At 42.8% G+C, this 72089-nt stretch overlaps 3 protein-coding genes and 1 long non-coding RNA gene across 11 annotated transcripts in view; 3 read left to right on the top strand and 1 right to left on the bottom strand.

Annotated features, from left to right (window-relative positions):
* Positions 1-14039, top strand: part of aff2 (AF4/FMR2 family, member 2) — a 146335-nt gene extending 132296 nt beyond the window's left edge. For 3 of the 7 annotated variants that reach the window (XM_041256206.1, XM_041256208.1, XM_041256202.1), the window contains 12 exons: positions 758-917; positions 1770-2780; positions 3043-3158; positions 5193-5379; positions 6509-6639; positions 7054-7117; positions 7329-7465; positions 8366-8437; positions 10167-10260; positions 10583-10632; positions 12619-12836; positions 13600-14039. In XM_041256206.1, the coding sequence (XP_041112140.1) occupies positions 758-917; positions 1770-2780; positions 3043-3158; positions 5193-5379; positions 6509-6639; positions 7054-7117; positions 7329-7465; positions 8366-8437; positions 10167-10260; positions 10583-10632; positions 12619-12836; positions 13600-13721 (2362 nt within the window). In that variant the 3' untranslated portion in view covers positions 13722-14039. The remainder of the gene's footprint in view (positions 1-757; positions 918-1769; positions 2781-3042; positions 3159-5192; positions 5380-6508; positions 6640-7053; positions 7118-7328; positions 7466-8365; positions 8438-10166; positions 10261-10582; positions 10633-12618; positions 12837-13599) is intronic. The other 4 variants (XM_041256207.1, XM_041256203.1, XM_041256205.1 and 1 more) reach the window with 3 other exon arrangements.
* A 1145-nt stretch (positions 14040-15184) lies between these two features.
* On the top strand, positions 15185-20509 carry LOC121318969. The gene is made up of 2 exons (XR_005950640.1): positions 15185-20138; positions 20171-20509. It is a non-coding gene; the product is annotated as an uncharacterized LOC121318969 (long non-coding RNA).
* Positions 20510-53399: 32890 nt separating this feature from the next.
* ids (iduronate 2-sulfatase) lies at positions 53400-61060 on the bottom strand. Its single transcript, XM_041256199.1, has 9 exons — positions 60512-61060; positions 59832-59968; positions 59066-59243; positions 58560-58648; positions 57917-58117; positions 57180-57350; positions 54818-54944; positions 54364-54537; positions 53400-54200 (listed from the first exon to the last, which is right to left on the bottom strand). The coding sequence occupies exons 1-9, from the start codon at positions 60621-60623 to the stop codon at positions 53737-53739; spliced, it is 1653 nt and encodes a 550-aa protein (XP_041112133.1). The 5' UTR covers positions 60624-61060; the 3' UTR covers positions 53400-53736.
* Positions 61061-61165: 105 nt separating this feature from the next.
* Positions 61166-66956, top strand: LOC121318967 (lysozyme g-like). 2 transcript variants are annotated; one of them, XM_041256200.1, is made up of 6 exons: positions 61166-61249; positions 61835-61934; positions 63254-63337; positions 64605-64801; positions 65389-65527; positions 66351-66956. In XM_041256200.1, the coding sequence occupies exons 2-6, from the start codon at positions 61925-61927 to the stop codon at positions 66482-66484; spliced, it is 564 nt and encodes a 187-aa protein (XP_041112134.1). In that variant the 5' UTR covers positions 61166-61249; positions 61835-61924; the 3' UTR covers positions 66485-66956. The 2 variants fall into 2 exon arrangements, with proteins under 2 accessions (XP_041112134.1, XP_041112135.1); XM_041256201.1 differs by lacking the exon at positions 61166-61249 and having other exon boundaries at positions 61828-61934.
* Positions 66957-72089: the final 5133 nt, after the last annotated feature.

The raw sequence follows: 72089 nt of genomic DNA, 5'->3' as shown, positions 1-72089 counted from the left end.
CTCTCTTTGCTTTGGCTTCACGTTAGTCACAAGCTCGCGTAAAGCCTGGAGGAGCTTGTTGTGAAAGGCGCTATAGAAATGCAATTGCATGGGATTGCATTGGGCGGCCTGGGCTCTGGGGATGAACGAGGTGAAAGGTTCGTGTCCGTGACAGATGAGTAGGAAGTGGCCCCGAAGAATGCATGGGAGGTAAATAAGCAGGCAGAGTGCAATCAAGGCTGGGAAGTGGCTCTGTGCAATGAGGTAAAGCTGCGGTTAGCCAATTTTATTAATCCTGGCATGACAGCTTTAAGGCGGTGACAGATGAGATTTACTGCTTAATCCAGCAGGGTTGTGAAAGCATCACTAAGTAGTCAGATTTACTGAGGGGAAAAAAAAAATAATCGAGTACTTCCAACTATTATAAGAAACGTTTTGTGAAGTATTAAACAGCCCTGAGCAGTTTGCAGTACTGGTTTGGTAGTCTTTCTAACGGTTATGATGCAAACGTGCGTTTTGCAAGCTCCGAAAAGTTGCCCCACCCAAGGTATAGAGAAACACCCCACTGTCCTGCATCACTGTCATGGTTTTAGTTTCCAGTGGTGTTTATCTGTGTTTTGAAGGCTGCTCACCAGGCACGGTTGATGAACTGTGCCTCATACACTAGGTTACAGACTCTGCATTGCTGAATGTAAAGTGAGGGACACTTTACAGAATGAAAGTGTCGGGTCTGTGTGTGTAAAACTGCTCCCTCTCTCTCCCCCTCCCTGCCCCACAGTCTCCCCGTGCCTCCCACACGCACGGCAGAGTCAGGACACTCGAGCGGCACCTCGGGAAGCTCCAGCGAGTCAGAGAGCAGCTCGGAGTCGGACTCGGACAGCGAGAGCAGCTCCAGCTCCAGCGAGTGCAACGAGGGCTCCCGCAGCGCCACCCCCGAGGTACAGGAATCGCACAATCTGAATTGTCCTGCGTGTCTACTGACCTGCACAGACCCCTAACTGAGCAGAGGGGCAGCACATCTCCAGATACACGTGAGCTTAGAGATGCAGGAATGCTGTCTGCAGAGCTCCTCGGAAAGCTTCATTGGCTGCTTTAAACCTGCACCATGACAATGCGCTCCTGGCAGTTTCAAGCTGAGTAAACACTTCCCACTGTGGTATTCATCCCGGAGAGTGCAGCACAGCAGGCACTCAGAACAGGGCAGCTAATGGGGCATGCTTACTTGGGAGCTCACAATGTGTTTGTGGGCTTTTGCTGAGAGGTCCATTTCTCTTCCTTTAAAACCGCGCTTTACAAGTGCTTTGTAAACAACTAATAAAGCTACCGAGTGCTTTGGCACACGAGCACATTAATGTGTTAATCTTCCACAGCCGCAGGTGCTTCTGAGCTCAAATTTAGCACTGTAGTTTAGAGATAATGGCTGCCTCACCAGATTAAGTCTTGAAGCCTGAGATATCCATTCAGTGTTCCAAATCTCCCTCTTTATTTACCTTAACATGGAGCAACTCTTTCCCAGCTGTGTTCTTTCTGCATTCTGACATTCTGGAACTTGGCATTCTCATCTGTAGCAGCATTCCATGCATCTGGACTCACTTAAAGGGTTTATTTTTAATCTGTTCTGGAGAGCTAACTACACGTAGAGAATACTGTGTTGCACATCCCTCACTACATCGATCATTGACTCAGAGGATATGCTTAAAAATAATGATGATAATATAATGTAATGTGTTTAATATATAAATAAATACATCTCAGTGTAACTTGTTTTTTTTGCTTCCTTTTTTTTGTAGCCAGAGCCTCCAGCCACAAACAAGTGGCAGCTAGATAAGTGGTTGAATAAAGTGACCCCCCACAACAAGGCTCTGATCAACAGCCAGACTGAAGGCCAGGTTCTGCCCAGTGCTCAGTCCGAGGACAGTCGACAGAATGAGGGACCAGGCCAGGGCAAAGGGAAGGCCAGCGAGGGGCTGCCTCAGCCTGAGGTCAAGGAGCGGGCCTTGCTCAGCCCCATCAGGGAGAGAGCCAAGCCCCGGACAGGCCAGAAGACCCTGGAGGGCAAGAGCGGCAAGCTCAAATCCCCAGCACAGGTGGACCTGGCCCCTCCCCGGAGAACCACTGGGAAGAAGCAGCCCAGCAAAGTGGAGAGGGCCCCCAGCGTGGAGGAATACAACTGGCCCAAACCCAACAACCCCAGCTCCACGCCAAAGGAGAAGGAGCCACCGCCCGTGGAGCAACCCAAAGCCAGGAGCAAGGGGGGCAGCGGCAAGACGGCCCCGCGGAAAGAGCAAAGGTCCAACACGGCAGCCGCGCCTCCCCCAGACAAGAAGAAGCACAGGGGGGTGAGCAAGATTGTCCCCAAGTCCAAGGAGTTCATCGAGACTGAATCATCTTCTTCAGAGTGCCATTCAGACCAGGAGGATGTGGTTAAAATCCCTGCTCCCTGCGTGGGGCCGAGCATCACCGGCAGCTCTCTCAAACCCAAGGACTGCAGCAGCAATAGCCTGAGCGTCAGCAGCACTTCAATAGACCCAGCCAGCAGTGACTTACTAGACGAGCACTTCTTCTCCCCCGCCCCCATGGTCCAGAATGAACTGCTGTCTCCCTTGAGGGAATTCGAGGAGATCAAGTCACTGTGGGTAAAAATCGAGCTGAGTTTTCTGTCTCGGATACCTGGACAGGACCCCCCAGAACCGGACCCGGTGAAGCCTGAGCCCAGGGACGCCAACCTGAAACACCGGCGGCAAACTCCAGCTTCGACGGCCCCCGAGAAACCCCCCAGCAAATCCAAGAGGAAACACAAGGCGAGTTGCTATGGTGCACCCTGGGCAAGAAAGAGGAGCAGTAATAAAACCAATGAAGCAGCACGTTTTAATAAGCTCCAATCTGCCCACAAACCCCCAGTATCCTGTGAAAGAGCTGTTCAATATTGGCAGGAGATGTTGTATAACTGCATGCATGTTGTTATGCAATGCCTTTTGAAAGTACACTTATGCATGTTGTTGTGCAATATCCTTTGAAAATGTACATATGCATTATTTTGTTTTGTTTTTTCCCCTCTCGCAGTCTGAGAATTCAGATGCACTTAGTGGCAATAAGAAGCTACGGTTAGAGAAGTCCTCAGCGTTGCTCCCCCCTTGTATTTCTCCAATCCACAACCACAAGCCCACCAGCACTAAAGAGTAAGTGTACCTCTTCTCCAGTCCTCCTCACTTCTTTGTAGGGAAGCTATGTTTTCAACTTGTATTTTGTCAGCCACCAAGATAAGAAAAAAACAACAACAAAAAAACTATGGATGTTGATGTAGCGTTGAAAGATGTCCTGTCAATCACAAGCTGGTGTCTACATTCCAGGCGCCAGCTCTTTCATGTTGGCTGTCGAACCCCGACGCCTGCTGGAAGTGTGTTGGCTCACCCAGAGCCTGTGGCTCACACTCGGTCACCCTTCAAGCTGTAGCTGAAGCTGTTTGTTTTGTCGAATCACATGAAGGTAATCTGACATTGACACGAAGGAAGGTGCTCATTTTTTGCACTTCAATTAGCGGTGTTTTTCAAGTGAGCTGTGCTTGCTCTAAGGAAAGGGTGAGAAGTCATTGCTGATAATCACTCCTGTGTCTTTTTAACAAGCTGAAACAGGTGTATGCTTTAGCTGGGATTTTCATGTGTTGTAAGAGGGTGTGACTGATGGTAAAGGAGTTAAAATACCTGTGTAGTACATCGCTGCTGCTGTCCCCACTATGCTATGGAAGAGGTGACTGTCACTCGTTCATTACCTGGATCTTCTCTTATTTCCCAAGTGATTTTCATCTACATTGAAAGAAAGGCAGCTGCTGAAGAAAGGCAATATGGACGCTGCTTGTTAGCAAAAGTTCAGTCGCTGTGCAAGATGTTTACTTCTAATTATTTATCTATTTATTAAAAAAAAAAAAAACTCTTGCAGACCTTTTCTGTGTTTATTTAAAAGCTTGGGTTCTTGGATATTTTAAATAAGAAGCAGCTGTTCAGGGTTCTTTCATTTCTTTGTTCTTCTAAAACCCTGTAACTAGACAGTAGATTTATAGACAGAGACAGACCGACCAGATGCCTTCACAGCTACTCTCAACTAAATCTGTTGTCCTGCTTAAAATAACCTGCCGCACACTTTGCAGAGTTAAAGACTCACGATCCTAATTAGATTCCATACTGTTCTGCTAGAAGCATGCTTTAGGCATTTTCAGGCTTTGTAAGCACTTTCTTTTATAGTATGTAGTATCCCCATGAGTTAAGAGAAGAATAATTTCAGGAATGCAGTAAGGGTGGTTAAATTTTTTTTAAAAAAGCAGCCCCAAAGTGAACTACTAATATGTTGTCAGCTGCAGTCTATAGGGTATTGGGTCCCTGTAGATTCTGTTGCCAGAACTTTCTAATTTGCATTCTGTGGAGCTCTCGATATGTCAAAACGCCCATGGAAGTGCTCTAGTGGAATTCACTCCTTAATAGAAAACATCCTGTTTCTGATGCATTTCCTCCGCTGGTCTGTGTTTGAGAGGAGGAAGCACAACCCGCAAGTAAAACCTGATGCACATTCTCTGTTCCTCTGCTGAAAACCTTTCCGCTCTCAGCCAGAGGCTTTTCAAATATTTAGTAAGCTTACATTTCAAATACAACAGTGACATGGGACCTGTTGGATACCAAGGTATGGTATTAAGTGAGCTCACTTTTAGAAGGAAAGTTTATTCAGATTTATTTTTATATTTTTTTTGGAGGGGGGGGTGGTTTGGAAGGAATTATAAAAGTGAAAAGCTTCTATATAATGCAATAAAACAAGAGTTTGTATTCTAAGCGCTCTGTGAAACCAATGTGATGATGTGTTAGTAAATTAACATTGCACCAACAACCAGGTAAAAATACAAGAATGTGTGCCTCCATTTTTTAAATATAACCTCCACCCTTTTACAAATGTGAGGAGAATTTGTGAGGGTTAAATGTGAGGTGCACGTTATACTTGCTTATTGGCATTCTCTGTTTTTGACAGGTTAGTATACAAGAGGTGCACTTTATAAAAGAGGTTCATATTAAACAAGCAGTGCACAGCTCAGGGCTACTCAGTCATGTACGGTACATACAGGGTGCATGTTGTGTTTAAAAAACACTGAGAGAACAGACAGGCTGTGCAGTGCAAGCTAGCACAGCACAGCACAGCACTCCCCTCACCCTGTGTCCTCTGACGTCTCGCAGCTCCTCCAAGCAGCAGCCCAGGAAACGTGAGGCGAAGCTGCTGCCCCCCCCTCTGTCTCCGCTGTCCGACGAGCCCCTCCACAGTGAGAGCAGCTCCTTGAGCCAGGAGAACAGCACCTCCTCCTCCTCCTCGCACAAGCACCGCAAGGGAGACAGCAAGCCCGCCGCGCACACCAAGGCCGTGAGTGTGAGTGTTCATGACGGGGGGCAGGGATCTGAGAGACGAAGGCAAGGTCTGCACCAGCTACCCAACGAGGTTTCAGAATAGGGGAGAAAGACTAACTGCACAGAAAAGTGCCTTGTATTCTGATTCCGAGCTATTTTATTTGGCAGAGTAGACGTTGAAATTCCCTGCTGTTATTATTGGGGTTTGAATTATGAAAGTGATTTGCTGAAGTTGGTCACGCATCTAAAATATGCATGTGAACAAGAGTGGAAAGAGGGGATTCGGAGAAAGCCGCAGTATTTCACACGCAACGTCAAAAACACATGGAATTCGTTACCAGGGAAAGACGTTTTTAGCAAATACTAGGAATAGTAGAAATAAAAATAGTGCCGAGAGATGCAGCCTTTTGCTGGAAAAGGATTATATAAATGGAGGAAACAAGGAGATCAACCAATAAGAAGTGGCAAGCTTGCTCAATGGGCTGTCCATGTTGATAAACACAAACCCCAATGCATTACTTTCCATGTTGATAAACACAAACCCCAATGCATTACTTTCCATGGTGATAAACACAAACCACAATGCATTACTTTACTTTTGGCTGCTGGGAAGTTGAACACAGATTCTTTAAGCAAAATGACAGCACTCATTTTTTGTATTGGGTTAGTTCTTTGCTCAAAATCTTTGCCACCGTTTCCTGTGTTCTTCTAGGAATAACTGGTGTTTGGAAGTGACTCAAAACAGCATTAAAGACAACAATAGAATCCATATGTAGATACTCAAAACTAAATCTGCAAAAGAAAGAAGGAAAACAATTTAAGATTAAAAGAAAATATATATATACAACCTAGTTGAATAACAAGAAACATGTGGCTCCATTCACAAGGGTTTAACTCAGGAGTTATTTAAAGAATGTTTTTTCAAAGTCTGAAGACAAGTTTGATATTCCTGAAACTGTCCTGAACTATTGGTGGTTTCATTAACACCTGTCAAACTTGATTTTATTCATAAAAACAGATGGAAAAAAAAAGCATTGTTTAAACAACACAGGACTTAGAGCTTTGTGAATAGAGCCCGTGCTGTCCTACAAACGCATGCTAATTGAGCGGAGAGGGCTGGCAATTCTCACTTTACTCATCTCTTTCTTTAGCAGGAAGAAGAACTTCTTAGCAGGTCCTCCAGCAGTTTCCATGGCAACGGGCAAACTGAGCCTGACCTTTGGTCTACCCTATCACCAGTGTTGACGGAGCCTCGGAGGCCAAAATTGACGTTTGACGACACGTAAGTTGTTCCAAGAGAGAAACAATGACATGCACTCTGGGCAGACTCCCACGGCAGCAGCCTGCCAGATTCTGCCTTTTCCTGGCAGGAACACTCATCTGGCGAGAAGGCAGGAGGTGTTCAGGCCCATTGCAACTATAATGTTTTGATGTCAGTTCCTGAGCTTGAGAGCTCCCAGTCACAAGTGAATTGCTGGTTTGAGCTTTGTGATTAATAAGCAGGAGCAAAGCTACCATGCACATGGAAGTGGCTTAGCAAGGACATAACAGATCATCCCCACTGATTGCCTTGCGCTGGCAACGCCTGGTCCGAACAAAAACAACTGGGCTTTACTTACCAGTACTGGCCATTCATTCAGGATCTGTATTGCTGTTATCTTTGTTTCTTAACAATTTTTTTTTTTTTTCCCTCCAGCCTTCACAATGCAGACTACTATATGCAGGAAGCCAAGAAATTAAAGCACAAAGCTGATGCACTGGTAGGCTTCACAATATCATCAATGCATTCTGTTTTATTTCTTTCTTGTTATTATGTTTAATTTCTTTCATGTTATTATATGGAAGACCTTCCTAACTACCCACACAGTCATCTGAACTTAGCTGAAAGCATTGTAACACAGACTTATCAAACAATTCAAAATTGATTGCAAACATCTTTATCACACTGCTCTGTGTTGCCTTTGTTTCCAGTTGGAGAAGTTTGGCAAAGCCGTTAATTATGCAGACGGCGCCCTGTCCTTCATCGACTGTGGGAACGCGATGGAACGAGACCCATTAGAAGCCAAGTCTCCGTACACCATGTACTCTGAAACAGTGGAGCTCATCAGGTTAATGTGCCCCCAGTCTTTCATTATACCTGGCTGTGATGATTCAAACAAAAAAGCATTTAGACACAATGACCGCTCCCGAAAAACTGCCTCTCGGAAGCCAAGCAGTTAGTAGCCTTAAGTGTATTAATATCGCAGAAAATTAAAATAGGTGGACCTTGCTTGCACGCCATTGCCTCCAGAGATCCATGGTATGGTGGCTGTATTGTTTTCATTAAAAAAGATCACACTGTACAGCAAGTCTTCAGAGCCTGGAGCCTTTGCTGGGAGCTGTTTATGTGGAAAGGTCGCTCTGCGATTCCAAAGTACTGCAGCGCAGGCACTGGCAAGCTTGTGCTTTCTTAATCCGGCCCACATAGATGCAGTCACTGATGAAATTAGCCTCTCTTCTGCTGATGTCATGTGGTTTTATTGTTGTGGGCTCTTTAAAGTGCAACTGGTAACTGTGACTTGAATTCAATTCAAACTTGACATCACAGAGTTGGTGGCATTAAAGATCTGGAATGAATCAAAAGCATAGCACTGCTAAATAGATGCAATGCAGAAACAGAGCTGTAACTGTGAATTGGTTAAGAATTCAGAGGATCAGGGTGTCCTGGATCAGTGTCCATTCTCAGCACAGCGTCGGTGCTAAAGAGTGGCGTCTCATTCATTACACGGTACCATAATCTTGTGGATCGCACTAGATCACACTGCAGAAATACTTTATACAAATATTACCTGAAGCGAACTGCTACAACGAAGATGCTTAGACACACTAACAGAGAATGAGGCAGAGTTTACTATTGAAGCAGACATTGTATTAGAGTAATGTGAAATGCCTTGGAAGTGGGCAAAATAAGAACATACAAAGTGCTTGTATGAAATTCACAAACTCATTTCTGTGTGTGTTTCTTCCAGGTATGCAATGAGGTTAAAGAACTTCACAGGAAAATCTTCTACAGTAGCTGATAAGAAGCTGTCTGTTTTATGGTAGGTGTTGTGTGTGTGTGTGTGTGTGTGTGTGTGTGTGTGTGTGTGTGTGTGTGTGTGTGTGTTTATGCTGGAAGAGTCTTATTCAACTGCAGGCCAACAGCAGAGGGGGTTGTCGGACTCCCCCCAACATTGTCAAATACTGGCAAAGCCAAGTCGGGTTCCCCCGATATAAATATATCTATATATATACATAATCAATATAATGTTATATATATATATATAGATATATATATATATATATATATATATATATATATATATATGTTGCCCATGCATCAACCCTAACTTATGTGTTTCTGCATTCTTACTTTTCAGATCATCAGCTGTTCTAGTTGTAGTGATATGCTTCAGTGAAGTCAGGACATGGCTCCAGCATGCTAGTCTTGCATCGCCAGCATTTCTTACACCTCCCTCTCTCAGTTAAAACAGTTTGCTGCAGTTTTGCCAGACCACTCAAATGTCACACTATACAATCGAATATATCTTGAAGGGAGTTTTAAAACGTAATCCGCTTAAATAAGATCATTATTCTTGTATTTCATTAAGCTGTTAGAGGATAACTAATGGTTTCTCCCAGCAGCTGCCTAAGCATATTCTTTTGTATGCAGCACCTGTCATATCGCAGTGGCTTATGACTATTGGGTTGTTGGATTCAGGGCATCTGAGTGGCTTGCAACGATGAAATTGTTTTGCAGTGTAAATCCATTTTGAATTCATATACAGTACAAACGAAAGCTGTATGTGTGTGAAACTGTCACTTTGATAGCAAAGAACTTACCCAACCAAGAGGGAGTATAATATACAGAGTGGACATTTTTAAATGCACATTGTTTTTGATGAGATATCTGCATCTTTGTATTAATTTGATTGGATTATAAGCTGTTGTCTGTTCTTCTAGTCTTACTCGACCATGGGGGGGGGGGGGGGTTCGTGGGGGGTCCAGAGGAAACTCAACTTCTTTCAAAAATTGTTTGATCCATAGAATATCATAACAACAAAAATGAGGTCCTAGGAGCCGGGAAATCGGCCCTGAAAAAAAAGACACGCAACTGCGGGGGAGGGGGGGGTGAACTTTAACGTTGCTGAAAATGAACTGCATTCGTGTAATAGCAGTGCCTGAGACCCAGGGTTCAAATCCCAGCATGCTCTGACCTTGGCCAGTGTTTTAATCCCAAAGCAGCTTCAGTCCTGGAAAGCAGCATAATCCCCATCATTAGAGCGATAACAGAGCTCAGCAGGGCTGTCCAGTGGGGAGAGCAGGATCTGGCTGTGATTGGATCATGATAAGGCTTTATGATGTAATGTCACATGACATGTGATTGTGACCTCATAGCAAAAGGTATGGCAGGCATGTCACATCCATTGTGTTCAGGTAACTGCCTCCTTCAGTGGTACAGTATAATAGCTCTATCTCTCCATAAGCCTATGGATGAAAATATTATCACAGCCTCCCACACTAATTTTGCAAAGCCATTTTTATATAATTGAATACAATTCTAAGTGCAAAAGACACTAACAGGATTGTCTGTAAAATCTTAGACAAGAACAGAGCTGTCTTATTCTCTGTAAATGTGTATCTAACTGCCCTGTTAGACCCCTAGTAACAGTACCTCTGTGTGCATTGGTGTTTGTTCAGTACTTGGCTCTGCTCTTCAGTAATGCTCTCTTGTTAACATGATTCCAATCATTTTATTGTTATTATTTATTTGTATCTGTCTTATTGCAGTTATCGGTGTTTATCGCTTCTCTACTTGAGAATGTTTAAACTGAAGAAGGATCATGCAATGAAGTACTCCCGCTCCCTCATGGAATATTTCAAGGTAAAAAATTTTAAAAACCGATGGTACCGCAGCTTGTCTCTGTATCGACTGGCCGATATGTGGGATTTTATTTATTGTGCACTTGCGGGGTGAGCTGATCATTTATGGACGTTAGTTTTCAGGACCAACATCTCAATGACATAAAAAGATTTTGTCATGTGCGTTCGTAAATTTTATATAAAACACATCCAAACAGTGATAGCTACTGTGCACGTGAATGTCAACACAGTTTAACTGCAGATGTAATGAATTGAAGACGGCGTGCAGGATTCTTTTCTAAAGTCTCAATAATGAAAAGTGTCCACTGCCTTGTGTGTTACAGAACTCTGTGAAGAGCTCCCAAGCACCGTCGCCCTGGGGGGGCAATGGGAAGTAAGTACAGCTCTTTCTGCAGACCCTCCTTTTTGTGTTTCAGCATGACTGTGATTGAAGCACTTCAAGCTGAGAGCTGCTTTATTGTGAAGGTACAGAAATAAAAAGCAGTTTAATCAACCTGCCACTCAGCCAGTTTCAGCTGATTTCAGCGGGCAGTGAAGCAATGCTGCAGGACGTGGTAACACGGATACAGTGGAAAACTAGTCAGAACTAGTAAAAGAAACTTAATAAATGACAAACCATTAGACTTCTAAGTGGCATTTTTAAATGTGTTTTCACATTATAGATGAAAGTTAGTTAACCCATTAAGTGCCATTGTCCTCATGTTTTGGAGCATTTTTAATTGGCAATCTACCTGTTTTAATTTTCTCTAACTCTATTGTTATAAAAACTTACTTTAATTGTGTTAACTGCAAAGATTCATTTGGAACTGAATGGGTTAAATAAGTAGCTGTGCTTACTAAGAGGGGCCCTGAGAACTTTACAGAGTGGAAGGTGTGCTTTTAGTTGTTAGAGCCAAAGACCCAGTCGCAGAGGGGCTGAGGGATTGATGTAGCCCCTAGACATAAAGTGACCGACCCTGCCGTTCTAATTGAGTGCAGCAGTCAAAATCAATTACAATCACACGCTCTATTACAAAGGGTTTGTTTTGCGGCAGCTGTATTATCGGTAAACTATAGTTCTTAATCCCTTTACTGCACGTCCACTACCTGCTGGAAATGTAATCAGCGTGACAATTAGAGGCTGAGGTTTGCTTCTTTTGTCCTCCGGGTTCAGGAGATGCTGCTTATTTGGGTTTTTTGTTTATCCAGAGGATTGTTTATTTGAGCAAAGCTCCCCCTCTATACACACGCACACGCACACGCGCACGCTCACGCTCGCACGCGCACACGCGCACACACGCACACACACACACACACAATGAGCTGGGCTGTTGACAGGAAACATAATTTAGCTTCACAGGGTGACCGTGTTTCAATTTATTACTGATACACAAGACCCTGAGCCAGAGTGTTTGGGTTTGGCGATGAAAGACTGATAAATATTTCATCGACTGATGGCTGGAGCTGGCTGACAGAAATAAAAATCAGGGCATAATTGTTTGTGAAGAAAGGCTGCAGTGAGCTGCTCATGGTGCTCTGTGCAGTGCTAGTGTTTAGGGGTTAAGCATGATGAAAGAGCAGCATTGGGTGAACACAACTGTGAAGAACACAGCATACTGAAGGAATCCAGAGATTGATCCTGGGTACCTTGGAGCTGCCCCATCCCTCTACACAGTAAGCATCAGTGATACTTAAACAGTACATTCAATGCAGCCTTGTGCTTACAACTTAGAACTCATTCCAAATCACTGTCCTTTACAATTCCAATTACTTCTACACCCTACCCATACTACCTCAAAAATGCACATTCAACATTGAAACCATGTGATTTACCATTCACATCATTCATAATTGCAAGCGGAATCACACATTATATAGGTAGTGTGGATCAGGTTCTACTACTTCTATAAAGCTGGGCAAATGACTTCTATGTACAGGGGATCTGAATTTGGCATACCCTATATATTTATATGGAATCATGTTGTAATTACTTCTGGAGTGCACACTGCTGGACTCATTTCTATTGCTAGGGCTCTGTTTGTTTTGGTTTTACCAAGTTCCTGTGTGTATGACTTCAGCCCCTCTGACACAATCACAATAGTGCTCTGATTCTCTATCTGTTCAATGCCTCGTAATGAGCAGATCAGTGCAACATGACGGAAAGAAGGAGAGATAAACGGTAAGCCTTGTTCACAAAATAAAGAAATATTATCTAAAACACTGACTCCACCCCTACACATTCCTCATCTCTCACATTCTCTTACAATCAGATGGGAATTAAACTCACATGTGGGGTGAAATCACAGCCAGTGAGAATGTACAGGTGAGTGTGTCTGGCGAGCTCTTCTCACTGAGCCCCTCTCCTCCTTCCCTCTCGTAGAAGCACAGGCACCCCATCACCCACGTCTCTGAGCCCCTCTCCGGTCAGCTCTGTGGGCAGCAGCGTGGGCACCGGGGGCTCCTCCTCTTCCTCGGGCAGCATCGCCATCCCCCAGCGCATCCACCACATGGCCGCCAGCCACGTCAACATCACCAACAACATCCTGCGGAGCTACGAGCACTGGGACACTGCCGACAAGCTGTCCCGCGAGAGCCGAGGTAACCGTCTCACCTCTCCGCTCCGCTCTTAAAATGTAGATTCATTAACAGTCAACAAGGGGGCGCAATCATCACTGGTAAAACTATAAGAATCTAAGAAACTAGGTAGACAAACTGTTTTGGTAAGCACCTTCGGTTCTATCTTTGACTTCTTATTTGAAGTTATGAATTATGTTGGAATAAGAGGAAAGGAAACCTATTCAAACCACTGCATTGCCAACCAGCATGACGGGTACAAAGAAAAGGTTCAATAGAGAAATTAGTCTTATAAAACCACTGTGGTCGAGAGGCCACGGTTTTTAAATTGACAATCCCGACTAGGAGTCTTAACATCTGGAAAAGGTTCTGGAACAACATAGGAATGCCATTTATTAAGACTAAATTCACATAATCAGACCAGTGATGACTGCATGAAATCCAAGCCTTCCAGCATCGGAAAAATTACTGGAGGTTCAATTATCATCCATTAAATCAGGATGCATTGAAGACGCACTAAAAGATTTAATTTTCTTTGTGCAGTGTTGGAGATTAGTAATAGACTCTTAATGTATTTTCCGCAGTAATGAGTGAAAGTATTGATCACAAGACGCACTAAGATGGGTTTAAAAACTGCAAATCAAATTTCAAGTGTGTTTTCCAGCCACTGACTATCCATTAAATGAAGAGATTACAAATCTGAGACCAGCAGGACTGATGCTGGGGTTGGTGCTGTATGTCACTGTATGCAATTGAAGATTTTTTTTTTGTGTGTCCCTCTCTGCAGAGTTCTTTCAGGAGCTGGACTCAGTGATGGAACCGCTGACCCAACACAGCAGTATGACCAGCCTGGTCCGCTATGTCAGGCAAGGACTGCACTGGCTCCGTATAGAGGCTCACTTATTATAGTGACCGGACTACTGCGCTGTATATTATACATCTTCATCACTACCTCTACCAGCGTACCGACCTGCGCACCCCACCCCATCAGCCAACCACAGCATCTTCAGCACTTCCAGCAGCATCGCCCGCACAGGGGGCTCTGTCTGTTATACATCTTCATCACTACCTCTACCAGCGTACCGACCCCTGCCCGCCCGCGCACCCCATCCCATCAGCCCACCACAGCATGGACAGCACTTCCAGCAACATCACCCGCACAGGGATCTCTGTCTTCTGGGTACCTTTTTGTTTTGTTTTTGCCTCACTGCTTTGGGGTTTTGAGGTCCCTCCTGCTTCTACTCAATGTTGCATTCTAAGTGTATACAGCCCCCCAGTTTAGAGACAGAAGCACTGCAGCTGCAACTCGAGACTGCATAAAGAAAAGCACTTCAAAACCAGAATCATGTATTTGGGCTCCCAGCTTGTATTGCAATAGGTATGAATGGTACCTCTCAGTTTCGCTTCCCGAATTCACCCCTCTCTTCTGTATTACAAGCACAGCGTTGGCAGCTTGTACGTGTTATTCCGATTGCAGTGAGGGTGTGGAGTCCGGTGCTGTTCTTGAGGCCTGTTTTTTTTTTCTTGTATCTCAGCGGCCTACTCTAGGGGGCTGTTGAAAGTAACGTCAGATCATGTGGTTGTGGCAGGATGAAAGTTTGTCTTAATATTTGACAACAGGTACGTGTGTTCACATTATTGAGTGGGTAGCACTTTGCATTAAGGGTGACTACTGGGGAATAGCATCTGTGGTTACCTAGTAATTACACTGTTAAACACTCAACTACACAAGCAAATACAGTGCAATTACAAAACACGCTGGTAATGGCAAACATTTTCCATTTAGTGATCAAACATGTTGCTGCATGGTACCTACACAGTGATGTGTAATGACTGTGTTATTACAGCACAGTTAGTTACACTTAATGTAAAGTGTTACCATTGAATCATTTTTTTTTTTTTAATTGTAAAATAGCCAACAAAAGATATTGCTAGCTGTGAAATCCGTAGGACCCTTTTTGTATTACATTTTATAGAACATTTGTATTTGCATTCAATGCGTTGCTTCCAATTTTTCTCAACCCTGTTTTGGTGGCATTCATTCCACTGTTTAAGTTCTTTTGAACTTGCATACAACCTAACCAGGAAAGGGGCAACAAACCCAAGCTTCCAGATCACTCAAATGGAATCTTACAATAATAGAGAAGCTACTTTGTGCACAAGGGAAACACACACACACACACACACACACGTATAGTGTATCAGTGTCACATTTGTTACTATACAGTACTCATGCGTTTCAACATGTTCACTATATCATATACTCTAGTGTATGATAATAAATCAGTTCATAATACTAATAATAATCAATATCTATATAAGTTAATAATATGTTTAATAATAATAATAATAATAATAATAATAATAATAATAATAAATAATAATAATATAGCACTTGGACAAAACTTCAAACATTTTGAGACAAACGTTTCAGCTAATGAAGGCATTGGCTGAAAACAGCATCTGCTTACAGTTTCATGCCTATTTATTTAAGAGGTTTCCAGATAGCACTTTCAACACTGTGGTGTACATATGCTGCAATGTACTGTTAAGTGTAGTTATGTAAGTCAACATTAATGACCCAATCATTGCAATGTACTGAAGTATTGTTATATAACTCAGCGTTAATGACTCAAGCATAACATCTCTAATCACAGTGGAAAGGAGTCTTTAAACCAGTTAAATTATTAAAATATAAACCTTCACTCTTTTGTATTTTTTTTTTCATCTTCTAAAGAGACTGAAAACCTCTTTAGCGATGTTTTGATTTTCATAACCTTGGGCTCTTTCTAAATGATTTAAACAAGCCTAGCATTTAAATGCACCCATGTTCAGATGGATTGTATAGACCCACAGTAATACCTGTTCAGGTGGATTGAATAGACCCACAATAATTTACCTGCCTGTACTCCACGAGACAGTTACAGCAGCTTGGCTCTATCTTCCTACTGTCTACAGGACCGCTGGCCGTTTCTGAAGACACTGAATCTGTAGCTAGAATCTCGATACAGATCGCGCAGCTCATGAAATCAGCTCTCATGTTTCTTTGTAACAAGGTGGAAACAGAAAAAAAGCCAGCCTTTGGGAAATCTGATAAGAGAACCACATTAAGATTATTTAAAGAAATGAACCAGTGTCAATGTGGTTTACAAGTGCATAATTCCCAGTACATACGTATCTGCATTCACCAGTGTAGTCCAGCGCTCACTGTTGATCCCCTATCTTAATCTGAGAAGGCAAAAGCACCATTACTGAGTGTTAATGGTAGATGCAGCAAGTGTGCTTACCAACTCTTATTTTTCACTAAGTCAATGAGGAATTAAAAAAAAACTATTTTTAAAATGTTTATCTACACAACTTAGGGTAGTAAACTGGGAACCGTGATTTCAGATGTCTAAGCAAACCAGTGTTAACGTATGATACACATAACCTGTAATTAATTACTGTTGAGTAACACAAACATATGACTAATTGAATTGGTACAAAACACACATATCAACGGCACAGCCAGTTAGGAAGTCAGTCCGCAAAAAAAAACTACTCAAGATCTATTGAATTAATCTAAATTACAGCACTTCTGAAACCAGATCTGAGTAATTTAAAAACATAAGGAATTATTTTAACTTATGCAAGGCTTGGTAAATGATACTTGTGCGCTGCATACAGATGGGGTTGTGTGCTTGTTTATCCTCACTCTTTGGAAGGAAGGCAAGCAGCTGGCTTGGAAGCGTGTCCAGGGAGCATCGCAGAAGGCAGCACTCTACTAATGGCAAGAACACCAAAACACGTGCAAGGAAATATCTAGTGATAACAGAGTCTGCTTTAAATGCGTCAACATGGAACCCAAAAATCAAGGGTTTTGCTTGGTTGATATTTTAATTGCTAGAGAAAAGAAAAAGCTGAACACTTTGTTTTCTATTGTTTCTAACATATATAATTCCGACTTCCTGTTCTGAAAAGCAATATATCAACGCGAGTCCTGTTTTTTTTTTTTTTTTTTTTAACCTTACTGGCATGGCTAGAAATTGGACTGGAATTTACTCCCGTATGCAAATTACCAGCATCTTCTCCATCCCCCAATGTTGCCAACTGTCGACAGTTTTTAGGGAGCCGTTTGCATAGTGGCTTTTCGGGCAGCTGTTCACACGCGTGCCAAAGATGACCCGTTCCATCAAGAAAATCTGTGCTCCTTTGGCAGGCAGTCTGCTGCAAATAACATTAGCAGGTTTACTTCCAGCGCAAAAACAAGTAGATTTAATATTGCCAGGGAAGGGGTTGGGAGAAATGGCATGGGTTTAGTGCCTTCCTTCTGCCTGTGTAACTCCAAGGTGGATCAGAGCTAAAGGCTTTGTCTTTGCCTGTGAAAATAGGTCCTGTATTCCAGCAAACCACACATTCTAGGAACACTGAAAAGGGGACCTTCTGGGACCAATGAAACACAAACAGCTTTTAGAAGAGAAACATTTTCATGACCTGACCTGCTACTTGTATAGACAAGTGTCCCTCCTTGTGTCCGTGTGAACAGTCTTCCCATTGAGCTCCACAATTAAACACTACAGCCTTACAGTAAGAAAGAAAGGCATTGGAAGCCTGCCAGGGGGATGCAGAGCAGCACATCCGCAAGCTTGGTTTTAACTGTAGTGGAATCAGAATCCTGATCGTTCTACATGTGTGCGGAATTCTATATACAACCCAATCCTGGCCTAACCACTACCTGCATGCATTTAAATAGCCCTTCAATAAGCATTTTTACCAAATGCCTGCACAATAAGTTATATTCTTGAGAAATAAAAGGGCTTATGCACTTGTTGTCACATAACACAGGAACATTGTTTCAATGGCTACAAACAAGAACTGATTGAAGTAAAACATTCTTCATTTGCTTAAGGTTTAAAATGCACGGTACTGACAAAGTGCCATTGATTTAAAGATAAACATTGCGAACATGGCGCAAAAAAATAGCAAATACATTTTTAGGAAGCAAAAGAAAAACAATAAACTGCTCATTAATATGAATCCCCTTAAATTTGAAAGCGCAAATGCAATCTTTTTAAATAATTTTTATTTTGTTATTATTATTATGAGAGCCGATGTATAGGATTTTATTACACAATTAGACTTGAGGGTTAGCAACCCATGTTTATATGATGGTCATGCATTTGCATCTTTTTAAACTTTTTTTTGTTTGCAAACGAGGTACTGAAAGGTGTACGTTCAGAATTGCACAAGAGAGCAAAGACATCGGGCATGTCACAAGCTCCTTGACTGACGTGTCTTTTCTATGCATTTCCTCTGCTCTCTTGCCCTTCAGATTATTTGGCTATAAGAGCATATCACAAAAACTGAACTGATTTAATGGTTCCAGCTGGAAACATTCTGTTAGCTCTGCAAATTAAATGTTGCAATAGCGTTTCATTAACATATAATAACATCAAATGTTGGTCAATTAAAGGTCTAATAATTCAGTGCTAATTAGTATTTAATGTGTAGCATGACAGTCTACAGAGACGCATGTAGTATTAATGGATGTGTACTGACAATGGATCTTTAAAACAACCAAGCAGTTGCGTCCTATTAAATGTTAACGAGCTATGGAATGCTTTGTCAGTTAATCAAGATACAGTGCTAGAAACACACTGCACACACAGCACCAGCAACTTCATCACCAATTCCTTCTGCTGAATCTTTAACCACAACTTTGTGTTACATGCAAAAAAAAGCAACGTTCCCCCAAATGTCCACCATTAGATCAAAAGACCCAAAGCATCTGTTTCTAATTGACTTTTTTTTTTTTTTTTTTTTAACAAAAGTGTAAAGGAGTGTAATACAACATATCTGGGATCCCTGGAAGCTGCCAATAAATAATTCAATTAGAAATCCACTGCCTTTTAAAAGAGGGGATCTTATATGATAAATCATTGACCCCTTACTTCCATGTTCAGGTAACTTATCTGTGTTCAGTGTCTTGCCTATAATTGCAGTTCTTTTGCTCCAGTTAGGGAGCATCTCAATTTTGTATGCTTCATTTCTATGTAAAATAATAATAATAATAATAATAATAATAATAATAATAATAATAATAATAATGAAAGAAAAAAGTAAAGTGTATAGAATTGGAAACTGAAGTCTTTGTTCATATGGGGGAAGAAAAACAAAAGTATTTACACAACAGTGTCTTCATTACCTTCATTAAATCAACCAGTAGATGCTGTATTAATTATATGAAGTCTTTGAATGTTTCTACAAATGAAGGGATACAAATGTGTGTGTGTGTAAAATATATATATAAAATGAAATAGTGTTGAAAAGCACTTTGAGAGCTTCGTGCGCCATAGTATTAAGAAAAATAAAACAAACTGTTAACAGGGAAAAGGTACCCTTAACATAAGGGTGTGTGGGTAATGGTGGAGAGGAGTCTAGTATAACCCACTGACTTGCAAAACTCCAGCAGACCTTAGTGAGTTAACTTCAAGCAGCATGAAACGCAGTGCACTGTGTGAGCGTGTCAATCAGACCCTTCCTATTAGCAGAGAGGAAAAATACCAGAAGCACCAGGGTATGTGCAATGCAATCCTATGCAGATACTAACCAGCATGCACCAGCAGGGCCCCACATACAGTACTACCTAGTCCTCCAGAAAGCTATTCTTTATTCAAGTGGAAATATGAGGATGAAGAGGCAGAATGAACAAGTCCAAGTGAAAAGAACAAAAGTCCTTCAGCAGTGGCTCACATGAAGGGAGGTTTAGTTCAGCAGTGGCTCACAAAGAGGTTTAGTTCTGCAGTGGCTCACACAAAGGGAGGTTTAGTTCTGCAGTGGCTCACACGAAGGGAGGTTTAGTTCTGCAGTGGCTCACACGAAGGGAGGTTTAGTTCTGCAGTGGCTCACACGAGGGGAGGTTTAGTTCTGCAGTGGCTGACACAGAGGGTTGGTTCTGCAGTAGCTGACACAGAGGTTTAGTTCAGCAATGGCTCACATGAAGGGAGGTTTAGTTCTGCAGTGGCTGACACAGAGGTTTAGTTCTGCAGTGGCTCATATGAAGGGAGGTTTAGTTCTGCAGTGGCTCACAAAGAGGTTTAGTTCTGCAGTGGCTCACAAAGAGGTTTAGTTCTGCAGAGGCGCACACAAAGGGAGGTTTAGTTCTGCAGTGGCTCACACGAAGGGAGGTTTAGTTCTGCAGTGGCTCACACGAAGGGAGGTTTAGTTCTGCAGTGGCTCACACGAAGGGAGGTTTAGTTCTGCAGTGGCTCACACAAGGGGAGGTTTAGTTCTGCAGTGGCTCACACGAAGGGAGGTTTAGTTCTGCAGTGGCTCACACGAAGGGAGGTTTAGTTCTGCAGTGGCTCACACGAAGGGAGGTTTAGTTGCCAGTGGAAAGGACCATGTTGTAAACATGTATTGCAATGACACAAGCATGCTATCCTTGTAAAGTTTTTAGCGAGTTTGTTTATGTACAGAGCAGGGTAACTGTTGGAGCTATTGATTACATATTGTATAGTTGTAAGGGTTGATTTTTATTGCTTTATGTATAAATAAATAAAAAGGAATATTCCATCTGTTAGCTTTGGATTTCCAATGTGTTGCACAAGTTTTGCAGATCCGTTTTGGTTTGTCTGTTCTTTTGTTATTTTTTTTTGCTTATTGTATGTTTTATTTTATTAAAAAACAGTAATATGTAAATGTACAAAACTTTTAAACGGTAGTTCTGTGTTTAAATGTTTAATGTCTGTGTAAAAACAAAAGAATATTGTATGAAACAGTACGGTTGATTCAGGGTTGCCAACCTTGCAATTTTGTTTTTACTGACATACAGACAATGGCCTTTTTTTACTGACATCATTTAAAAAAAACTGAAAATAGGCTTTTTTTATGTGCTTACATTTCTTTAGGTCTTATTTACTTCTTATGGTCATGGATCATTTGCTTCATTGGTCTGAAGCTGGTGCTGTTTTTAACAGCAGTCTTGAAAGTCAGAATTTGATCTGGAATGTCCGTAGGCAGTTGATTTCTTATGTCTGTTTTTACACCTGACAAAAAAAAAAAAGAATTCTAATGTTTGCAGTACTGGGAGGCAAAGCCAACATATTAAATGGCAAACTTGGTAAGAGTTGGAAAGCGCGGCTCTCCTCTAGGTGTAGACAAGAGCACAATTTTGTGTCAGTTTTCATCAGCTGCCCAATCCTGTCTAAGATCCATCAAGTCAGCCTTGTACTGCATAAATACCAGTTCTAAGCTAACCAGCATATTTCTAAGAACAATCTGTGGGGAAGAGTGCTTTGACTAGTTGGTTGAAGAACACATCCTAATTTCAGCACAGTATTGTACCGTATCGCATGCAGTACAGTAGAAGGGGGTATGAAAGTTTACTTCATAATGGAAAGAGAAACATCCACCTTGTACTGTCTCAGCACTAAGAAACTTTGCAAAAAGTCAACCTACTAGAAATGGAATTACTTCTGCTGTGCAGCTTCAGATTCCAAAGTTTAACCAAGTGAATTTCAAATGGAAGCCGTCACAGTTGTTACAGATGTGTTAATACTTAACACTCACAGCATTTACCCTGGTATCCCTGGTATTTACATCATAGACATACTGGATAATCCCTCCTCGTTAGTGGCAAGAAACGCTGCAATTATGCAATAAGAACCCCGGTTCTCAACTCGAGATGTATGTGTTCTGTCGAGAACAATTGGTTAATTTCCTATATAATCAGTGATGAAACAAGCGTGACCATGAAAGTGAGATAGCACCATGGGTTAATTCAGCAGCATGCTAGCCTGGTCCTCCTTGTTGGAATGGATTTGAACCGATTCCCACAAGGAGAACAGTACAGCATACTAGTGAATTAACCCACTGTGCCATCTCACTTTCATAGAAGAGCCTGCTTTTTCATTGTCTTTAAAGGTAAATGAACCAAGTCTTTCAAAATACAGGTACTGGATTTGAATTTTATAAAAAAAATTAACTAATTATTTGAAAACAAAGGAAGGAACCAGTAGGATTTGAACTCATTCCAACAAGGATAGCATGCTGGTGAATTAACCCGCTGTGCTATCTTACTTTTATAGATGTTTTTTTGTATGGATTTCTGATTGATTTGAACCTGTATTTAATCTCATTGTAAGCAGTAGTACACAGTAAACAGCACACACAGCCCAATCCACGGTGAAATGCAACAGTCGGCAGCCACTCGGCTCATTGTCAGAAAAGACTTCTTAATCTGCTGGCTGTACAGCAGTGCAGTACAGCTACACATGTATAAAACACACTTGTTAGTATAGTCATTAGAGGGTGCAATCAATTTTAAAAAGAGCAAGGACACAATGCAGGGCTAATTGGATTGAGCTTGCACTGCATGTGGCCTGTGCAGCTCCAAGATCTTATACAGCATGTTGTGAAGCAGGGGGTGGGTGCTCCGTGTGGTTTTACAAAGGATTTTCAGCTCTATACAGTTTCCCTATACAGTGTGGTGCCCTGAGGTTGATTGTGTGCATACCACACAATTCAACTGCTAGTGTATCACTATCAATTATATTGTCAGACCCCAAGGAGAGCATTTAGCATGTAAACCACAACCTGGTAATGTTCAAGCAGTCTATATACTGTGTGTACATATAATGCAGTCTTCAATACCACAGACCATGGTTAATAATAATTCCCACAATAGGAAATTGGCATTAACCCCTATTCTCCTGAGCTAGCGAACAGGCAGTCACAGAGATGAAGAAGAAATCCATAGAATTACTAGTCTGAACACTTAAATGTGTGCAGAACTCTGCCCAAAACATACATCTCTGATATTACCAGCATTAAACATTTTCATATAAATTAGTCTTAGGTAGCTGGCATCCTTACACGAACTAACAGCAAATTATTTATTCATTACTTGAGAACCTTGCATGCATTCACCCTCGAAATTAATGTATTCGCTTTTCAGCACATTTGAGTGCACCGGGCTCTCTCAAAGCAGGCAGTTCCTTTTCAGTAGAACATGAGACCCACCTGCTAAACAAGTTTTGAAATGAGGTGTCAGAAGCCCTTTTATTTACTGATTTGGAGCATTTCATTTATTCCTGGCATCGGCCCAGCTTCCCTGACAGTTAAGATTTATTGATTTAATTGTCTAGGGTAACCATGCAATAAAATCATCTCAGAGATAAATCTTCAGGCACTGTGCGACGGCGAGGTCATTTTTCAAGTGCTATGGCTATATTGCCCCAGGATACAGGTGAACGCTGGCTTTGAGTCTCATTAGTAGCTCCTGTCTTGGAGAATTACTGTGGTGGCTGATGTTGTTAAATTATCCTAAAAGCCAAATAGAGAAATGAAGACGAAGAAACGTGTTCCTCTCTGTGGGGAACGCTTGGTATTTGGTGCAGCCTTCGCCCATGGGAAATCAAAGCCCCTGTTTAATTAGAGTGGGGTGAGAAGCAGTTTACCCCAGTACAGCAGGCAGAATCATTTCGTTTCCAGCTGAAAACCTCACCTGGGTGTCAGCCAAGGCCAGTGCAGTGCTACCTTATCCGCTCTACCTAAACAATGCACCATCAACACCTGTTTAAAACATGAAAGCAATGATGTGGGGATATGTTACTCTGCTATACTGCATGTGGGAGAGCATCGATCGTTCTACTAAACCTGCAAACCCGCTCAGCCACATCCCTGTGCATCAGGTGCATCCGCCCCTGCAGACTCTTAATGACTACTGTTACAGTTTTTAGCAGAGTGCCTGACCTGTACAAAGTAGTGCAACAAATGAATGAATCCAAGCAGTTAAAACAATGTGGTTAATGTGACTGTTTGCATGATTGGAGGCAATGCCTGCTCTGCAGAGTCTTAGTGCTTTAATTAAATACCTGGGTAACCACCACACACTCCTATTCCCTGCCACTCAACATACAGGTAGGTTTAACCCAAAGGGATTTCTTTGTCTTGTTATCCTTTCCAGTGCACAGTGGAACAATGTTGTCCCCCTTCCTGTCATCGGAGACACACCGCCTCTTTCACGCTGCAGTGGTGGCATGCTGCCTTTCTATTTGGACTTATCTCAGTGTTTCTGGAAGGTAAAGCCGTTGTAGCAGTCCCAGGACAGTAAAACTTGCATGGGCTCGTATGAATGGATTAATCCTTTGACAACAGCCTGCACATACAAGGCCAAATCTGAAGAGGTTATCAGTAGAGAATGAGGAAACACAGATCAGCAATGAAATGTATTTGAAATGTGCAAACACTGGTTAAAATATTCACTTTGACAATGTTTTCTACAAGGAAAAGCTTAGGGCTGGATTTGACTCCTTGCCAGGATAAACCGTTGCTAGATTATTATTCATATTTATTTATTTTACAGCATTTTATGGCCTTGGGAAATGCCCTAGCTTGCATCAAACAGCCATGCATACTCTTCCCTGAATTATCCCTACAAATAAGCAGCAGATGCAATCCAGACTCAATTAACCTCTTAGCATCTGTTAAATTGTCAATTTTAGCAGATCAGACCGACTGTCAGTTCTGTAGAGTACTGGCCCATTCATCAGCACAGTGGACACATGCAGGAGTCAGAAACTGGACTGGAACTGTAATGGTATTCCTTTAACATGCACCCTTATTAATTACAAATCTAGGTACGCTGCACACTGTAGAGCTCACAGACAAGCACAAAGGCTGCACACAGCAGCTCTGAAACATTAACCCTAATTGCAGCACATCAGCATGCAGCAGAGGACTGCTTTTAATTACTGCTCTCCTCCATTGTCGTTTAAATTCAAATGTTGCAAAGTCATTTGGCTTCTGTTCTTGTTCAACTATCAGTCAGTCTCAGATCCCGCTGAAGGCACTGCAGAATGACAGCTTTTAGGAATCATTGTTAATGTGGATTGTGACGCATGGCTTTTTGAAAAGGCATTAACACGCCTTTGGCACAAACATTTCATTTAGTGAAAGCCAAGCAACTGTTAAAAGGTGGTTATTACTTAACCTTGCCTAGCCAGTTTTTTTTTTTTTTTTTTTTTTATGGGGATGTAAATGTATCCTTTTCATCAATACATCAAAGCTGAAGAATATCTATCAACAAGAGACAGGGCGGGTCCACAACCCAGGCTCAGAACAAGCAGAGACTGCAGACTGAACAGCTTCAGTCACTGTGTACATATAATTACATTGTTAAATTTCCTCTCTATGTATCTATTTTAGAATGCATAGATGTTTTTTTTCAAAGTTTTGGCAGGGCAACTTCTCAAACTCCACAGAATTCACACAAGCTGGTTTAAAACTTCTAAAAATGAAATTCTTCTTTCGCATGGTGTTTGAGAAGCAGCGGGCTACAGTTGTAATTTTAGTTTTGTAAGCCATTCCACGGCAGCCTGGGTGGCTGTGTGGAGTCCACTTGTTCCACCAGAATCCACGTGTATTGTGCAATCATCAGTGATGTCCCTGCTGGTTTGCACATCACCGCATTCACAGCTTGCTGAGACCTTGAACCACACTTCCCATGTGTTGTTTGGATGCGGTTGAGAAATTGTGACCGTGCGATAAGGAAAGACCTGCTTTCCACTAGAAATCCACCAGAGGAATCCTCCATATTAAATGCATGTTAGTTTGATGAACAATCACTACTGTAAACATGCACAATTTCATTCCTATTTTCTTTGCAGGATATCGAACTTGTGCTTGTGTGCAACACAGAAGGGTGATAGACTGCAGATTAACAGGCAGGCCATCTGCGCGAAAGGCCAGCCTGGTCGATAATGGGGAAAATGGATTATAGCTGAATGATGCACTTCGAAAGCTGCCAGCCCATTAAAGGCAACCTGTGTGAACTGTGTGATTGGAAATGGGCAGCGGCACTTCACCAGGTGCAACGGAGCAAAACAACAAACAGAAAAGGGCATTCAGCAGAGTCTGTGACAGCTGATAATCTCAACAGCTTTAAAAAGTGCGAACACGAACCCCAGACACAAACACAGGTGTTAGAAATGTTTTCTGTTTCAATGAAGAATGCCTGCAAAGCCTCCTAGATTACTGGAACCCGAATATCATTGGAATTCGGCACAGATTGCACGGTTCTGAAAATGTATCGATTGGACCATTATAACAGAGCTGTGACAATGGTGCAAAGGCCAATGAGGGGTAAGAAGAAAGTGGTTTCACTCACAAAATAGGCTGCATTATTTGACTAAGATTTCTACGAGTCTTTATCAAGGACCTCTTAAAGTCAGATTAACCTTATTAATCCCAAAGACGATGTAATGATCCTCACTCCGACTGCAAACAAGTACCAGGCTTGCCATGTGCTACAGCAAGAGTGCCAAGCAAGCTGCATCAATAATACAACAACAACATTACTGAGTAGATAAATACCAGCTCAAATATGGACAGTAAAATAAAGTTAGAAGGATCTGTTTTTGAAGCTTGCTCTATAACAAAGACTTGGGGCTCCAATATTGAATGCCCGGACTGCCAGCCCCCACGGAGCCGCACTTTATAAAATGCTGAACTTGTAGATATGTGTCGTGCCTCATGGGGGGAGAGGGGATGTTTTAACACGATTGGGGTAACACTAAACTGAATCAAAATCCTGCACTCCACAATCACAGCACAAATAGGCTCCACAGACTGACACTGGAGTCCGACTGACACAGGAAGCTGCAAAAAGTGCAAACTTCATTTAATTAATTATAGTGGGCAATAAAAAAACAAGCTTTAAAAATACATTCAAATTCAGTAATACAATGTGTAATACCCGCACTATTCATACTCTACTTTACACACACAGCCCAAGCTTTTAAATCACGCAAAAGGAGTTTATTTGAAAATTAAGGATTATTAATTTTTTTTTTTTTTGTTTTCCCTAAATGGCAGTTCTACCAAATATCCCTCATTTCTGCTTCAGATTTGCTATTGTAAACACTGCAGCTGGAATGTTAGTTTTTCTATGCAGCCTAATCTGCACATTTAATGAGTCCTAGTCACATAATGCATATTATACTCAACAGTATTGACTGAAATGCATTTAGCACCTAATTGAATGATCCTTGATTAAACTCATTTACTGGGAAGGAGGATAGCGGATTACATTTTCACTGACTTGTAATGTGTTTCTTTTCATTTCCCCATGACTAGAAAAAAAAAACTAAAAACTACAAAAGTGCTACGAGATGAAAAACGTATGATTTAAATGACACACACACACACACACACATATATATATATATATATATATACATACATACAAACACACACACACACAATAAAGAACTCAAATGAACTGCATTTCCCTCTGTTCACATAACAAGCCGTGCTGGGTACCTGCATTTGAAATACCCCCAGCTGCTTTACTTCAGATGACTGAAGCAACACTTTTACTTATTAATATGACTAACTACAGTAAGATAACAAGGTCTGATTATGATGATTTACTTGTATGGAACAATCTGACACCTGCCAAGTGATTTAAGCCTCAGAAACATAATACATTGGCTTGTTCATAAAGCACTTCAGGAAATCAAATTCTGTTGATAAGATGATGCTGACAAGCCCCAGACAAGCCTCTTGGGGTGCATGGTCATCCAGACAAGCCTCCTCTGTCCTATCCTCTTACTGGTGGGCTGCTGGCAGTGCTAGCAAAGATCCCCTTCTCTCTACCATCTCTCGGATCAACTATATGTTTCCACATACAGGGATGACAATAAGACTCCTATTGCATAGCAGTTTCACCCATTCCAGGTTTTACTATGAGCTTAATTAACCATTGTGCATAGGTAACAAGCTTAGGTGCATCTTTTTAAAGTCATAGTAAAACCAGGAATGAATCAAACTGCTGCGCAATGGGAGTCTTATTTCCATCCCTGCATACAGGACAGTAGTCACACAGGACAACAGGCATTGTCTGTGAATATTTGTCAGGAAAGCGCTTTTGAATATCAGAACACATCAAGATGTCAGAGGCGCAGGGAAGCTGCTCTTCTTGAAGGAGCATCTCTGTTTAAGACTCACGTACCTGTATGATCACAGGGGCTCGGGCATGACACACAGTCACCCCCACTGACAGCTGTGCAATTGAATCAGTGCCTGCAATGATGAAGACAACAGGAAAGGCAAGGTCTTTCTCTGAAGCTCTTAAGAGGAGGATGAAGCAGGGTTTACATCTAGGCATTAGTGTGCCTCCAGGATTGAAAGGAAAAAGAAAAAAAAAAAGCACCTTTTTAACAATTGGTAAGAGCCAGAAGTCATGCCCAATAGCAGCCTTTATCAACCATACTATTTATTATAGGGGTCCTTCCATTATTGCACTACACCGGAAACTGAAATTAAGACAATGCATCAACAAAAAATATATAAAAGGTTTCCATTAACTGGTTCTGGTCCTATAAACACTTTAATCAAAACTATTTGACCGAAAGTGGAAATCATCTTACTACACAGTGCAGTATGTATGTATGTATGTATGTATCTGCATCTGTGTGTAAATTCATCTCAAATTAATGTAGGAAACAGGGTATACTGTTTGATCTCTGAAGTCTTTGCACCCTACAGTTTGAACAGATTAAACTGTTACAAAGAGCAAGCCACTTGCACAAGGTCAGCATGAGCTGTGGCCACCAAGGATCCACTCTTTTATAAAGTGCATGTACAGTATACACACTAAAACGCAAGTTTCCTGTAGGCCGCAGAAGCAGCATTGCATGAAAAGAAGCAGCGTGTGTCTGGCAAAGGAAATGTCGCTTTTACCACATTTATACTGCTCAGCACTCTGTTCCAGATGTCACTGTTTGACATTTGCCAGGAAACAGGAGCCAATTCAATTTAGGAAAATGTCTCTTCAGTGGAAAATGTAGAACAAATAAAATCGTAACCTCTTGTATAAAAACACAAAGAAGTTCTGGAATCAATTAGCGAGATTATACAACACTTTCTGACTACACCCATTTAACAATTTCAAACAGGGAAAGAGGCATCTTACTGTATTACTGGTAGAGGTTATGAAAACCTGAAAATAACCCAGGCGAAATACACCAAACTGATGCTAGCTTAATAAAGAAAAGATAAAAGGTAATACAACATTTCATGAAAACAGGCATTTATTTATTTATTTATTTAAACTGGGCTGTTACGTTTTCACTGCCCAGCAGGTGGCAAAGGTGTATATATTTATAGTTGGTGCAGGATGCAACCAAAAATGAAGGTGTTTGGTGAGAATAAAGAACTGACAGTCAATGAAAATATTGGAATTTTGACACGTCTCCATATTGTATGGAAGTAACCAGGGAACACAATGCTGCCAGACATCTATAAATAACAAAAAAAGCAAAGTTAATAAGGGACTATCCACAAATTACAAACAAAGCAACGTTAATAAGGGACTATCTACAAATTACCAACACAAATGCAAGACAATAAAAAGTAGATTAAGTGGGTAACATTCTTTGATGGCCTCTGCTGAAAGCACTACTGATATCCACTTCAGTACACAAACACATATGCATGGCCTTGGTCGATGTGGTAGCTTGTGATGGTGTCAGGCATTTGTGCCAATGTATTTATTTTCCTACAAGACTGCATTGTTGGCATGGGAATAGTGCTAGCAAGCTACAGAAAACAGACCCAAACAAAGAGCGTACAGGGAACTATTTGTTTTCATTTGTTCTCCCCTAACGGGACTGGGTTTCGATAACCTCTTTCTGATTAAAGAGATAGGGAACTGTTTAGTGTGAGACCTGTGTACAGCAAGAAGCAGGGGCATGTTTCATTGTCCAGCGCTGACAGTCTATTTGTCAGGATAGATCAATAAACAAAGGCCATGCCACTTTAAGATGTGGCTCTCTTCTCACATTTATTACACTCTGCTCCTGACAAAGAACAGCTTTCTCCCCCCAGAAATGATGCCAAGTTTATTTAACAATATGTGTTGTGCTTCCCAGGGTTATAATAAGAATGTATTTTCTCTTCCCCCTCGCAGATTGGAAGGAGGGCAGTGATGTATGAGCTTTCGTGTTTTATTTATTCACCAAACGGTTCCAGATGTGAACCCATCATTTATCTGCTGACAGGCAAACTTGCAGCAGGACCTCCCTCCTGACCTCTCTGAAACTCCTGCTTTCACATTCTTAAAACACACACACAGGTACACATACGCACATCCCACCCTCACAGTGGGGTGCAATGATAACCCCCACCTCTGACAGCTGAAACAGCTCCTCTTTCCAGACCAACAATGGTTCCAATTTCTTTTTTTATCATAGTTACCAAGCCATAATCCCTCCAGAGCATGTGGTCCACAGATAAATACTTCAAAATAGTACCAATTGGCTACAAATTAAACCACGCCAATACAAACTTCAATACTTGTTTTTAAAAGATGTATTTGATTTACGAGCCTCGTAAACAATCTGTAACTCTGCTTGTGTTTCAATCAAATCAAGCAAAAAAAAAAAAAGAAAAAGAAAAAAAGAAAACACAACCCATAAATACAACGATCAGATCAATCAAATCAATCAATCAGAAAGTATCATGAGGTGAAACTGCCTGACTGTGTTCTATATACATTTGATTAAAAAAAAATTAACTAATAACAAATAAATAAAAGATTCCTTTATCTTTTTAATGTATCTTGTTGAGTACATTCGTTTTCATGTATTGGAACCTGACCTGCCCAAATACATCCCCTTGATAATGCCCCGCTCATCCCAAAGTTAGCCCAGCACTGTCTCTAGAAAATAAAGAATAGCCTCACCAAATGCAGCCCTGACAGTGTGGAACCGAGGTAAAGAAGAGTGGAGTCCAGCTCCTTCACTTGAACAGGAAATCAAACGCAGAAGTAAACAGATCTCCTCTTCTTAACTACAGCTATCAGCTTAACTAAACAAAATACTATCCAAACAGTTTCCTCAAACTCAAAAATAACTGGAAAATACCAAATGAAATAAGGAAATAATAACAGCTTCCTCACAGAAAGGTTATTTTGTTCACCAAACCAACTCTCTTAATTGTCCGCACCTGCAGCACCTAACACCTCGTCAGCTCTCTTAATCGGCAATCATCCTTAAAAATATTTAAGATTAAAATTAGACATACTCTAATGTGTAGCTGTGCTATAGGGGAAGTTAAGACCCAGTGAGCTACCTGCACTAGAACTATCCAACCTTTACCAAAGAAAATTACATTCCCAATAGAATCCAAAATTGTTCTTGAAAAGTCCTGAAAAACAACACTCTTGTTGCCCAATGACATTTAAATAAACAAAATGAATAAGAACAAGGAAGGCCTTCTGTGTGCAGGGAGTAATGCTTTTGCACTGTCGGTGCACTGTACGAGTGAGAATCCTTAGATAACCTCCAAGCTAAAGTGTTCTGTCAAATCAAACCAGGGGCCGCCGGCACCCAGATTCAGTGCATATGTTAAAACCTGAGAGATGAGACTCGGGGTGGTCTACCCTGGAGCCTTATGGAATGAAACCAAGGAAGTTAAAGACAGCAAAGTCTGCTTTTGCCAGCACACGTCAACGAGGAGCCAGGGGACTACACTGCTCCCCTGCAACAACTCTCCGTAAACGGCACCAGCTTACTAAACAAACTTTGTGGCTAGATTTGCAAAAATGCAAAAAAAAAAAAAAAAAAAAAAAGGCTACTTAATAATGTTACAAAGTTACTGAAAAGAGTATCCATAAAAAACAGGTATGGTACGGAACACCCTTACAGTCCAGTCCAGTCCTCGCATTCAGATACACTCCCCTGCAACATTTCAGTCTGGCTAAACCAAGCAGGAGTCTATTACATTTTATCAGTGACTCCTCTTCCATGTACACAGTTGTTATACGCCTCCACTTTGCTCAGTGAACTTCTCGAAACGAACTTAGAGATGCAGGGGGTGTGTTTAAAAAGGAAGCACTTCTCTGTTGGAGTACCGGCAGCCTTATCGAACCCGGTTAGTAGTAAAATGACATTAAAATACAGAGAAGGCTGCAAACAAAATGTAATCACGTAAAACAGTTCAGGACAGTGCTCTTTAAATGAGTGATCACGGAGAGATGGTTCACTTCAAACATTGTTGATTGTTTTACAGAAGAGCTTCTAGAGGGAATTCGTCTGATGGTTTCTCTCAGCAGCAAAATCAAAAAAGAAGGAAAAAAAAAAGGAGCAAAATGTTTGATTAATTTGAACATAAACTAGCAAGGGAGTCCGGCTGGTAGATGTTTGTAATTGATTAAGACAGGATGTAATGAACTCATTTTTCTGTAGCTTTGCTAACTGTTCAGACAAGGCTTGTTTGAACCACAGGCATAGCACACAATGAAGGCTGAGCTTTAGCAGCGGCCCTGGTTTTTCCCTTTATGCGTGATGGACAGCAATGCACAATGGCAGGACCTGGAGGGGATCCAGGAGCCTGCACAGCTCTGGCTGCTGCGTCTGTGTGCGTCTGCGTGCGTCTGCGTGCGTCTGCATGCGTCTGCGTGCGTGCATCTGCGTCTGTCTGCGTGCGTCTGCGTGCGTCTGCGTGCGTACTGCGGAGCAGAAATAAAATCCTAGCCAACCTCAACTATGCTTTGGTGCTTCCTTATGAAATAAAAATCAGAGGTTTTCATGTTATCGATCCTTAGATTTGATTGGAGATTATGTCAATCAAAAACAAAACTCAAAGTAATACATTTATAACAAAGAGGTCTATCACATCTGTAACACAAGAGCCTTCAAACTTTTTTACTTAGGTCCATGCCTGTTTTAACAGCCTCTTTTTTGAAGAATAAAATAAAGCAAGGAGCCAGAGTGAATTCAACAGAACAGAAGGGAGACCAGTAATAAATCTGCGAATAGGCAGTAAAGAAGGGTGTGATCTAAATCACAGACAAATGTAGATTTAAAAATGACGCATCGAGCTGATTAGGAGAGAGGTAATAATGGTACGGCACATGCTTTTTAAAAGGCTACCGCATTCAACTAAACAGGCATTGACAAAACTAACATGGAGAGCTGGAAATATGTAACAACCCATTTACAACCAGACATCTGCAAAGCCAGTTCACAACCAGACATCTGCAAAGCCTACACAATTAAAACACATGCAAGCACAATTAATAACACTCAACACGTGTTGGTCCATTTACCACGAGAAAAAAAAACACCCAGATAATTTAGTAAAAGTGAATCATGAATGTTGATCTTATTGAAGCCCCTGTGTCTCCACGACCTTCCGAAGAAGAGGGAGCAGCGAGCTCTGCACAGCCGATGAAAGGACATTCATCACACAAAAAAACACCTTCAATGACTTGACAATATCTTGCCTCTTCTGTTTGTAGAGCTTGATGCAGACCTGCGGTAATGGAAACAAATGAAGAAATATGACTACAGAGACAAATCCATATTACTTTGTGTCCCAGTCCACTTGGAACAGCAGCTGTCTTGACATGCCTAATAAATCTTAGGAGAGAAGCAGACATTGTGAGCGCCTATCCTTCACATGACAGAATAGCAATGCCATTCATGATTAGCTGCATACAAACATCCCTCCTTCCACACAGCTCTGTCTCTCTCTCTGTGTGGCTAAGCCCCTCATTGAAGTTTATGCTGTATCTTGCATGCAACACATAATGAAAACACAATGTCACAGCACAGATTGCATTACGAAGCATGAAGGTTCAAAATGAAAGTCATGGGCGCAAGCAGAGGCTGTATAATGAACTTCTACAGTAGGAAGATGCCCGGAATGTTGTGGTACTTTGCAGCTGGCTAAGCAGCTGGTTTCTTGAACTACGAAAGACCGCTGCATTTATTACACACCAAGTCCTGCAACACGTTGGGCATTAAGATCCCAGCAGCCTCACATCAGCCCAAGTTTCAAGCCAGGCCTTGCACTCCCATCTATTGTTTACCCATGATTTCAATTTTCATCCCAGTGCTTGCAGAGCACATTGTCTTGGGTATTGTACATGCTGGTACATTAATTAACGTGCAACCTAAAATAAAATAAAAACTGAGAACTATTACAATCAGCACATAACTAATCTTTTAAATATTTCTTCAAAATAGTAATTATTAATCATCCAGCTGAAATGTATTGGATTGAATGGAAAGATATCAGTGCCCTCTAATGGCAGAAACTGGTATTGCAGCTATAACGGGCTACCAAGCTTCAGACTATTTCAGTGCAACTGCATACATTTATTGGTGACAGAATAGAGCCAGTGTTGTCAAATACAGTACATGCATGCAACACTTAATTGTGAGGATCATTCAAAACATTTATTACTGCATCTTTTCAGAGGGCTTAGCTAGGCTCCCACACAAAGGCATTCTCTGAAGCCCCGTCTCACACGTCAATCATGATCCTCACCAAGTAACACACATTATATACAGGCATACACAAGCTGCTCACCAACTTGCAGAGCAGGCAGGACAGCAGGCATCTCAGGGGTTAACCTGTGAGAGAGAGCAGGCAGGACAGCAGGCATCTCAGGGGTTAACCTGTGAGAGAGAGCAGGCAGGACAGCAGGCATCTCAGGGGTTAACCTGTGAAAGAGCAGGCAGGACAGCAGGCATCTCCGGGGTTAACCTGTGAGAGAGAGCAGGCAGGACAGCAGGCATCTCCAGGGTTAACCTGTGAAACAGCACTCTTAGAACAGCAGGCATCTCCGGGGTTAACCTGTGAGAGAGAGCAGGCAGGACAGCAGGCATCTCCAGGGTTAACCTGTGAAACAGCACTCTTAGAACAGCAGGCATCTCCGGGGTTAACCTGCGAGAGAGAGCAGGCAGGACAGCAGGCATCTCAGGGGTTAACCTGTGAGAGAGAGCAGGCAGGACAGCAGGCATCTCCAGGGTTAACCTGTGAAACAGCACTCTTAGAACAGCAGGCATCTCCGGGGTTAACCTGCGAGTAAGAGTGGCCGACTCATCCATATAAATCAGCAGTGCAAACTCTGCTTGGGAGGAACGACCCTACTGTGTGTTGACCTCCACAGCTTTACTATGGACACACACACATAAGCTTTGAAAACCAAATGAAGGTGTAGATCATTACAGCCTCCCATTGTCAGGAGAGTTCATTAGCAGAGCTTCTCTCCAGCCCCACTGCGCACAGACACACACACACACAGGAGCTGGACTCGGCACTGCATTATCATCCTTTCACATGCACTTACACCACCTAGCAACTAGATGGCATCAGCTGGTTTGCCTCAGACCTGTTCTTAAGCTGCCACTAGGGGAGCGCTATTGGTTCCATTTCTTTTAGGGGCCTGAGCAAGCCATATTGAGTGCTTTTGAGGTCTCTCTTTGCCCAACCCAATCAAGTTGCCCTCTTGCTGGTATTTTTTATTGGTTATGGCTCAATGATGCAAAGTTTTTAAGATAAACCTCCTAATGAACAACAGGTGTGAAATGTACTTTTAACAAGTGTTAAAGCAGCATGTCACAGCTCGTTATGAGCTTGTCTGGAACCATTTCAAGTTCCCATAAAATCTGACCTGGATTGTGCAGGGAAACCAGTGTTTTCTAACTGGTGTCCTCTGCTGTAAACATTGACTTGTGTGTCTGTAATTTTTTATAAGATCAAGCCTGATGGAACGAGATACTTTCTATATGTTGTATCATCTAAAAAAGGCCTGAAGAGAAGCAGACAGGTGTTATAGAAAGACACCTGGAGCTGTATGGATTTGTTCGGTTTGTTTGAAAGCACTTGGTGCAGACACAGTGTGCACCCCCCAGCCCTCATCCCTCCTTCCCCAATTAAAAAAAGCACAATACAACAGTTCTGTGTTGAGTGTCAATGAATCCTCCTTGAAAGGATTTAAGGGTTTTTAACAACCCCACATCTTTCTGTATCTTAGCAGAGGTGCAAATTATTTTTTATTAAGAAAAGATTAAGAAACACTTATTAAAATTAGCCAGAGGCAATTCATTCACACCTTGTGCATGCATCAAGCGTAACAAGGCAGCCCTGCAGTTCAAGCATCTCCCCAGCTTGCATCCTGAAACATTCTGCACTGCTTATTTCAAACTTGCAATCTTCCCTGCCAAAGACGTTAATCTGGAACAAAAGGGTTTTTTAAAATCATTTTTTTGTACTAACACAAACTGCCATGTTTCAAGCAAGAGGCGAGTACTGCAGTTAACTAGAGCAATTGTCATAGAGAATGGATCAGGCGGGCATTGAACAGCGTGTTATTCAAACTCACTGTTTTCATATTCTTTTCTCCCTTCTAAATTTATAAAAGGCCAAGCTGGAACTTTGGAAAAACTAGTTTGTTGCCACGGAAACATCTTGAGGCGGAAGTGCCATAGCCCCATGATGCTCCATTTCTCTTAGCTGACAAAGGGCCAGTTAAGCTGCCAATCAAGGAGCTCAAAATGGTTACTTCTCATAATATCTTTAACAACCTTAAGTTTCAATATAATTAGTACAGTCATCTATCCATAACCATTTGGTTTGAATATATTGATGGAGGGCAATTCGGATCCCAGTATTGCAACTGATCTATTGGTTATAAATGCAGAGTGGGGCTCTTTTGTACAGTGGTTAAGATACTTGACTGCAGGGTCACCGCTTCTCCACCCTAGTACATATAGGTACTTCTAAATTGTCTACAGCAGGAAGTGAATTTCCAAGCTCTTTGGAGAACAGCATTCTATGAACCCAGCTCTAAAGGCTATACATCTCTTTGCCTCGATACAGCTTTAATGCAGCTACAAATGTCACATGTTAAAGTACAAAATTAATTTAGATTTGCTTTTGAAGTTTCAAGCAGGGTTAATGAAGCAATTGCACTCAGTTCATGATCCATGCACACCTCTCACCCTCGCAGCCATCCACATAGAAAGGTCAAAGGGATGCTGCTACAAATCAAGTTGAGGTTTAATGACCTGTGCGCACCTCTCGCCCTCCCAGCCATCCACATAGAAAGGTAAAGGGATTCTGTTACAAACCAGCAATGGGTCTTCATTGGACCCAGCTTGATGTACTGGGACAGTGTCCGAGACACATGATTTGGGGTTACACTTAAGATGAACTGCTTTGACTACACTGTAATTGCGCTGCAGAAACACAGTAATTACACAGGTGCTGTAGTTACAATGCAACAACATGCTTAATTACAAAATGAAAACTGACAGATTCACAGACAGAGTTCAAGCCAAGTGGAATGTGTTTGTCTGTGGACGGCTTTGCTGGTTTAAAATATAACCCTGATGACATACACTAAAGACACAGGAGTAGGCCTCTCATAAAACTACAGCATTCACTTCATGTCACACTTCAGACGGCGCAGTGTTCTTGTGCGCTTCATATCACATCTTTCTGAAATGCTTGTTTGCAAGGCTTAGCGGCACTTAATCTTCTCAGGATACCATTTCATCTGTTTGCAGCTGAATTACACTATGTAACACAATTTTTGTTCCTGGGTAGTAAGTGTTATTTCCTAATTGCTTATGCCTCAAAAGTATAGAAAATGGCTATTATTCCCCACAAACTTTGCTTTTGTGACCAGGACAGTGATATTTCAAAATATCACTATTTCCAATGGGAAAACGGGCAAATGTGTATCTTTTGTTCACATAAAATCAGAAAAAAACAACATATGAATCCAAATTAACATGTATTTATACTAAAGTAATACAAAAGTGACTACAAAAGATTTAGAAGTGAGTAGTTTTTCGAGATTTACGATTTAACTGTAAATATAGTATAATCGTAAATCTCGAAAAACTACTCACTTCTAAATCTTTTGTAGTCACCTTTGTATTATTTTAGTATAAATACATGTTAATTTGGATTCATATGTTGTTTTTTTCTGATTTTATGTGAACGAGAAGACATACATTTTCCCGTTTTCCCATTGGAAATAGTGATGTTTTGAAATATCACTGTCCTGGTCACAAAAGCAAAGTTTGTGGGGAATAATAGCCATTTTCTATACTTTTGAGGCACAAGCAATTAGGAAATAACACTTACTACCCAGGAACAAAAAAAAAAAAAAAAACAATTTGTTACACTGTGTTATTTGTTTACTTTCGCTATTGACTCAATGTAAGTACGAGCTGCGTGTGAGAAGTGAAGAAATACAGTGCACTGAATCCTGGAGTCAGGGCTCTGCTTCACTGCCCCCCACTGGACATCAATTTATTCCATCAAAAAAAGAATTATTAAATAACTCACATATTCGTCTTCATGAAAAAAGCTTTGAAACCTGACTCAAGTATTGGGATGAAATAGAACCTAGGCAGTTAAGGGTTACATTTAGAGGACATACAATGTTTAGCCACCAGGTGGTACTACTCCAAATTAAAAATCAAATGTACAAAGAATGAGGACCTCCTAAAAGTGAAGTTAAGCATGTCCAAGATATCTCTTATTTGATGCAGTTCAGGCCTCTATAATCTATAATTGAAAGTGCCGAATGCTGTAAACAGGGGTTAGTTTTTTTAAAGTTAGAACTGCTACTAATTAAATTGTAATCTGTCAAGCCTGCCAAATCTCTTTAGTGAAGTGTGATTTTGATGATTAGTGAATAAAAATGTAGGCCAAAAAAGAACTGAATTAGTAAAGAAAAGAAAGATAAACAACATTTTATGGTTGTTTATCAGCTTTGTTTAACCTCAACGCATCACCCTTGGCAAACAAAGCCACATTCCGCACATCGCCATGGCGAAAGTGCTTCATTTCCTCTAATCAGGATCAGATACAGATATCATTTTTCGTTTGCGTTTGCTGGATAATGAGACTTTTTTGGCAGTTGTTTGCTGTTTTAGGACATGGTATTCTTCCTTGCATTTATCCCCTCACTATGCATTGTAGTCTGGGAAGAGCAGTCGCAATAACTCATTTACTCCCATTCATCAGCAGTCATAATGAAGCGCAGAAGTGTTGTTACTTGCCTTGCTCAGAGTAATGATATTCACGTGGCTAATGTGCCGCAATGTGTGCTCGTGATTTAAACGTCAGAGAAGCAGTGTGATTACATGCATTCTGACAAGGGAGACATTCATCTTCATAAAGAAATGAATCACAGTGAGCAGCCGCCCATTCCTATACTGCAGCAGCCCGATCCATTCCCTCACACCATCACAGACAAAGCAGCAGCCCGATCCATTCCCCCACACCATCACAGACAAAGCAGCAGCCCGATCCATTCCCCCACACCATCACAGACAAAGCAGCAGCAGCCCGATCCATTCCCCCACACCATCACAGACAAAGCAGCAGCAGCCCGATCCATTCCCCCACACCATCCAGACAAAGCAAGCCCCATCCAGCATCAGCAGCCCGATCCATTCCCCCACACCATCACACCATCACAGACAAAGCAGCAGCCCGATCCATTCCCCCACACCATCACAGACAGCAAGCCCGATCCATTCCCCCACACCATCACAGCAGCAGCCCGATCCATTCCCCCACAGCATCACAGACAAAGCAGCAGCCCGATCCATTCCCCCACAGCATCACAGACAAAGCAGCAGCCCGATCCATTCCCCCACACCATCACAGACAAAGCAGCAGCAGCCCGATCCATTCCCTCACAGCATCACAGACAAGCCCGATCCATTCCCCCACACCATCACAGCAGCAGCCCGATCCATTCCCCCCCAGACAAAGCAGCACAGCATCACAGACAAAGCAGCAGCCCGATCCATTCCCCCACACCATCACAGACAAAGCAGCAGCCCGATCCATTCCCCCACACCATCACAGACAAAGCAGCAGCAGCCCGATCCATTCCCCCACACCATCACAGACAAAGCAGCAGCCCGATCCATTCCCCCACCCCCAGCAGCCCATCACAGCAGCATCACAGACAAAGCAGCAGCAGCCCGATCCATTCCCCCACAGCATCACAGACAAAGCAGCAGCCCGATCCATTCCCCCACACCATCACAGACAAAGCAGCAGCCCGATCCATTCCCCCACACCATCACAGACAAAGCAGCAGCAGCCCGATCCATTCCCCCACACCATCACAGACAAAGCAGCAGCAGCCCGATCCATTCCCCCACACCATCACAGACAAAGCAACAGCAGCCCGATCCATTCCCCCACACCATCACAGACAAAGCAGCAGCAGCCCGATCCATTCCCTCACACCATCACAGACAAAGCAGCAGCAGCCCGATCCATTCCCCCACAGCCCGATCCATCACAGACATCAAAGCAGCAGCCCGATCCATTCCCCCACACCATCACAGACAAAGCAGCAGCCCGATCCATTCCCCCACCCACACCATCACAGACATTCCCCCAACCATCACAGACAAAGCAGCAGCCCGATCCATTCCCCCACACCATCACAGACAAAAGCAGCAGCCCGATCCATTCCCCCACACCATCACAGCCCGATCCATTCCCCCACACCACCACAGACAAGCAGCAGCAGCCCGATCCATTCCCCCACAGCATCACAGACAAAGCAGCAGCAGCCCGATCCATTCCCCCACACCATCACAGACAAAGCAGCAGCAGCCCGATCCATCCAGCCCGATCCCTCAGCAGCCCGATCCATTCCCCCACACCATCACAGACAAAGCAGCAGCCCGATCCATTCCCCCACACCATCACAGACAAAGCAGCAGCCCGATCCATTCCCCCACACCATCACAGACAAAAGCAGCAGCCCGATCCATTCCCCCACACCATCACAGACAAAGCAGCAGCAGCCCGATCCATTCCCCCACACCATCACAGACAAAAGCAGCAGCCAGCCCGATCCCCCCACCATCCCAGCAGCCCACCATCACAGACAGAAAGCAGCAGCAGCCCGATCCATTCCCCCACACCATCACAGACAAAGCAACAGCAGCCCGATCCATTCCCCCACACCATCACAGACAAAGCAGCAGCCCGATCCATTCCCCCACACCATCACAGACAAAGCAGCAGCAGCCCGATCCATTCCCCCACAGCATCACAGACAAAAGCAGCAGCCCGATCCATTCCCCCACACCATCACAGACAAAGCCCGCAGCAGCAGCCCGATCCATTCCCCCACACCATCACAGACAAAGCAGCAGCAGCCCGATCCATTCCCCCACACCATCACAGACAAAGCAGCAGCAGCCCGATCCATTCCCCCACACCATCACAGACAAAGCAGCAGCCCGATCCATTCCCTCACACCATCACAGACAAAGCAGCAGCCCATCCATTCACAGCATCACAGACAAAGCAGCAGCCCGATCCACACCATCACCCCACAGCATCACAGACAAAGCATCACAGCAGCCCGCATCCATTCCCCCACACCATCACAGACAAAGCAACAGCAGCCCGATCCATTCCCCCACACCATCACAGACAAAGCAGCAGCAGCCCGATCCATTCCCTCACACCATCACAGACAAAGCAGCAGCAGCCCGATCCATTCCCCCACACCATCACAGACAAAGCAGCAGCAGCCCGATCCATTCCCCCACACCATCACAGACAAAGCAGCAGCCCGATCCATTCCCCCACACCATCACAGACAAAGCAACAAGCCCGAACCATTCCCCCACAGCAGACAAAGCCAGATCCATTCCCCCACATCACATCACAGACAAAGCAGCAGCAGCCCGATCCATTCCCCCACACCATCACAGACAAAGCAGCAGCAGCCCGATCCATTCCCCCACACCATCACAGACAAAGCAGCAGCAGCCCGATCCATTCCCCCACACCATCACAGACAAAAGCAGCAGCCCGATCCATTCCCCCACACCATCACAGACATCAAGACAAAGCAGCAGCCCGATCCATTCCCCCACACCATCACAGACAAAGCAGCAGCAGCCCGATCCATTCCCCCACACCATCACAGACAAAGCAGCAGCAGCCCGATCCATTCCCCCACAGCATCACCAAAGCAGCAGCCCGATCCATTCCCCCACAGCACACAGACAAAGCAGCAGCCCGATCCATTCCCCCACAGCATCACAGACATCAAAGCAGCAGCCCGATCCATTCCCTCACACCATCACAGACAAAGCAGCAGCAGCCCGATCCATTCCCCCACACCATCACAGACAAAGCAGCAGCCCGATCCATTCCCTCACACCATCACAGACAAAGCAGCAGCAGCCCGATCCATTCCCCCACAGCATCACAGACAAAGCAGCAGCAGCCCGATCCATTCCCCCACACCATCACAGACAAAGCAGCAGCCCGATCCATTCCCCCACACCATCACAGACAAAGCAGCAGCAGCCCGATCCATTTCACACCATCACAGACAAAGCAGCAGCAGCCCGATCCATCCCGATCCACACCATCACAGACAAAGCAGCAGCCCGATCCATTCCCCCACACCATCACAGACAAAGCAGCAGCCCGATCCATTCCCCCACACCATCACAGACAAAAGCAGCAGCCCGATCCATTCCCCCACACCATCACAGACAAAGCAGCAGCAGCCCGATCCATTCCCCCACAGCATCACAGACAAAGCAGCAGCCCGATTTCCCCACACCATCACAGACAAAGCAAGCCCGATCCATTCCCCCACAGCATCACAGCAGCAGCCCGATCCACAAAGCAACAGCAGCCCGATCCATCCCCCACAGCATCCCCACACCATCACACCACAAAGCAGCAGCAGCCCGATCCATTCCCAGACACAGCATCACAGACAAAGCAGCAGCAGCCCGATCCATTCCCCCACACCATCACAGACCAGCAGCCCGATCCATTCCCCCACACCATCACAGACAAAGCAGCAGCAGCCCGATCCATTCCCTCACACCATCACAGACATCAAGACAGCAGCAGCCCGATCCATTCCCTCCACAGCATCACAGACAAAGCAGCAGCAGCCCGATCCATTCCCTCACAGCATCACAGACAAAGCAGCAGCAGCCCGATCCATTCCCTCACAGCATCACAGACATTCCCCCACACCATCAAGCAGCAGCAGCCCGATCCATTCCCCCACCCTCACACCATCACAGACAAAGCAGCAGCAGCCCGATCCATTCCCTCACACCATCACAGACAAAGCAGCAGCAGCCCGATCCATTCCCTCAGCCCGATCCATTCCCCCACACCATCACAGACAAAGCCCGATCCATTCCCTCACAGCATCACAGACAAAGCAGCAGCCCGATCCATTCCCCCACACCATCACAGACAAAGCAGCAGCCCGATCCATTCCCCCACACCATCACACAAAGCAGCAGCCCGATCCATTCCCCCACAGCATCACAGACAAAGCAGCAGCAGCCCGATCCATTCCCCCACACCATCACAGACAAAGCAGCAGCAGCCCGATCCATTCCCCCACACCATCACAGACAAAGCAGCAGCCCGATCCATTCCCCCACACCATCACAGACAAAGCAGCAGCCCGATCCATTCCCCCACACCATCACAGACAAAGCAGCAGATCCATTCCCCCAAGCATCACAGCAGCAGCCCGATCCATTCCCCCACAGCATCACAGACAAAGCAGCAGCCCGATCCATTCCCCCACACCATCACAGACAAAGCAGCAGCAGCCCGATCCATTCCCAGCCGATCCATTCCCTCACAGCATCACAGACAAAGCAGCAGCAGCCCGATCCATTTCCCTCACACCATCACAGACAAAGCAACAGCAGCCCGATCCATTCCCCCACACCATCACAGACAAAGCAGCAGCAGCCCGATCCATTCCCCCACACCATCACAGACAAAGCAGCAGCAGCCCGATCCATTCCCCCACACCATCACAGACAAAGCAGCAGCAGCCCGATCCATTCCCCCACACCATCACAGACAAAGCAACAGCAGCCCGATCCATTCCCCCACACCATCACAGACAAAGCAGCAGCCCGATCCATTCCCCCACACCATCACAGACAAAGCAACAGCAGCCCGATCCATTCCCCCACACCATCACAGACAAAGCAGCAGCCCGATCCATTCCCCCACACCATCACAGACAAAGCAGCAGCCCGATCCATTCCCCCACACCATCACAGACAAAGCAGCAGCCCGATTCATTCCCCCACACCATCACAGACGAAGCTGGAGAGCACTGCAGGCCAAGCAAGATGTCACGACATTGCTGCCAAAACAAAGGAAGCACGTTCAACACTTAGGAGAGGGAACTGTTGATTTGTAAAATTATTGAATAAAGGCAAACAGAACTGCAGCATCAACCACCAGATCACTTTTGATCCATCAGAAATGTATTTGTCATGAACAATTTAGCAAAAACACATTTTTCATTCAAAGTGGTTAATTTTTGCATTCTTTTTTTTTTTAAGAAAGCTAAAAAAAAAACTGCAGTCATTTCTATTATAAAATAATGTATTCGCATCAATGTGACAGACACAAAGCATTCATTAAACGTCCACTCAAGGTAATTTGCATAAGTTGCTTCCCTTCATGGCATGCATTTTGAATGCCAAAGGAATCCTTCTATTTGGAATAAAAGACATTCGATCAACAGCCTTTGTAATTTCTTGTTAAAATGTAGAAGACCATCCATTCTGCTCAAGTATTACATTTACTTAGGCTACTTAGGTATTAAATGGGAAGCGATTTACTGTGAGCCAGCATCTCTTTAAGCAAATCTATAATGCGCTGCACCCCATGGGAGGCTCAACATGCATGCAGACTCAGACAGCAATGCACCAGACACCCGCTGGTTACAGGAAACATACCAAAAGGGGGCTGTATACTGCTTTCGTGAAAAACTAAAATTGTGTTGTTTTTGTCATTATTATTTATTTTAACGCATGGTAGATGAATAAAGAGGCCCCTTGCTCCCCCTGGTGGGGCCCCACAGTATCTCATTACCACATCTCAGAGCTGCATCCACTCTGTTACTCTTTAATTACACTGAGGAGGAGTAGAGATTTGAGGCTGCTGGGAATGCAAAGTGATTGAATTCGCAGGCAGGACTCAAGGTCTCCTCATTATGATCCTCATTTAGCACTTCCTAATGATGGCACATTTTGAACACTCTAGTGTAGTGCTGAACGAATGTCAATTTCAAGCCTTTACGATTCAGCTTGCACTCTGTTTTTATCATTCATACTAAACGCCTAGACTAAACCAACATGACGGCACCATCATAACCATTAGTAAGGTCAGCTACGGGAGAGACCTGGGGTGGCATTTCAATAAAGGTATCGCTTTCTTACAGAATTTAAAAGAAAATTAAGTTATGAAGATAATTTATGTTAACTACAACTAAAACGTCACAGCTTGAAGAATTGAATCTGTTCAGTCTTGAACAACGAAGACTAAGTGGGCGACCTCATTCAAGCATTCAAAATTCTAAAAAGCAGTGTGCTGTCATCAAAGAAGACTACGTGGCGACCTAATTTGACAGTGTCGACGCAAGGGATTTGTCACAAATTTTAGAAAAAGGGGCATTCAGAACAGAAAATACACTTTTTTACACAGAGAATTGTCTGGAATCAACTCCCCAGTAATGTTGTTGAAGCTGACACCCTGGGATCCTTCAAGAAGCTGCTTGATGAGATTTTGGGATCAATAAGCTACTAACAACCAAACGAGCAAGATGGGCCGAATGGCCTCCTCTCGTTTATATAAGGTCATCGGAACCATAAAAAGAAGTGTCATATCAACAAGTGACAAGAGCAAAATAAAAAAAAAAACATGTTATTCTTATTTAATAAAAAAAAGGAGTGCAATTTATCAAACATTGTGCTAGCATTATATCGCGCTTCTGTTACTAACTCATGCATCAGGCTGTATCAAATATAACTACATATCAGAAAGACTTTTTTGCAGAAATTGGGAATTTCCCCATTATAAATAATAAAAATAATAATAATAATAATAATAATAATAATAAAATGCAGTGCCAACATTGTCATTAGGCAAGAATGGCATTACTACCAAAGAAGTAAAATATGATGCTATGAAAATGTGGTTGTGTCCTATCTAATACACCAAACAGCACATTTCTATGTGCCAGTATGTCTGCACTGCCCACTTATTACTGGAGGGAAAGCACTCCTACATAGAGTCCATCTGTCAACAGCAGAGACTGTCCCTGGAGGGGGTCCTTATCTGTACTGTGTGCATGGCTACCAGGTTCTGTTGTGTCACTTTGTCAATTAACGAAGGAAGCCAAGCACCTGCCCTTCAGGACTCTCAGCTCCGCTTCACCTTTCCCATGTAGAGGCATTCCTCAGCACATTACCAGGCAAGCTTAGCTAATGTGGGCATGTAACAATAACAATTGAAACTTAATTAGGTCTGCTGATGGCCTTTGAATATTAATGGACTGCCGTTAGCTTGCTGGGCCGTCTTCTACCTGTATGGTAAGTAGAAGACTGTCTCTTAATTGATTAAAAGAGTAAATGGTCCCCTTCACAGGAATGCAACACAGTTAATAAAGTCCAGTGTGACTTGATATTTCCCCTATGCCACCCATTGTAGAAGTGACAGCTAATAGTGAATTGTCTCTCATGCTTTCAAAGTGATTGGCATCGTCAACCCCCACACCAAGGATTTGCGATTTCCCTAGCAACGCCCCTGACAACAAGCCTAATCCCCTTTGGGAGAAGGAGCGCTGTCATTCCCTGCAGGCTTATAAAAGCAATCAGGAGCCAAGACTGGGCAGATCAGAGGGTTAAACTGGATCTCTGACATGCCTTGCAGGAGAGTCTCTCAAGAGTTAAACTAAATCACTGCAGGGCAGGACACATAGCATGTGACTTGAATAACACAAGTTAGACTCTTCTTTTAAAGGGAATGGAGTATGTCTGGAAAATTAAGATAGCTGTAGTGCATAGCCACAGAATTAATTCCAGTCTGAATGAACTCCGTAAAAATTAATTGAAAGAAGTAGTTCTGAAATCAACATTATATTGTTTTTTTGTTTTTTGGTTTTTTTGGGGGGGGGGTTGGTTTTGTTTTGCATTTAAAAATAAATAAATAAATAAATAAAATAGAAGTTAATTAAGAAGACTAAAGAGCTTGCAAAATATCACCCGCAACGATTTAATAAGTTATACTTTTTAAATGTGTGCGACTTCTAATGACGGCACGGGCATTACCGTTTATCTAACATCTTCTGCCATTAAAGTCTGACAAGCTTTGATGAAAAGCACATAACAAAGAGAAGCTATTAAAGACCTGAAATCAAATTAACTTCCAGTTCTAAAGAATTAGGAATTACACAAGTCAAGTGTACAGTAATTAGTGTAATTTGGCTCTTTGATGTCAGCATAACACATTCATCAGGAGCACAGCCTTTTAATTATCAGGCATGAGACATCAATCTGAGAGAGACAGGTAGGTCCTGAGAGCCTGCGGTACAGTAGGAGTCTGCTGCAGTCCCTGGAATAAAACCTTAATGGGGCAGTAAATAAGTAATGTAATAGCGTACAATGTCAGTAATTTGACATGGCAACAATCAAATCGCTTGGTCTTCCAGATAGTGCATTATTAATATCCTCTGTTCCTCAAGGACGCTTAAGGATTCTGACCCTGTGGTCATTCTGCATCTCCATACACAAGATTTCAATCATTTTATAAATGATTATTGTTTGGCAATTTACATTTTGATTGCTTTCAAATCTAATGTCTGTGCACTGTATGGGACACAGTCACACACTGAAGATTTACTGATCGCTCTATCCTGACACTGCTCATCCTACCAGAGACCCACAAACTGAACAGCCCAGCAGCTGCACCCTCAGCTCATCGAAGAAGATTTGGACGCTGGCAGCTGTGATTCAGTTAATCTTCCCAACGTGGCCGAGTTCGAGAGACACATTAGCAACCACAATGAAACTGAGAGGGCAGTTACAGCTGCAGACAGGCAGCAAGCCTATTGTACGTTATCATATGTCTGTGGCTCAACCATATTAGTTAAACTACTACTACTACTACTATAATAATAATAATAATAATAATAATAATAATAACAATAATAATAATAATAATAATAAACCACCTATCGAATGGCCTATTTGTTTTTATATATATATATATATCACATTTATTTAACTTGGTGTGCACTAAGCCAAAACCTGAATACCAGACCCTACTGCATTTAATCCCAGGGCCAACTGTTTCTAATAGAAAGAGGAGGTTGTGAATATTACATCTGCTACCCTTGGCCAAAGTCCACCTAGAAGCGAAACCACAGCCTTGCTCCTCTTGAAATGAGCCTCACAGTGAAACCAGTGTCTCTGTGCTACAATGAAACAAACCAAGACATGGACGATCTACCTGAGGCTGTGCGATTTAAAAGTTAAACTACAGTAAGTAATAGACATATGAATTCTGCAAACCGCAATAGCTTCACAGTACAAAACAGCTACTGTGTTATCGTCACATGGCTACATGCATGAGGATTCACAACTGATGCAAGCAGGTCGCTCTCAGTGAGAGGAGATGGAAGGCTAGGTGCCACATACAGAACAATGACTTAATGAGACGATGCTGTGTCACAACCTCCACACTACACAGGCATTTTAAATCTCAAATCAGTACTATAGATTGCTTTGACTGTGCACAGCTGATCTGAATAATTTAGCAGCTCACTGGGATGCTACTGTTATAGTGGAAGGTTTACATGTACACACACGCTACAAATTCCTCTGACAGAGCGGCATGCACATGTTGTGAACTCCATACCAAATCCCACTCTGCACCATTAACTGAACTTTCTTTGTCTTTTTTTTCTCCCATAAAGCCCCCGTTATCAAAACAAGAGTCTAAATAACCTTGACGATAAATAAATACATAAATGTAATAAAATAAACTGCAATGAATGGTTTAAATTGCAATTTTTCCAGCATACCACCTGCTGGAGAATTATTGTGCATTAAGAAGAGAAAAAAAGAAGCAAAGCTTTGTAGAGACCTTTTGTGGAATTTTATATTCTCTATAATAATTTGAAATTTTATACTTCTACATAATTATCCCTTGCCTCCACCGTAGTCTGTCAGAAAGCCAACCTTGTTGACAGACCTGTTTGTGTACTTTCCCCTTGAGACCTGCTCTCCACTAAGCATGCTCCTGCTACAACATCTTCAAGCTGGGTTTGAAACAAGAATAAATAAAACAAGTAAGTGGTCTTTTGTCCACAAAAATTGTGTTTTATTGATGGTATGCTACAGGAACAACCTTACATTGCAGTCGTCACATTGTAGACTTTGCAGTTCAGCAGCCCTAACCGGAGTTGTTATTTTCAACCAGTATTGCATTATCACAAAGAACTCCTCAACATACCCACTGAACACATGTAACACAAGCAGCTCTTCGGTACATGCTTTGGCTAACGTTGTGTTATTAAACACTGATTGCTGTAAATGAACTGAATTCTTATGAAGTAAACATGGATTAATAATCAGTTCTACACTTACTCAGACTTCATGCAGAACTCCAAAGTCAACATGAACAAACTCAGTGTTTTCCACATTATTTCAAGAACTCAAGCATTAAAACATCACACAAGTTACAACATTCCTGAATAATATCATTTTTTTTCTGCCTCCATCACTTGAGCCAACATTATCCGTCTCTGAAGGTCATATAAACGCACCTGCCAATGTACAGGTTGGAAAAGTTTTCTCGCTGAACAGCATTAAAGAACATCACCTGGCCCCTGGGTGCATCCCCCTGATAACCTCTCTTAATTCATTGCTTTTTCTGTGCTGTGTTTCAGCAGGGCCCAGCATCCACAGCCTGAACTCCCAGAGGTCATAAGCATGCGTTTCTACTGCTGTGCCACTTCACTGCCTGGCGAAACAGCTTGTCTTGGTAAAGTACTAACAGATGGCCCCTCACTCTTTGAGACTGTTGACTACCAGAACAGATGGCAGCTAGAAGGGCAGAGAACCAAAGATATATTTTTTAAGAGTGAAGTAAATGTGCCACCCAGGTTCGAACAGCATGCATGGCTGGGAGATGAGCCGTGGGTTAGCTGGGTTGCTGCAGATATAAGAAGATTTGATTTCTCTGCTGCTGCTCCGTTGGTTTTCAGCGTAAGGAGCAGAACTACTCACTAGAGTCTGTATGTCTACAGTAGATAGGTAGGCCAGGTCACAATACACTGCGTCTACGATATGCAGGTCTCAATACAATGCATATGCCCTGTGTCACTGCAGACAAAGGGTTTACGACAGACATCTCAATACAATGCATATGCTCTGTGTCACTGCAGACTGAAAGGGTTTACGACAGACATTAAAAGCAACCCGGCACAACATTATATCAAAAGAACTGTTGCCATCATTCAGAAATGATGAAAGGAAAGCAGGCACAAATGCCACTGATAACGATTTGCAATTACTACATGCGCACAAACAAGTCTTAGGTGATGCTGTGATGTTCCACCAAACCTTATTAATAATGGATCACGTTTTCAGTCGTGGGGACTTAGTGCCGTTAGCACAATCAAAAACAAAGAAACTGTACAGCAGAACAGTGCTCTTTTTCCTTGTGTTACAACCTTTGACTACATGATAAGGCACAATGATAGCTGCCATGCAGCTTTCCCAAGAGAATACTGAACAGCATGCTAGTATCCCTTCAGCAGGCAAAACGAATACCTGCACGGCCAGATGTTACAAAAAAAACAAGATTCTATTAATGGCATTATCCAATATTTGATTGCAATAATAATTTTATGATAATAAAAACCGTATTAAAAATGTACCAAATTCCAGATGAACAGCTTGCAATTGTGCTTTCATGATCATCTGGTATTCACAAAAGTTTGCAAATCAGCCAGGTGATAAATTATTCCATGCAAACAAGTGCAAACCGCTGCTTTCGCACTGCTAATAAAGGTCAGCTGGTATAGACTGGTATTCAACTCTGGAAACAACAATCAGTGCGTCATCCTGTTATGCTATTTTATTTTAGCTTGCATCTTACACAAGACTCTGTCTGTTTCTTTTTGGAACTGTATTTCACAACACGTTAAGTGCGAATTACCACTGCGGAGGATTTTCAGTTAGGATACATTATCACTGTGTTGATGGTGCAAGTGCGAATGTGCTATGGGTTTACATAACCACAAAATCATTTTTACATAGTTTTCCTGAACTATTCTAGACAACACAGCACAGCAGTTTTTTTTTTTTTTTTTTTTTTTTTTTTAACATTGCCCTTACTAAATTTATGATGATTTTCCAAAGGGAAACTTTGTAAGGCATCTGCTTTGTGATCTACCATGTACCCACTGAATACCTGCTGTACTGTACCCACGTACACACTGAACACCTGCTGTACTGTACCCACTGAACACCTACTGTACCCACTGAATACCTACTGTACTGTAACCACGTACCTACTGAATACCAGCTGTACTGTACCCACTGAATACCTGCTGTACTGTACCCACTGAATACCTGCTGTACTGTACCCACGTACACACTGAATACCTGCTGTACTGTACCCACATACCCACTGTATACCTGCTGTACTGTGCACAAACATGTCAAAAGGAATTCCATTCTCTCTCACTAGATGGCAGCATCATGCCTCCTACAATCTACTGCAGCCAAGAAACTAAAAACTCAATTCACTGTTTGCCCACATTAGAGACATTTAAATCAGCACAAAGAAATAATATAAAATGTACGAGTAACTATGTTAATGAGTTTCCCAAACATGGTAACAGTGCAGAATCCCCCAGAAATCACTTGTGTTGCACAATCCTATTTCTTTGGGAGGAAGTTAAAAAACAAGAGCTGCAGACTTGCAGAACACCTTTTTAAATAATTACCGGAATGGGAGCAGATTAAAATCTCTTTGATCGCAACAGCATCAAATCACTTTGGAAATCAGAACATATGCCAGAGTATAAGTGCATGCCTCGCATTTAAATGACTAGAAACCTAAAAAGGGCAATATAAGGTTTCACAGTGTCTTAAACCTGTCCACTGGTGAATTAACTTCTTTATTTAAATAAAGATAAAAAAACAGCTTAATCTGGAAACCTATCCACTTCTGTGAGTCATGCTGTTTGTTAATAAACTGAAGAATACAATGAAGATTAGGATAAGAAACACATACTGATCTTAATGTGTAGCTGCTAGTTTCGGCAGGTCCATCATAACTGATGCTTTTCTCTCAACTGTTTCTGGGCTACTGAAAGGACGCAGATTTGTCCTGCATGTGCTATACAGAACTGACGGGGTCCGGGGCACATCACCAGCACACAAAGTGTCCTGCCATCGTCTCTCCGACACACACAGCAGAAAGCAGACCTGCCCGACGAGCTCCCTGCTGCTCACTGCCTCAGCCGGACCCCCCTGTGATGTAACCCTGAACAGCTCATCAGACTCTCAGCAGGACGCAGACTGTGCCAGCTGTCAATGCTAGAGCATGTCATTTTCAATTGTGCCATTCAGTAGCATTTGGGGTTTGGGGTAATAATAATTAATCTGACCAAAATGATTAATTACATCTTGAATCAATAGAAGAAAAAGAAAAACAGCATTGGTTAATTTAAAATGATATAATTTGCTACTTGAATTAAGAACCCATCCATGAATTGAGTGCACTGTATATACAATCTTGTGGCACAGACACAGAGGACTCTAGTCGGGAACCAACCAGGACTGACCTGAAATGGAATCTTCTATATCATTTTATTTTGCGGGTTGCACAACGAGTGTCGCGGGTCTGCGGGTTGCAATGGCAATTTACGAAATGTAGGTCACCTGGGTGTGCTGCAAAAGTGATGGACTGTGATGATGCAGGCTGCCAGGAGTTTAAAGGTTCAAGCACTGTGAAGGATTCTTCCCTTTTAACACCACTTCACATTCACTGACAATGCTTGTTTCCTTTCTTTGCATCCTTTCTGTATTTTCTGCACCTCTACCAAGCAGCCAATTAAAACTCAAACAAAAAACTAAACAAATGCACCTCTCAGACCAGCCTCGTTGACAAACATTACAGGGATTTTATGACTTAAAACCACAGATACCAAGCAAAGAGGGAGCAAACAAAATACAGCTTTACCATGAGCAATTAGAATACCCACTTCAATCTTTGGCTGGCCTGACCTTGCTTCTCAGACTGTGAAAAACAAAGCAGTGGAATTTTCCAGCACAGCTGGCAATGCAGTCTGTCTGCTAGAGCTGAATACATTGGTGTTCCCCTAGGACCCACTTCACATCGTACTTGTGTTGCACATTTAGAAAAAAAAAAAGTGAAGCTTTTGACAGCAGATGAGGACTGGTGGTTCTTGGAATAGAAACTATTACAAGAATGCATTTGTTTCAAAACTTCAAATTCCATGCATCCTACCTGAACTGACCTTTATTTGATTTTGGAATTTTAATTTAATTTTTTTGGAGACACTAGTTGATCAAGTTATACTGTAGCTTAGCAAGGATAGTCTCTGCAAAATACATACTTGCATTATAATGAATTAAAACAATTAGAAATAAATTATGTAGGTATACCAGCACTAACCATTGATTGAATGCATAGTAATGTAGTAGCATATGTTTCAGCACAATATCTGCTTTGAAATTTTAAAAAAGGACTTTGGCATGGTGTCCGTCCAGCATTCATACAGCAGCTGCTACATACAGTGCACCAGCAGGTGTGCAGGCATGAGTCTTTAGGTAAACCGCAATGCATTTAAACCAGCTTTCATTTTGGGCTTCTCTAAAAACAAAACAAAAAAAATACTTACAAAAACGCTTTCTAAATCACATGCATTTATTCTTTACAAATTTCATGAATACAAAAAAAGATACACAAACATACATATTTAAACACTAGAAGACAGAAACCACCCATTGCGATTCAAAGGCTCGCTGCTGGGAATTGTAACTTGCACGAGCAACATCACACTGCCACTTTCACCCAACTATTTGAACATTAACTGAAGCACTGGAATGTCAGTCATTTTCCCCTGGAATGGAGAAATTGGTATAGCGCTCTTTAAAAAGGCAGGCGGTCTTTTAATTGAGATGCATCTACATGGATGAAGCATCTGTTGCGGGAGGCTGTTAGTGTTCAAAGACGTCTTTGGATTTTATTTTTCCAGATAGCTCCTGAACCTCTGCACCACACTGGCGTACTCAGTGATGTTGTACAGGTTCTTGTCCTGGTTTGGGTCGGTGGCGACGAAGTACAGCTCCCCAGCGTGCACGTCCTGGAAGTGGGCTCTGAAGGTGGCCGGGTCGAAGCCCACCCACTCGGTGTAGCGGTAGTCGCAGGAGCGGATGGAGTAGCCCATGACGCGGATGTCTCTGAGGAGAGGTAGGTCCGAGTCTTGCTGGGGCAGGTCCGCGGGTCTCGGGTACTGGCTGTAAGCAATGGCCTCGGCGTTTGTCTTCAGCTCGTTGGAGCCGAAGGTGCCCCCCAGGCTGAAGCCCTCTGTGCACAGTTCCACGTGGAAGGAATGGTCTGGGCAGGGGGGAGGCACGGTCAACCCTGCCAGCTCAGACACTGTGGAGAACAGGTCAACCAGCTCCACGACTTCCCTGACCACAGTGCCTGCGCCAGAAGAGGAGCGAAATCAACAGGAAGACTATTTTCAGAGAACAGCCCAGCTGTGAGACTAGGAAAATGCAACATGCCTAATAATAATAATAATAATAATAATAACGTTTGAAGTGAATTCACACTGTTTTTAAAGCAAAATAAGTTGCTGTTTTACCTTTAGAGGCTGTGTCTGGTGTGTGCTGAAAGGGGTCTAGGAAAGGGAAGGTCTTGTCCCCGGGTTTAGGGATGGGCGCGGTCGTTCCAGGCACGTAGATTATTAACGGCACACGCAAAGCTATATCGAAGTTACTGTACTTGGCCCACTCCCCATGCTCACCCAGAGACCATCCTGCAACACGCAAATCCACATTTAAAACAAAGTGAATAGGAGGAATTCACTGCAGGAAACAGCACCACCTTGTGGTTAAAATACAAATATTCTCATAAAAAAATACAATAGGATGCATTTATTTCCCTTCTTCGAGGAAATATATAAAAACAGATATGAAGAACAAAAAACATAACAGTATAAAATTAGCACTAAAAAGTAATAAATAAAATTATGTACTGCTTTCTTAAAATAAGCCTTTGCTGTTGCTTTCTTTACATGTCCAGACCAGTGCACTGACCGTGATCGGAGGTGAACACTACAATCGTCTCGTTGGCCAGGCCCAAATCATCCAGAGCGCTGAGGAGCTGCCCAGCCTGGGTGTCCAGGTAGGAGACTGCAGCAAAATAACTCTGCCGGATCTGCAGCTGGGGGTGGAAACAACACACTGCATTAATAAAACCCTGGGTGTGCACGTATTACAACGCACTGCATTAATAAAACCCTGGGTGTGCACGTATTACAACACACTGCATTAATAAAACCCTGGGTGTGCACGTATTACAACACACTGCATTAATAAAACCCTGGGTGTGCACGTATTACAACACACTGCATTAATAAAACCCTGGGTGTGCACGTATTACAACACACTGCACACTGCATTAATAAAACCCTGGGTGTGCACGTATTACAACACACTGCATTAATAAAACCCTGGGAGTGCACGTATTACAACCCAACACACTGCATTAATAAAACCCTGGGTGTGCACGTATTACAACACACTGCATTACCCTGGGTGTGCACGTATTACAACCACTGCATTAATAAAACCCTGGGTGTGCACGTATTACAACACACTGCATTAATAAAACCCTGGGTGTGCACGTATTACAACACACTGCATTAATAAAACCCTGGGTGTGCACGTATTACAACACACTGCATTAATAAAACCCTGGGTGTGCACGTATTACAACACACTGCATTAATAAAACCCTGGGAGTGCACGTATTACAACACACTGCATTAATAAAACCATGGGTGTGCACGTATTACAACACACTGCATTAATAAAACCCTGGGAGTGCACGTATTACAACCCAACACACTGCATATTACAACACACTGCATTAATAAAACCCTGGGTGTGCACGTATTACAACACACTGCATTAATAAAACCCTGGGAGTGCACGTATTACAACCCAACACACTGCATTAATAAAACCCTGGGTGTGCACGTATTACAACACACTGCATTAATAAAACCCTGGGTGTGCACTGTATTACAACAACACACTGCATTAATAAAACCCTGGGTGTGCACGTATTACAACAACACACTGCATTAATAAAACCCTGGGTGTGCACGCACGCATTAATAAAATGTGCACGTAACAACACACTGCATTAATAAAACCCTGGGTGTGCACGTATTACAACACACTGCATTAATAAAACCCTGGGTGTGCACGTATTACAACACACTGCATTAATAAAACCCTGGGTGTGCACGTATTACAACACACTGCATTAATAAAACCCTGGGTGTGCACGTATTACAACACACTGCATTAATAAAACCCTGGGAGTGCACGTATTATGGGTGTGCACGTATTACAACACACTGCATTAATAAAACCCTGGGAGTGCATGTAACCCAACACACTGCATTAATAAAACCCTGGGTGTGCACGTATTACAACACACTGCATTAATAAAACCCTGGGTGTGCACGTATTACAACACACTGCATTAATAAAACCCTGGGAGTGCACGTATTACAACACACTGCATTAATAAAACCCTGGGAGTGCACGTATTACAACACACTGCATTAATAAAACCCTGGGAGTGCACGTATTACAACACACTGCATTAATAAAACCATGGGTGTGCACGTATTACAACACACTGCATTAATAAAACCCTGGGAGTGCATGTATTACAACACACTGCATTAATAAAACCCTGGGTGTGCACGTATTACAACACACTGCATTAATAAAACCCTGGGTGTGCACGTATTACAACACACTGCATTAATAAAACCCTGGGTGTGCACGTATTACAACACACTGCATTAATAAAACCCTGGGTGTGCACGTATTACAACACACTGCATTAATAAAACCCTGGGAGTGCACGTAACCCAACACACTGCATTAATAAAACCATGGGTGTGCACGTATTACAACACACTGCATTAATAAAACCCTGGGAGTGCATGTATTACAACCCAACACACTGCATTAATAAAACCCTGGGTGTGCACGTATTACAACACACTGCATTAATAAAACCCTGGGTGTGCATGTATTACAACACACTGCATTAATAAAACCCTGGGTGTGCACGTATTACAACACACTGCATTAATAAAACCCTGGGTGTGCACGTATTACAACACACTGCATTAATAAAACCCTGGGTGTGCACGTATTACAACACACTGCATTAATAAAACCCTGGGTGTGCACGTATTACAACACACTGCATTAATAAAACCCTGGGTGTGCACGTATTACAACACACTGCATTAATAAAACCCTGGGTGTGCATGTATTACAACACACTGAATTAATAAAACCCTGGACATCCATCGATTAGATTCAAAGAGAACCCTTTTTCCATCCCTGCCAGCACACACACACTTACCTGGAAGTCCCGAGGGATCGGTCCATAGGGAAAGCTGACATTCAATGCCTGAACATCTTCCCTCTTCCTGATATCAGTCCATGGATTGTAGGCCACCGTAGGCATTCCTTTGGGGATTTCAGGGTCCGGTGCCAGGGTCATGTTTTCCAAGGGGTACAGCTTTAAGAATTCCTGGTGAGGTGGAGGGGATACATATACTGGGGACGCCAAGTGTAGAGGTGTACAAATACTGAGCTCACTATTTCTCTACTGACTTACACACCATAAAATCATAAACTATAGAACAAAGAATTACTTAAGGGCCCTTACACAGTGTACAACAGGACAATTTATTGTCAACATGGTCTAACCTGATTTGTGAATTATCGAATTGTGAAATACCAAAGGAGCACTGTTTATTAATAAGAAGAAGAAAAAGAAGAACCTCAACACTAAATGTAACTTCCCACCAAAAACAACCCCCCCCCCCCCCCTCCCCCTCCCCCCCCCCCCCCCCCCCCTCCCCCCCCTTCTTCTGGGGGTGGTGTTTCATTCTTAATTATCAGCAGCTAGAACTGTTTACTCTCCTCCCCGATTGTGGAATGGATCTTTTCATCACCGATGCATTTCACAAGATTTGTCAGCAGGCAGAGCATTCCTACTGGATAGGATAGAGTTTTTGTCCAGTTCTATGCAAACGGAGGGTGATGGGTCTGGGTCAGTTCACCAGAGTGCCAGTCCAGTGGCCAGTGAATTACCTGAGGATATCTGAATGGGATGTGGGGTTTGTGATACCCCACAGCCAGGAAGAAGGGGTGGCTTTCATCTTTCATAGACTTCAGTAAACGGACTGCCTCCTCTGTACTCTGCATGTCTGGCAAGGTACCTTCAGGCATTTCTGAGACGTCCACTGGACACAAGAGGTTGGCATGTAGTTTACCATCCTTGCCTTTGCAAACCTGGGGAAAAAAATTATAATGTACCATTTAAACTGGGTGTTCAACTCAAAAAAACAACACTGCTTGACTACAGCTGACTCCTTCAAATAGTCATGTTTTGCAATTATTTTGTGATATAGGAAACCAGATCACCAAACATTACAGGTACAAGGAAGGAAGCCCTTGGGAAATGAAGTGCAAAATAGATCTTTATTTAAAAAAAAAAAAGGACTGCCAAGAGAAAGACAAAGCAAATCCAGTGAAGTCTGTGTCAGAAGTATTTTTTTTAAGTGTGTACATTTCTATAAAACCTTAAACAATGCCTGGCAGGAACACAATTCTTGCTATAGGACAAAGAATCTCCACACGTAGTTCATTGCATTACCACTGCCTCATGAATGGGCCCTGTCACTGTACCCGACTTAAAAGCAGCGTGTCACCGCAGAGATGACTAGATACTGACCTTCTTTTTCTCATACTCAAAAGAAGAAGGATGGTATGGAGGAGTAGACCAACTATAGGGATAATCATCAGAGTGATTGGAAGCAATGCCTGAAAACAAACAAACACGCATTATTTTACAAATGCAATCTATATCACTTTATTTTTCTTCAGTTTATCTGTTTGGTTCTTTTGGATACATGCTTTCCACATGACTCACTGCTATCCTGTATAGCCACCCAGCAGAATCACATTCTTCACAGTATAAAAACACAGGGGTTTAGGACAAGGAGGATTTAAACAGACCCCATCCATCCATCCATCTAGCTATCTATTTTTTATATATATTCAAGCCACTAGGTGTCACACATGGCAGCTTAATCTATTTATTTTACATGTTAAAGGTGGGATCCAAGCCTGTAAATATTACTTAACTGAATGGCATTTTGAGCCATTCCAGTTTACTTCTCCAAGTTCCTGTACCCATCCTTGTTAGCGCCAGCCAGCACAGAGAATCCTGGCCCCTACCTGGATGGAAGACTTTCCCCACAGACATGGTGATGTAGCCGCTGGATTTGAAATGCTGTGGAAGGGTGGTATAATTCCCAGCATGCTCTCTCCAGTAGGAACCAAAGTCATAGAGCCTGGTGGTGTCGGGCCTGCGACCTGTTAGAAACGACGTCCTGCTCGGGGCGCACACAGCTTGCTTTAGGGGAAGAAAAATAAATAAATACAAAAGTTACTCAAATCACTAGCAATCCAGGAGCCAAACCCCAAACTGGGTTCACTGCGTTTAACACAGAGCTTCCCAAACCTGGTCCTCGGGACCCCAGTGTCTTCTGGTTTCCATTCCAACTAGCTCTCAATTACTTAACTAAACCCTAATTTAACTCATCAGTTGCTTACTTTGACCTTTTTAACTGTTCTCAGCTCTAAAAGTTGCAGACTTCAAGTTAGTTCTAAAATAGTATAGTTAACTTGAACATGTTCAACTTTTTAGGAGCTGAAAACAATTAAAAAAGTCAAGGTAAGGTAAAGTAAGGTAAGGTAAGGTCAAGGTAAGCAAATGAGGAGTTTAAGTCAGGGTTTAGTTAAGTAAATGAGAGCTCAGTTGGATTGAAGACCAGAAATCACAGGGATCCCGAGGGCCAGGTTTGGGAAGCCCTGGCTTTTCACAGCAAGAATTAACTGCAAAACATCAAGAGAGATGTCAGGCACAAAGTACATGTTTAACTCTGGGAGACTCATTCTGCACACACTGCTTGTTCACCAGACCATTTAAAAACACACTTACTTGTACAAAGGCGTTGTGGAAAACATTGCTTTTGGAAGCAAGCTGGTCAATGTTCGGTGACTTCACGACTGTGTCACCGAAACACCCCAGGCTAGGCCTCAGGTCATCCGCCACTATCAGGAGCACGTTCAGGGAGCCTGGAGAAAACACAAGGACAATACAGGAGAACATGTAGCTACATTCAAAATAAAATCAGCATTGCATTGGTCAGGACAAGTTACCTTTGAGCAAGATCTATCTAGACAGAGTAGGGGTAGAGGTCAAGGCTGGTAGGTGACTCAATCAAATAAGAAAACATAAGCCTGATACCAGCTCCTGCAAGGGAGCCTGCTCTTTTGTACAGCGGTACATGCTTCAGAGCGGGAGGTCCCGGGTTCGCGCCCCACCTCCGCCTGTGCGAAACCCCTGCCTGTGGGATCTGTGGTTTGCCACATTAGGGCATTATTTCTAACAAGCTCAGGTGTGCCTTACACCACATGTTATCATAGCAGAGTGGGATAGTCGTCCATTAAAGAAGAAAGCTACATTCTGTAAAGGTGAATGTCAAAGCTTACATGTTTAAACCCTCTGTGGCGCCCTGGTTCCGGTACATAGGATTGAGATGCCGGTGTGCAATGTTATTGCCCGATTTCTAGTCTAAGGATTACTGATGTTTTTACGTGTGTGTGTGTTTTGTTTACCTTTCTCTTGCAGCCCGTTGAGCACTCGAGGTCGGCTGGCTGGCACTGACGGGTCATTGCAGAGACAGGGGAACGCACCGACGCAAGCGTACCAAATCAAAAACACCAGCATAACAGCAAAACCAAGCCTGGCTCAGTCACACGCCTTCCAGTCGGGACTTTCACACACTGCCTACAAACTCATAAACTGTCCCGCATTCATTTCTTTCAGGTTTTTTGTTGTTTTTGTTTTAAACTGAGCAGACAAACTCCCAAACTGTAACTAAACGCTCCACTCCTATTATTTTCACTCGGTTCCTGGCTCGCTTAACTGCTCCTCCCGCTCGACGCTTATTGGCTTATTTTTGATCACATGACGTTCCTTTAAACTTATTTTTGAGGCGATGGTTTCTTAATTAAATTACAAAACAACGTCAGTTGTTTTTACCTTCATATCCTGACTGAACCCGATTCTGTTTATTTCAAACTGACATCGTTGATCCTAATAGCATTTAATTCTTGAGTCGCCTAGTTTATCGTTGTTTATTTTGCCCCACAAGCCCGGCTCAGCAAGCAGAAATGAATCCAAACCATTTTATAATAGCATGATACAAAAGGGAAGTGATGCCTGTTGACGTTAATCTTACCAACACATGACTGGGTGGGGTTTGGGGAGTTCCAGGTTTATAAGTTACAATTTGTATGTAAAGAACGGGTGTCCTGCCAGACTTGGTTACTGTTCCTGAGGCAAGCTGATTGGTATGTATACATATTGTTTATAATGTTGCTTTAGAAACAGGATCATCATTACTGTATACACCTGGCTGGTTCATAATCTCCAAATGCAAGTACAGACACAGCTAATTTTAAGTGCTCCTGGCGACCTGATTGATCAGACTCTACAGTATACTGCAAATGAAAATAACGGGCTTAATTTTGTTACGGCATCCCGAATGGTTTCAGCTTAAGATAGCTTTTGAACACGAACTGGATGCAGACTGAATGCAGAATGTGGTCATCCAGCAATAGAATTTCAATCCTTGTAAAACCTTTTTCAAAGTTTTTTTTTTTTTAATTATTATTCTTGCCAAACACTTTCCTAACTAAATGAGCATTGCTGTGCTGATCATGCAGGACAAGGCCTTTGTTAGTATTGCATTGTGTGGTAAAAAATTCAGAACCAGGCCTTGCTGCAAACACATGCTCCAGTCCAGGGGCTGTGGAAGCCTTTGGAAATCTAGGTAGCCACTTGAGCTGGTAAAATCTGATCATCGCATTGCAGAAGCCTCTGGCAATATGAACCATTATTGTTGCAACACCTGTATGAAATTAGCCCATTCGCAGGATCCAGTGGCAATACTAACCATCACTGTTACAACACCTGTATAAATTGGAAGGCACTGCAGACTGAGGAAGGGAACCCCACACGACAGCATGAGCATGGGTGAGTGCACATTGTACAATGCCATCAGGGGCAGGGAAGATACAAGGACACTTGTATCATTTTATTAAAGGACAGTGACTTGATGCTGAGCTTATTGTCGTAAGCAATGTCAAAACTGAGCAATGCAGAGCAATTGTATGAAAGCCAGTGTATTTCAGCAGAAAAGGGGAAAAAACTACATTATCAGACTCCCTAGTTTAGCTGTTTTTATTCACAACAAGAAAGCTGGTAAAGCTACAAAATTGTAAATAAACTTTGAAGTGCTCCTACACTGCTTCTTGTTAGAAGATTTACTGTATGGGGTGTTTTCATTATCACACCTGTATGATTTACTGTATGGGGTGTTTTTTGTTATCACACCTGTATGATTTATTCTATGGGGTGTTTTCACTATCACACCTGTATGATTTATTCTATGGGGTGTTTTCATTATCACACCTGTATGATTTATTCTATGGGGTGTTTTCATTATCACACCTGTATGATTTACTGTATGGGGTGTTTTTGTTATCACACCTGTATGATTTATTCTATGGGGTGTTTTCACTATCACACCTGTATGATTTATTCTATGGGGTGTTTTCATTATCACACCTGTATGATTTGCTCTATGGGGTGTTTTCATTATCACACCTGTATGATTCATTCTATGGGGTGTTTTCATTATCACACCTGTATGATTTATTCTATGGGGTGTTTTCATTATCACACCTGTATGATTTATTCTATGGGGTGTTTTCATTATCACACCTGTATGATTTATTCTATGGGGTGTTTTCATTATCACACCTGTATGATTTGCTCTATGGGGTGTTTTCATTATCACACCTGTATGATTTATTCTATGGGGTGTTTTCATTATCACACCTGTATGATTTGCTCTATGGGGTGTTTTCATTATCACACCTGTATGATTATCACACATTATCACACTTGGTGCAACATAATTCACAGTAACTGTATTAAAGTGTATTTCAGCAGAAAAGGTGGGGAAAGACTATGCAAGTTCAACAGGTTTTTTCACAACAAGAAAACATATCTTGGTATGCTACAAAACAGTGAATAAAGTCTTAAGTGGTTGTACGTTTTGTATTTAGAGAAGTTCTAAACAAGGAATTAAATAATAAAACAAGGAAGTACTGTAACATTGTCTTTCAATTGTTTCCAATTCCAAACGGGTTCCTGTTGTAATCTTCTCCTGCGTGTAGTAATGTATATACAGCTTTCATGTTGTGTGTGTGTGTAAGTATGTTACTGTTGTATTGATACAGTACATCAAATGCTCTCCAGTAGTTCTGACACTGTGTTTTTCTATAAAGCTTGTATTTATGGAGATGTTATGAAGATCGACACTACTGGTGCATCAGAGAAAACAGCAAAACAGGACAAACTCACAGTGCAAGGTGGGTCTACACCACAGCAGGAACACGCACTTCAACTGAATACAATCAAGCATATGTGAGGAGTCTAGGGGACCCACTGCATCATTAACAATTACATTACCTTATAATAATGAAAGGTTCAATAACAAACCCTTTCTGTGTAGAATTAATTTGATATTAAGTTCATTTTTTTTTTTAATTTAAGGGACTTCCAGATACCTATCATTGATCTGTATGTTACAGTAAAATCTATAAAAGGAGACTATATATGTCAATGTTCAACCAATTAAAACAAGAGCTCTGAGAGCGTTTTTGTTATACACACCTACATTACTTTAAAAAGCTTGTGGCTGTAGAAACTCTCTTCAGGGATGCATGGAAGCTCCCTGCTGATCCTAAGGAGTCTGTGTCTGGAACACTACTCACACCCTGACTCTCACCTGGGCTCAGGTGGGACTGGCTGTGTCTGGATCACTCCACACACCCTGACTCTCACCTGGGCTCAGGTGGGACTGGCTGTGTCTAGATCACTCCACACACCCTGACTCTCACCTGGGCTCAGGTGGGACTGGCTGTGTCTGGATCACTCCACACACCCTGACTCTCACCTGGGCTCAGGTGGGACTGGCTGTGTCTGGATCACTCCACACACCCTGACTCTCACCTGGGCTCAGGTGGGACTGGCTGTGTCTGGATCACTCCACACACCCTGACTCTCACCTGGGCTCAGGTGGGACTGGCTGTGTCTGGATCACTGCACACACCCTGACTCTCACCTGGGCTCAGGTGGGACTGGCTGTGTCTGGATCACTCCACACACCCTGACTCTCACCTGGGCTCAGGTGGGACTGGCTGTGTCTGGATCACGCCACACACCCTGACTCTCACCTGGGCTCAGGTGGGACTGGCTGTGTCTGGATCACTGCACACACCCTGATTCTCACCTTGGTGGGTTGGGTTTCCAAAGCGTGCTGCTACACTCCCAGGCTGTGTGATGTACTGCAATTTACTGCAATTATTATTTCCTATGCAAAGAAAATCACACCTTACATGACTTAGCTAGTGAGGTGTTCAACTTGAAAAGAAAGGCTTAAAATATGAGGCCAGGGCTCTTATCAGCTATGCCTGTGCTAAGTCTGCCTGCTGGTTTCACACACCCTGATCAGCACTCATCTTGAAGCAGCTTGTCAAAAGGTTACATTAGGCAGACCCAGGATCAGTGCTAACTGGAAGCTGTGAAACAGTGTCTTTCTTTGTTACTCATATCCTTATGATGTCTCCACCCCAGGAGTGGCTGCTTCTCGTAAGATGGCGGAGCATGACCTCGCCAACATGAACAAGTACAAACAGCTGATCATCAAGGTGGGCCGAGCTCAGCAAATGGACCCGAGCGTCATCGCTGGCATTATCTCCCGTGAGTCACGGGCTGGGACTCAGCTCAAGGACGGCTGGGGAGACCATGGGAATGGTTACGGGCTCATGCAGGTATAGGAAATAAACAGGAGGCTGGTGTAACAGGGCGCAGGCTGGGTGGGAACCAGTGACCCGCACACCGCCAGGGAGTGTCTTAACGACTGCAAAAGAACCGGGCTCGTCTGCATTCGTGGTGTTTATGTCACCGACAGTGGACACAATCAGTAATGGCAGTGTATCACACAACAGTGGCACTCCATGGTAAGACCACACTGAGAGGGACAGGCCCCTGGCTGCAGATGCAGCTCCACACCAGCCTTCTATAACAACTCATGCTTATTAATCTGGATGACAAACCAAAACCAAGGAGTCAAACTATGGTGGCCAAAGAGTTTTGTTTGTTCTCCCTGTGGGAGATAGATAAGTCTCTGCTAACTGGCCATTATCTCAAAATAGGTTTTTAATGTAATGTTCTCTGAGCCTGTATTACCTGTTGAACTCTAGCGGGGTAACACCAGCATGCTGTATTTGTTGAGTCACTGCCGACAGCCTGTCCCTGCAAGGGAGAGGCCGCAGCCAGCTCCCAATCATCCGCCTGCTAGCAATCGGATCTGTTAAAAACAGGAAGAATCTAATCAATAACCACTGGTTTCCACCAGGTTGACAAAAGACACCACACACCTGCAAAGCCGTGGGACGGTGAGCCGCACCTTACTCAGGGAACCCAGATTCTGATTGGCAAAATCAATGAGATCAAGAAGAAGTTCCCGAGCTGGCCTAAGGAGCACCAGTTCAAAGGTACAGTGTACCTGCCTCACAGGACAGACCTTCCCACAGTAAAACCATAGCAAAGTGAAGTAAAGCACTTGGAAAGCATGATACAGGATAGTTAAGCTTTATAAAGGAAAGCAAGGTATGGTAAAGCATATTAATAAACATGGCAAACCAGGGTAAACTATGGGAAATGCAGAGTATAACCAGGGGAAAAGCATGGGGTAAAACTGCAACAATGCAGTGCACAAATAGCATGGTAAAGATATATAAAGAGTCAGCTCAGAGAACAACGTATGGTACAGAATGCTAGTGCAGTGGAGGTCTGGAGAAGCTGTGTGTGGTGTGTTCTTGCTATTAACTCAATCTGCTACCAGATCCTTAGAAAAAGGGCGCAGCTGTTTTTGATTGGCATGGAAGCTGTTCACGATCCTGCTTGCTTCCTCTCTTATCTATATGTGCTGAACACTTCCTTTTTTGAGCAACTCTTTTGCTAGGGTATCTTGAGTACCATTATCATTTTATGGTATTTCATCAATAAAAGACTGCATTTGGTATTGCTGAAAGTAACTTAGTTTAAGTGAACACATTGCCTATGCTGGCTTCTGACGAGTTTTAAAAAACACTTGTTTTATTATTACTGCTGATTGTATTGATTCAGATAAAATGAGGTGCTGCATCTGGAGTCAGCAAAAGCATTGAGAAGCTTTTAGCGCAAGCCCATGAGAACCAGTACCAGTAAACCAGTACCAATGCTATGGTAACTTAAATAAAAGGGTAATCGGAAACAAAGCTGAAATCCAGTCTGGTCAAGGTTACTTGATGTATTAACAGACTGCATGTATTTCAGGAGGAATATCAGCCTACAACGCTGGAGCAGGAAACGTCCGCAGCTATGATAGGATGGACATCGGCACCACTGGGGACGACTATGCCAATGACGTTGTTGCCAGAGCCCAATGGTTTAAAACAAATGGATACTAAAATAAATAGAAAAGGAGCCCCGTGCAGCACACCCTCCTGTTCTGAGTGCATCTCCTCAAACCTCTTCATTCAGCCTTGCCATTGAAGGGGTGTGTACTTTCACACTGTTATATTCAATGATCATAGTGTATCTTCTCTTTTCTAAGTAGGAAAGACTACAATAGTCATTAATGTAGCCTTGCCATTGAAGGGGTGTGTACTTTCACACTGTTATATTCAATGATCATAGTGTATCTTCTCTTTTCTAAGTAGGAAAGACTACAATAGTCATTAATGTAGCCTTGCCATTGAAGGGGTGTGTACTTTCACACTGTTATATTCAATGATCATAGTGTATCTTCTCTTTTCTAAGTAGGAAAGGCTACAATATTCATTAATTTAGCCTTGCCATTAAAGGGGTGTGTACTTTCACAATGTTATATTCAATCATTTCTGTGCTTCTCTTTTCTAAGTAAAAAAGACTACACATACAGATCCTTGTCTCTTGTTTTCTTACACATGAAACTTAGCATTAGCAACATTTTCATTGCTCGTCTTGTCATTGGGCAGAAGATCAAAACACTGTAACCCTTTACTGCCCTGGAGATGTTCCCATGCCTGTTTAATGCCTATTTTCTCAATGTCACATATATTGGACACTGGGCAGCAAAGGGTTAAACTGCTGCTTCGTTGTTCCTAATCACTTCCTGTAGCTGTATGTCACATGGTTTGATTGCACCTTGTTTTAAAATTAGGGTCAGAATGCATCAGTGTAACTCACACATCTACACACTGCAAAGAACAAAAACACAAGAACTAGAAATGCTGCCAAAGATATACCATTATAAAACTATGACAGCCACTGCTTCCAGTACCACAAAGAGAAAACATAAAAATACCATTTGGCAGCGCCTAAAATAAGCTTTTAATTAAAGTTATTATTGAGGGTTTTGTTGGAAGACACTCCTCTAATATTCTCTCAGATTCTCCCTACAGTGGAGTCCTAGTATATTATTCTGCGACACCGTAAAGACACCAGCAGATGGCGCCAGTTGTTAAGGATCGCTTACTCGGTGGTACCCATCCCTGTCCAAAAAAAATCATCGGTCAGCTCAAACTTCATTCGCTCAGCGGTGTATGCTTGCTGTTTTTGTTCATGTATGTATTCGCTTGAGGGATGCACGTCTGCAGGGGAATTTTTAACACTATATTCAGGCGAGGATTTTAACTTGTTTTTTGTATTTTTTTGTAATGATATTGAATACCTGTTGTAGGTAAAAACAACAACAACAACAATAAAAAAACAGTCAAAGTCACCCACGAGAAAATCAAATGTAATTAGAAACGTGCAGACCGGCGCATGTCTGTATATGTATCCGTCTGTCTCGCTTAGTCCAGTGTAGCTTTCCTCCTTATAAGGAAAGTGGGTGGTGACGCAGCCTGGGTTCCAATACTCGAGTGTGTCCAACACTGATTACAAAAAAACCCCTCTGATGTCACACTGCTTTGGTGGAAGCAGCAGAATACCTCAAAACAGGCTGATCTGTAAGTAACACGTTTTTTAAACGGGTGCTGTCAGTTACGCTTCTTAAAAATCACTATTTGTTGCCGAAGTGTTTATCATGGACAAAGAGCTCAGTCCGTTTTACTTCCAGAGAGCCGCGTTCTAGCTTGCGTTGCTGTAGAGAGAGCAGCAGCACACATCTGGGGCATCATTTCGAAAAGAAAAAGTTCCAGATGCTCCGTTAGTTTGGGCGCTGGGATACGGATTGGACACGCTGGGTCTGCAGCGCGTCTACACACCTTCATGAAAACAAAGCAGATTTCAGTGCAGACCCCTCGGTGAGGAAGACATCATTTAGATCGCTTCAAGTAAGTACAAGGAAGTTTCTTTGCAATTTATATTTTGCTTGACCTAAACTACTAGTAATATTTTACTGGGGGTTTTTTTTTCCACACTCATTTTAGTTGTTTTGCTGCAGTAGCGGTCTGAAGCAGAATACAGTGATGTAATGCAAAGTTCGTCATTACCACAACAACAGTATTTAACCCATTAAGGTACATATGTGTCCCACAGATAAAGTGGTCCGAACTTTAGTATTTTTTGCAACGAGATACACGACACGAGGTTTAAAATGTGCTGGCAGGCTGGATCTGCTCATCCGAATGGTCAGCTTCCTCGCTCTGATACCAGAGTCGCTCTCAAATGTGTTTTTAAAGAAGAACCCGTTTGAACAACCGCTCAGTTCCTTGTGTGCCTTAAGGGGTTTATTGCTACCCCACAGTGACCTGATTGTTCCTAGTTACTGTGCCCATAATAATGTAGAATACTATAGTGTCCCATAGGAGCAGCCAAAACACTGTAGTATATTATGAATTGCATGTGTGGGACTGCCTGCTTCAAATACAATGCATTTGTAAAAGAAATAAGACCCTGTAAACCAACTGAGATACATCAGCGTGTTTGAAAACAACGCTTCGAGAATGAGGCGGCAGACAAAATCAACCCCCCCCCCCAAAAAAAAAAAAAAAAAAAAACAATGAAAAATGAGTGCAATCAATACAGTGCGGGTGGGGGGACTCTCTGTGTAAAGTGGTCTGTGTTGTTCCCTTTGTTCCTTTAGCACTTAGACACATTACACAGGATCTGCTTTGATTACTTAACAGCTTTTATTGATATTCGCCAGCAGCCCAGCAGAGGAGCTCTTTGTCTTCCACTGGAATCCGCCCTCGCTGCAGAGCAGGCCAGACAAGCTCCAGAGTGTTAGAGAGCCACAAGCTCCAGAGTGTTAGAGCCACAAGCTCCAGAGTGTTAGAGGAGCCACAAGCTCCAGAGTGTTAGAGCCACAAGCTCCAGAGTGTTAGAGGAGCCACAAGCTCCAGAGTGTTCGAGAGCCACAAGCTCCAGAGTGTTAGAGGAGCCACAAGCTCCAGAGTGTTAGAGCCACAAGCTCCAGAGTGTTAGAGAGCCACAAGCTCCAGAGTGTTCGAGAGCCACAAGCTCCAGAGTGTTAGAGAGCCACAAGCTCCAGAGTGTTAGAGGAGCCACAAGCTCCAGAGTGTTCGAGAGCCACAAGCTCCAGAGTGTTAGAGCCACAAGCTCCAGAGTGTTAGAGCCACAAGCTCCAGAGTGTTAGAGCCACAAGCTCCAGAGTGTTCGAGAGCTACAAGCTCCAGATTGTTAAAGCCACAAGCAAGCAGCTGAGCAATGCATTGCAACGGCTCTCAGGCACGCTCCAGTTTTGTTGTTTTTCATTTCGTACCAGTGAAGTGGAATCGCCTCCTTTCAGAACAATAGGAGTTATTATTAAATACTGGGTTAAATTCCCGGCCATTCTTTCCAAATACTGTGTGCATGCTAAACAGGGCTGTGGATTTAAGTCTGCATATCAAAGCATCTTGCTCTCATTAATTCGCACACGTATGCAATCCTTCTGTGCAGTATGTACTGTGTAAAGGGGAAGTATATGTGCAATGCTGAAGTATCAGGTCATGCCAATGAAGAGTACTTGGCTTGAATTAAGACATGGTCATTGTTGCGATGGTGTGCTTGTTAAATTCACATCTTGCATGCTGTATTGTCAGAGTCATTAAGGTTCAGGGTGTAAGCCACAAAAATACCATATTAAACAGACAGCATCAACACAGCAGATACTCTGTCTAACACAGTGTTGGGAGTACAGTACATACAGTCAAGGTCTTCCCGCTGGGACATTACTAAAACTTTGGACTTTAGGGCATTGCCATTTGCCATTACAGGGATAGATGCAGTTTTACAGGGACAGTAGTTTAAAAAAAGGGGTTGTGTGAAGCGATAGCTAATAGGAAATGAAAGCACCCAGACACTCATTCCAGAATCTTTTCCTGTTTATTTGCATCACATTTCTAGCATGAAGGAGGCTCTGTGCGGTGCTGTGCTGCTCAGGCTGACACGATCCCAGTTGAGAGGAATGGAAACAGACAGCTCAGTGTTGACTAGCCTGCGGTGCACATGTTCTGGCAGCTCTGGGATGAGATTGTGACCCCGGGCAGGAAGTGTGGCCCCTGGCAGAGTATCTCTGGGAGCTCTCTCCTCCCCCTGGTCCCGTATCCAGCCCTCTTTAGTCATGGAGCAGAGGGGAACGTGCTGGTCTTGTGATATCCATGACAAATTTCATCAGGAACAAAAGTAGTATTAATGTCACAGAATACAGTACTGTATTAGTCCTCGTTTGTTTGATTCAATAAACAGAAGAAAAAAAAAAAGGTTGAATCTGGTGACCAAAATGAAGAGGCCTTCCAGCATGGATAGCCATGAGCCAGAATGCTGGTTTCCTGCTTTATACAGTGTGTGCTGTGATCTCTCTTTAGCATTCCAGAAAGATGGCGGTGTGGGTGTTGCTTTTGATTGTATTGGTTGGTTGATCTGGAGGCTGAATTCACTGAGCGTCGGCATGCCAGTAAAACGCACAGCAGCCATTGTTATTATTGAACTCTGAGGTCCTACAGTTAATTGTGTAATAAGAGCTGTTAGGACTGAGTGGAATACAAACTTCCTTTAAACTTTAAACTGAGATACAAACTTCCTTTAAACTTTAAACTGAGATACAAACTTCCTTTAAACTTTTCTTGTAAAGGACTGGGTCACAGCCCTCTTAACCAGCTCCACACCTTTTAATCGAATCGAATCAAACTGTTTCCTTTATCATGATTTGTTGATAGATGAAGTGGTAGCTGTGTTTGTCCAGAGATGATAGACAAAGAGAAGGTGATACCTTTTATTGGATTTAGTTAGTCTAATAAAATGTATCACGTCTCCTTCTCTTTCTTTATCATGATTGGAATTCTCAAACGCAGATGTGTTCTTGTTAATGCTCTAGACCTGCATTGTGAAAGAACCCTATTGCACAATGCTGATGTGATGGCATGGTAGTTCACAGAGAGAGAGGTCTGTGTTTCTGGAAGAGCAGTGCTTGCTATGGTAGGAAGACTGTCCAACATAAATGTACTGTTAATGAAAGAAATCTGAAAAGGAAAGACTTAACAGCGTATTACTGTGCATTGCATATTGCTGAAGCAGGATGTTGAATGAAAAAATATTATTTCTGGAAAGCTGACGGCTGGCAAGGATTGGGAAGAAAGAGACTGTGTTCTGAGCTGCAGCCTGGTCCAGATCAGGTAAGGTGTGCAGCGGCCAGAGCAAGGAGCTAACATACGCTGAACTACCTTCTCAAAGCTGTCTACTCCAAACATGAGCACAATATCTTCAGATTGTGACAAACACACCAAGCCAAAAATAAACAGCTCTCAAGTAATTCAGTGTAGTTGCTTGTGAGTAGTCTGAAGTTGGTGTAAATAGCTTTGAGAAGGTAGCCTGCTGTGATGAAACCTGCTTTGAGTTTTTGCTTCTAGAAATAGCTTCGTAGACCTGGTTCTTTGCTTTGGTTTTCATCTTAGCCAAATCCCTTACAGTCCTCGAAGTGAAAAGTTATTTCCCAGGTTCTGTTCTCAGCTCCAGAAAAACAACCCAAAAAAGAAACTGGACTCAAACACAAGCACAGCTTTTATATGTAATACAGTTGTGCAGTGCAGAGAGGACGGGATCTGATTAGCCTATTCAACACAAACGAAACCGTTTTGAATGTCT

Source organism: Polyodon spathula, chromosome 7 (genome assembly GCF_017654505.1).
Source record: "Polyodon spathula isolate WHYD16114869_AA chromosome 7, ASM1765450v1, whole genome shotgun sequence".
In the NCBI taxonomy this organism is placed as follows: Eukaryota; Metazoa; Chordata; class Actinopteri; order Acipenseriformes; family Polyodontidae; genus Polyodon; species Polyodon spathula.
The sequence above is the reverse complement of the archived record's forward strand: the minus strand, read 5'-3'. Positions and strand labels throughout refer to the sequence as shown.

Coding starts and splice junctions, on each gene's coding strand:
- ids (XM_041256199.1), bottom strand. CDS start 60,623: ATGCTGGTGTTTTTGATTTGGTACGCTTGCGTCGGTGCGTTCCCCTGT. Junction 58,118..58,559: donor TTGAGTATGAGAAAAAGAAG/GTCAGTATCTAG, acceptor TTTTTTCCCCAG/GTTTGCAAAGGCAAGGATGG. Junction 54,945..57,179: donor CGATCCCTCGGGACTTCCAG/GTAAGTGTGTGT, acceptor TTCCACCCCCAG/CTGCAGATCCGGCAGAGTTA.
- LOC121318967 (XM_041256200.1), top strand. Junction 63,338..64,604: donor GGACAAACTCACAGTGCAAG/GTGGGTCTACAC, acceptor TCTCCACCCCAG/GAGTGGCTGCTTCTCGTAAG. Junction 65,528..66,350: donor TAAGGAGCACCAGTTCAAAG/GTACAGTGTACC, acceptor CATGTATTTCAG/GAGGAATATCAGCCTACAAC.